The sequence below is a fragment of the Lycium barbarum genome, chromosome 5 (genome assembly GCF_019175385.1).
Source record: "Lycium barbarum isolate Lr01 chromosome 5, ASM1917538v2, whole genome shotgun sequence".
NCBI classification, from domain to species: domain Eukaryota; kingdom Viridiplantae; phylum Streptophyta; class Magnoliopsida; order Solanales; family Solanaceae; genus Lycium; species Lycium barbarum.
The window spans coordinates 96,513,312-96,585,400 of NC_083341.1; positions in this window are offsets into that span (position 1 = coordinate 96,513,312).

Here is a 72,089-nt window from a genome sequence, read left to right on the forward strand (position 1 = left end):
TGATCTTGGAAAGGGTGAATAAAGTGAAGTTCTTCTACTATAAGGTATATTCTTGCTATTATTTAAATGATTAAGATGATTTAAAGGTTTAGCAATTCTTGGAAAGGAAAGAATCATAGGAGAAAAATCATAAAGAGTTGAATATAATTCTTTGATTATGGTATTATGGATGTTGTTATGGTTGGTTTGAATATTGGAGAAACATCGTGTGGGATTTTTTATGGAATATATTGGTATTGATATGGTTGTTGATGTTGTTGGCATTGTTGGGAGTTGTTTTGGTATTTGGAGGAGGTAAAGAATATAGGGTAGATGCTGTCGAAATTTCGGCAGATTCTAGAAAGATTTATTTGAAGGACTAAGACAAGCGTATAAAGGTGAATCTAACAATAGTATAAATTTTCTTGAATATAGATTTACGAGCTTGGGAGGACAAGCATTGAGTAGTTAAAGTTAAGGCGACCAAAAAGGTATGTTAAGGCTCGTCCCTTTCTTTCAAAGGCATGATACCTATGTTATGATTCCATAAATGTTTCTACCACCTCCTTGTTTTCAAAAGCTAGAAGTTTATGACTCTTAAAGCTTCTTATGACGTTAAATGAAAAATGTTCTATGATGATTGTGACGATGATGATTCTCTTCTAGAAACTTTGAAGCTATGATTTGAGAGCATTATGAGATTATTGAGCCATTCCATGAATCCCTTGATCTTATTTATTGTTGACGGTCTCACCTCATGTCATTCGTTCCTTCAAGGTGAGATATAGCGAAGATAACAATTCTATTTTCAGTGCTACCTAAGTTCATGATTCTCGAGACTCTCGTGACATTATCGATTTCATCATACGATGGTTAATTCTTCAAGGAATGATATAGTGACGATAGTAATGCTAATGCTAATGATGATGTTGATTTCATTTATGTATTTTTATGTGTATGTATGTATGTATGCATTGCATCCCACTGATCAGCTGGGGATAACACCGCGCCAACATGGCCGGGCAAGATGATACCGTGCCTACATAGCCGGGCAAGATGATACCGTGCCTACATGGCCGGGCAAGATGATACTGTGCCTACATGGCCGGGCAAGATAACACCGCGCCTATTTGGCCGGGCAAGATAACACCGCGCCTATATGGCCGAGCAAGATGCTATATATATTATCGTGCCTTAATGGTGGGGCAAGATGCTATATATATTACCGCGCCTTAACGGCCAGACAAGATATTATATATGGATATGTGTGGAATTTTTTTTTAAAAAATCTAAGCATGCATGACATTCGCCTTAAAAGGGTATTCAGAGGCATAGATTGATCTCTTTTATATTACTTTATCTTCATACATTCATTATATTATTTTCCATGTTCGGTATGTCTTACTATGTTACTACTTATGCCTTACATACTCAGTACATTGCTCGTACTTACGTCCCTTTTTGAGGACGCGGCGTTGATTCCCGCAGGTGTAGATAGACGAGACGAGGATCTTTCATCGTAGGCTGCCTTCAGGTACCAGTTTTGATTGGTGAGCTCCACTTCTTCCTGGAGCATGGCCGAGTTCGAGTTGTATATGTTTTTTGTGACAAGAGGGTATGTCGGGGGGACCTGTCCTGACTTATATAGTTCAGTCATGTTCATAGAGGCTTTGCAGGTAGTTCTTGTGTATAGCTTAGTCATAGTGTGAAAGTAGTAATGTCGGCATCATGGGTCTATTGTACATTTACTTAAGTATGATATTACATTCATATTTAGCCTCTTGGTTTTATTGTTTCCATTTGAGACACGAAGGATGTAAGTTATAAGTTGGTTCGCTCGGTTCTTGTAAGGTGCTGGGTGCCAGTCACTCCATGCCAAGGGTGGGGTGTGACACATACATCCATATCCGTATCCGTATTCGTATACTTTTCGTATACGTTTTTATCCATATTCACATTCATAATCGAATTCATATTTGTATTCATAATCGTATTCATATTCGTATTCGTATTCATAGCATACCCGACCATGAAGGATCGGTGTTTCACATACCCAGCCATGGCAAGGCTCGGTAATCATACATACCTGGCCCTAACAAGGTTCAGGGTCATCTGTACCCAACTGCAGTGGTGTGCGCGATACATGTCATACCCGGCCATATAAGCTCAATGTTACATAATAGTCATACATAGACACATATACATAAGAGCTCATAAGCATCTTTGGCATCATTACTATCGTCATTTCATTACATCTATCCTTAGAAGATCACTCATCGTATAAGGAATTTAGTAGCATCATAAACATAACGAGAATCATGAGCTTTTAGTAGCTTTAAAGATAAAACCATTTGGAGGACATCATAGGCTCATGAAAAGATAGATATACAGCCAAGCAACCATGCCTTATTGAAAGAAGGGTTAACCTTACATACTTTTTCGTTTAGCTATTCTATCGCTTGGACGTTCTCCTTTAATGCTTACGCTTCTACCTTTATTAGAATTATACTAACATTAGAAAATCGATAGCTTAGCATACTCGACTAAAGCTAGAGAAAATTTGGCAGCATCTTCTTTGTTTATAAAACTTCCTCCATATCATGTATCAACTCCCAAACATCTATAATAACATTCACAACATCATAAGCAAAAGTCTTTATTCACCTACTTTATCCATATTTCCCAATTCACTTCAAATAATCCATATCCATGGTCATGACACACTATTACATTCACTCATATACAATGTCTATCCCATGTTCTTTAATGTCATTCATAACATGATTATAATCACAACATATCAAGAATCATTACTCATTCCAAGCTACTACTAAAAAATGATACTATTGCCACGTTCATGACCCATTTTCTATCTCCTTCTACAATCCAAGTCTTTAGATCTCTCAATACTTTAAAAAACATGGAAAGACCATAAAACTTACCTTAGACGGTGTAGGAATGGACTTTGGGTGGAAACACTTCACTTGAGCAAAACCCTAGTTCCACTTCCACTTGGATTTCTTGTCTTGGATGAACCTTAATGAGTTTCTCACACTTGATTCTCTTGGTTTGATGAAGTTGATCATTAATATCTCTTGAGTTCTTGTGGGAGAGGTGTGGAGAAGTTTTCTAGGGATTTTTTGAGAGAAGGGGGGGGGGGGGGGGTGAAGATGAAATGAAATGAAATGAACTTGGGTCCCCTCTTTTAATAACTCATAATCTGCCTCGTCTCGGTTCTACGGACCAATATATGGTCCGTATAATTTATATGGACCGTATGTCTTGCCGTATATTTGGTCCCGTGAGGCTGCCATTCTTGGCAGAATATACGGCCTAATATACAGCCAGTATATTTTATACGGCCAGTATGTTGGGCCGTATAATGCCTAGCTTTGAAGAACTCGTTCTCGTCGACTCGTTTGATATTTAATCCTTATGGAACCTTCTTAAAACTTGTTGAGAACCTCATTAATAATCTAAGGGACGTTATAACTCTTCTCCAAATCATCATTAAGTCATCATTAATTCGGTACTCATAAATCCTTTCCGATACATAACGTATACCTTGCCTTTCTTGGCAACCTTTTTTCTCTTACCTCAAATGTCTTTGAAATCTCAATTAGGGTCATCAAATGCTATGTCTTACTTATTGAAACATCGTATAATTCGTGCCCTTCGTTAGTCTATTCACTGTGCATCAACGGAAAATTGTCCGAGGTGTAACATTCTTCCCCCCTTAATAACATTCGTCCTCGAATGTAGGTTCTCGGGGATTCTATAAAAATTTTGCCAAAGTTTCCCCTGTAATATGGCACTACCATCCTGTCACAACAGCCCATAATAACAATGCCTCATAGGACCATAACATAATTACAATAGAGTTTGGCCACACACGACCCAAATGCATAAAAAGAAAAACATACATACCTCATGATCTTGATGTCTCACATTGGGTCTCTTCCGGGGGTTGAAATAAATGCGGGTACTTGTACTTCATATTTTCTTCTGCTTCCCAAGTCATTTCTTCTCGGTTATTGTTTCTCCATAAAACCATAACTGAGGCCAGTTCTTTGTTTCTAAGCCTCCGTACTTGCCAATCTAATATGACAATGGGTACCTCTTCATAAGTCAACTTTTCTGTCACTTGAACATCATCTACTGGCACGATCCTAGTAGGATCTCCGACACATTTACGGAGCATTGAGACATGGAAAACTGGGTGAACTGACTCCAAATCAGGAGGTAGATCTAATTTGTAAGCCACTTCGACTACTTTGCGCACAATCTCATAAGGCCCAATGTACCGGGGACTAAGCTTCCCTTTTTTGCCAAATCTCATTACACCTGTCACGACCCAACCCCGTGGGCCGCGACTGGCACCCTACCTGGGCACCCAAACCCATCTATCAAATGCATGCAAGTATATAGCAGATGCCGACAAGGTTATATTCCAAATTTAGATAATTTCCAGAACAATTTCAGCAGAGTTTCCTTTGTTTTACAGACTATCCAAAATAACCCTGTACACAGCAAACACCAACAAAGGCCACACAGGGCTAACAAAGCAACGTATAAACATATGCGGACCGGCCGCCTCGGCGTATGGGATCGCCCAAACAACATATACGCATAACCATACAGAAAGACCATAACCCACAAACATGTCCACAGACCTCTAAACAGACCGACAAAATCATATGACGGGACAGGGCCCCCGCCGTACCCAAATAGTTAGATATACAGAAATATATATACATAGCAAAAGATATATGTACCAAAAGTGGACTCCGGATCAAAGGGAGTACTCCGAAATAGCAGAAAGTGGAGCCTACAGTGGTGGATCACCAATATCTGTACCTGCGGGCATGAAACGCAGCCCCCGAAGAAAGGGGGTCAGTACGAAAGATGTACTGAGTATGTAAAGCATAGAGTACAGAATTATAGGCCACAACTGAAAGCAAACAAGATACAAAAGGGAAGCACTGAATGATATATCAAAATTTGTAGCAAACATATATCTATATATATATATATATATATATATATATATATATATATATATATAATGCAAATAAAATCATGCAAGGCTCAAGAACGTGGTCACCACTCCGACGCTGGTGCCACACACAGCATAACTCCAGAAGGTTCAAATCTCCGTACATCCCCGAGCACACATATCATCATACATATCACCAGCCATATCACAACATAACACCAAATGGAACCCGGCCCTATGGCGAGGCCTCGGGAACCGTAACACAGCATACGGCCGAATTTATCATAGCGCGCACGAATCATAACCGGCCCGGGAACCGGTGAACGAATCATAATAAGGGCACGAGCGGAGTCGTGAGCAAACAATGCCATTTGTATGTCAAAACATTCTTTAGAACTTGATAAAATCATAAATCAAGTCTTTAGTAAAAATAGTCGAACAATTAGTTAGTACGGAGTTCATTTTACAAAAGTGCTCCCGAAATGGTATTTATAACCCAAAACATAGTTTAGCATATTGTGTTAATCAAAACATTATTTTATAATAGACGATTTCACAGTTAAAGGTCCCTTGTCAAACTTTTACAAAAAGAGAGCCTAATAGAAAAAACAAGGCATCTCGGGGTTAGCGGGCCCACCTCGGGTCAAGTCGAGGTGGCGGACAAGAATCACAGACATTTGGGGTCTATGGGATCATACATAAAGGTTTCGAAGTGATCCGACGACGTTTGCATAAGTTTCAGACACTTGGTTCCTTTCTAGCCAAAATAAGGTCTTTAAGCTTCAATTTAATTGAATGAATAGTAGACATTTTATAATTCGGATTTCGAGGAGCAGGATTTGCTCCCGGGGTTCCGATATCAACCTAGCATACCTAAGACATGCCAAAAGAAGGAGTGGGTAGCCTTACATACCTTATAGGCGTCATACGCTCGCCCAAAACTCAGTTCCCGTTTTGCTCAGAATCTGCAAATGGTCAAAGTTACCAATTAAGGATTGTAAGGCTTAAGAATTCACTTAACTTCATTTTTGTCTACCGAAATTTCGGCAGCATTTCCCCTATATATATAACACCCCCGAGACTTAGCTCGGCTGAATATACATCAACACAACAGCCCACAATATCACAAACATCATAAGTCGCAACAAAATAAGTCTAACGTCAATATTCTTTCTTTCTACATAAATCGACAACTTTCATTCAAACTTCACAATACCAAACTAATGTCCACATTAATGTATTCATTTACTCATTCAAGGTTATTCAAACACATCCCAATAATATTCCGATCAATATACACAAGTTCGAATGATTCGTCACTTTCCATATTCCATCCGAAACGTCAACAACTACGACGAACATACTAACTCGCATTGTTTCATTCCAAATTCATTAACAACAACCATAACCAACATTTAAAGTCTTACTTTCACAATTATATAAGAATATACAACAATCATATAAATTCCCATAAGAACCCGCAACCATTTTCCAATGCCAATTCAACTCGTTAAACATTCATTTACGCCATAAATGCCACAACGACGCAATTAACAACTAAACAAAATCAAATTCACTTCCCTTACTCTATGTTACATCACACGGCCACTCACCACTCCACACACACACACACGGCCTCTCATAACACAACACCATTTCATAATCTTCATGCAACATTAATCACTATAACATATACTCCCATTTCATAACATAAAAACATAGAATTCTCACCTTTTTCTTGAAATTCCGACTTGCCGCAAACATGATTCTTTCGCCAAACTAATTGTATCACGTTGAAGAGCGTCTTGCACTTGCTACAACTACAAGAAGAACAAGACTTTTTGATCACAATCAAAGGCTAGAGATTTTTTTTTTCTTTTTCTCCTAGTTTCGGCCGAGAGCTTTTCTTGGCTCTTCAAGGGTTTTGTTTTGTTATGTTCTAGATCTTTCTATGGATAGTCATGGATATATGCCTTAATTAATTAAGTGGTCACATGGAAATCACATGACCACTTAAAATGGGGCTTGGGCCTTGGCCTTTGGCCGGCCACCCCTAACACTTGGGCCTCAATTTTTGTTCAATTTTTCTTGGCCCAATTCGAAAAAATCTCGTTTTGAAATTTCCGAAACAAATTTCCAAAATTCCAAATTTTTTCCCTTGGACTTCCTTCACATTTCCACACCAATATTTTCATAAACAACATAGACATTTTAACTAAAATCAATTATTTCCTTATAACATGCAAGTCTTAATTATTTTCTCCATTTCCAACTATGCGAAAACACGGGACATAACAACACCCTTCAATAGTGACACTTTTAAGAATACCCAATCTTTAACTTGGAACTGTAAGTCCCTTCGACGATTATCCGCATAGGACTTTTGATGACTCTGAGCTACTAGTAGCCGATCCTATATAAGCTTGACTTTCTCTATAGCTTGCTGGACCAAGTCCGGCCCTATCAATTTAGTCTCCCCTACTTCAAACCAGCCAACTGGGGATCTACACTTTCGCCCATATAAAGCCTCATACGGTGCCATTTGGATGCTAGAATGATAACTATTGTTATAAGAAAATTCAATAAGTGGTAAATGATCATCCTAATTACCTCTAAAATCCAGCATACATGCCCGTAGCATATCCTCGAGAGTCTGAATAGCACGCTCAGCTTGTCCATCAGTCTTTGGGTGAAAAGCCGTGCTAAGGCTCACATGAGTCCCCAAACCCTCTTGGAAGGATTTCCAAATATTAGCTGTAAACTGAGTTCCTCTATCACAGATAATAGATACTGGGACACCGTGAAGTCGCACTATCTCTTTAGCATAAAGCTTTGCATAATCTTCTGCCACATATGTAGTTCTGACTGGTAAGAAATGAGCTGACTTCGTGAGTCTATCCACAATCACCCATATAGAATCATACTTACGTCGAGAACGGGGTAAGCCTGTAATGAAGTCTGTATTAACTACTTCCCATTTCCAAGTAGGAATTTCTATAGCTTGTAACAATTCGCCCGACTTTTGGTGCTCGATTTTCACTTGTTGACAGTTGGGACATTGAGCTACGAATTTCGCTATATCCTTCTTCATCCCATTCCACCAATATATAGATTTAAGATCATGATACATTTTCGTTGCTCCGGGGTGGACAGAATAACGGGAGCAATGGGATTTTTTTAATATTTGTTGGCGTAAACAAGCCATATCAGGAACACATAATCTGCCTCGGCATCGGAGAACTCCATCTCCTGATATCTCAAATGATGACTTCTCCTTCTAAGGGAGTGTATCTTTGTAATAAATTAGCATGGGATCTTCGTATTGTCGCTCCTTCACTTCCACTACTAGCGACGAGACTGCTGAATTCTGAATGGTAGCTCCCATGCTACCTGAGTCCACTACTCGAACTCCTAGGCTAGTTAACTACTGGAGCTCACGAGCCATTTCTTGCCGAACAACACACAAACTTCCCATAGATCTACGGCTAAGAGCATCAGCCACAACATTCGCCTTTCCGGGGTGATATAAGATATCAACATCATAGTCTTTTAGCAATTCCAACCACCGTCGTTGCCGTAAATTCAACTCTTTCTGCTTGAAGATATACTAAAGGCTCTTATGATCGGTATGAATATCCACATGGACACCATAAAAATAATGTCTCCACATCTTTAATGCATGAATCACTGCAGCCAATTCAAGGTCATGGGTTGGATAATGTTTCTCATGTTTCCGTAATTGTCTTGAAGCATACAATCACCTTACCATGTTGCATCAATACACAACCTAGACCAATGCCTGAAGCATCATAGTAAACAACGTAACCTTCCAATCCCTCTAGAAGTGTAAGGACTGGGGTGGAAGTTAATCTATCCTTTAACTCTTGGAAACTATGTTCACAAGCATCTGTCCGTTGAAACTTTGCTGATTTCTGGGTCAGCTTTATGAGTGGTGCAGAAATAGAAGAAAAGCCTTCTACAAATCTCCTGTAATAACCTGCAAAGCCCAGAAAACTACGAACCTCCGTAGGAGTCGTGGGCCTTGGCCAAGTCTTCACAGCCTCAATCCTTTGGCTATCCACCCGAATACCATCAGCTGAAACAATGTGCCCCAGAAATTTCACTGAGTTCAACCAAAACTCACACTTAGAAAATTTGGCAAATAACTCTCGAGTTTGAAGAACTCTTAGGACAGTACGCAAATGATCTGCATGTTCTGCCTCGGACCTAGAATACACCAAGATATCGTCGATGACTACAATCACAAATAAATCTAGGAAGGGCCTGAACACATTATTCATCAAATCCATAAAGACAGCCGGTGCATTAGTTAACCCAAATGACATCACCCGGAACTCAAAATGGCCATATCTTGTTCTGAAGGCTGTCTTAGGGATATCCTCCTCCCTAACTCTCACTTGATGATACCCGGATCTCAAAACTATCTTTGAAAACCACTTGGCGCCTTGTAATTGATCAAATAAGTCATCAATCCTCGGAAGAGGATATTTATTCTTAATCGTCACCTTATTCAGTTGCCGATAATCAATGCATATTCGCAAGGAGCCATCTTTATTTAGGACAAATAACACAGGTGCTCCCCACGGGGAAGAACTAGGCCTAATAAAGCGTTTCTCAAGCAAGTCCTTTCATTGCTCCTTCAACTCTTTTAACTCTGCGGGAGCCATTCTATAAGGTGGAATAGATATAGGCTTGATGTCTGGCAACACATCAATAGCAAAATCAATCTGTCTTTCCGGAGGAAGGCCTGGAAGCTCTTCGGAGAATACATCCGAAAAGTCATTCACCACGGGAACTGACTGAAGTGTTGGCGGTTCAGCTTCTACATCTGGAACCCAAACTAGATGATAAATGCAACCTTTTGTGATCATTTTCCTTGCCTTTAGATAGGAAATAAACCTACCTTTTGGTGATGCAGTATTTCCCTTCCATTCTAAAACTGGTTCTCCCGGAAATTGAAAATGAACCATTTTCATTCTACAATCAACATTGGCATAGAAAGAAGCCAACCAATCCATACCCATGATAACATCGAAATCCACCATTTTTAACTCATGCAAGTTAACCATAGTACGATGGTCACAAATCACAACTATGCAATTTCTATATACTCGGCTAGCTATTACCGATTCACCAATGGGTGTAGACACCGCAAAAGGTTTGATCGACTTCGTTTTGACTCCAAACCGACCCGCAATACATGGAGTAACATATGACAATGTGGTTCCCGGATCTATCAAAGCATATACATCATGAGAAAATATCCATAATATACCTGTGACAACATCAGGAGAAGACGCAAGATCTTGGCGTCCAACCAAAACATAAATTCGGTGCTGAGGACCGCTAGAACTGGGGACTCTCCCCCTGCCTCTACCATGGCTGACTGGCGCATGTGAACCTGGCCCCATAGGGCGTATAGATGATGAAGATTTGGCTACCGACCCTGAAGGCTGGGTCCTACCTCTACTACCAACCAAGGGGCAATCATACATAATATGGCCTGGCCGACCACATGCATAGCAAACCTCTGAGCCTAATCGGCACTGGCCCCAATGTAACTTCCCACACTGGGAATATTATGGCACGGGTGGCCTCACCTGACCCGAATCACCTCTAAACTGAGAACCGAAAAAACTCTGACTCGACCGGAAATGAGTAGATCTATCAAATCTCTGACCTGTAAACTGTGGAGGTGCACTAGTCATAGAATGGCCTGAGTGCCTAGAAAATTGTTGTCTGTGCCCGGTCTCTAAACTCACTCATTGAACCCGAAGATCTAGCCCTCTTGTTATACCCTTTGTCATGCTCACGATCACTTCTTTGCTGTTGTTGGCTTTCTTCTAAATTTTGAGCATGGGCTTGAATGCGTGAAATGTCCATATTGTCCTGAAGGGACGCAGTCAAGCACCTATCCATCAAATGTGGCCCTAGGCTTCTCACAAATTGGTGCACTCGGTCACCCATATCTGCTACTATGGCCGAAGAATACCTAGCCAAAGAATTGAAGTGGAGACTATACTCTAAAGCACTCATACTTCCTTGCCTCAAATTCAAGAACTTATCGTCTCTAGCTCGTCGAACCTCTGGAGGCAGGTAATGTCGGAGGAAGGCATCTAAAAATTCTTGCCATACCGGGGAAGGCGCATTGGCTCCCCGTGAAGCCATCCAAACCGTATACCAATGTACCGTAATATCCCTCAATCTATAGGATGCTAACTCCACCGATTCGATGTCCGAAGCATGTATCAACCAAAGTGTCCTCAACATTCCATCAATAAAGTTCTGCGGGTCCTCATCCAGCTTTGATCCGAAAAATTCCGGAGGGTTCAAGCTAATAAAATCACGGGCCCTTGCACTAATAGCCCTATCACCTTGCCCTGTACCTTGCCACTGAGTCTAGGCGGCAACCAATTGAGTAAGCAAATGAATGGCCTCTTTTACATCTTGTCCTGAAGCATCCGGGGGAGGAGCTGGAGGTGCTGGAGCTGGGGTTGAGGCTCCCTCATGCTCCTCAGAAATAGGCACTGAGTGTGAGGACTGAGATTGAGTCGCATTCTGGGACTCACTTTCCTCTACAACCATTGGCGGTGCTCTTTCAGCCCGCTTTACTGCCACCTTCTTGCCCTTTTGGGCTGTCGTAGCCTTTCTCTTCACAGGCATCTCTGAAATACACAATACACAGTTAAGGAAAAGAGAAATCCTTATATTATGGCTCTACCACACGATCTTATTGAAGAAAGAAGGTCATTCATTCCTAAAATCCCCGCAGCCTCTTGTTTATATGTGTGGCGCGTAACACACCTATAAAGAAGACTCTACAGGACACAGGCTTGTAGACACACCCTAGGACCGAACTGCTCTGATACCATTTTTGTCACGACCTATGTTGTGGCCTATGTTGTGACGTTTATTTATACAAAAGGCATAGTTGACAGGGGGTGAAGCTGTGGCCTATGTTGTGACTTTTCTATAGATATATGTGTTTTCTTGATATACAGCCATACTGATTCATTTAGCTTTACATATTCATTGGCATGTCTCAGATGTTCTCTATAATTATTTATATGTTAACTTAAAAAGGGATAAAGTTGCATGCACGGTATCCACCTTAAGAGGTAGCCTGCGGTACAAGTTATTCAGTTACCCCGTATTATGTTTCATACTTCTCACTATGTTATTATTTATGCCTTACATACTCAGTACACTGTTCGTACTGACGTCCCCTTTTGTGGACGTTGCGTTCATGCCCGCAGGTTCTGGTAGTCATTCGGACGAGCCAGACCTGTAGGATCTCCTCAGTTGCAGTCAGTGCGCTCCACTTGATCCAGAGCTACAACTTTTGGTATGCTATTTATGATGTGTACAGATGTGGGTATGATAGGGTCTTGTCCTGTCTTTTTACAGTAGACTCTATAGAGGTCTGTAGACAGTTTTATATGGTGGAAGCGTCAGGTAGCTTTGTGGTCTCTCTCTCTCTCTCTCTCTCTCTCTCTCTATATATATATATATATATATATATATATATATATATATATATATATATATCCCACGTGGACTAGTTATGAGTTGTTGAGGTACAGTGTTTTGTACAAATTTCACAGCAGATGCTATCTTCCGAATATAAGTTAGAAATGGGCCACCAGGTTACTCAGTATATGTCAAGTATGAGGTTAGGGATGCTTGGTCAGCAGTGGTCAGGCACTCGTCACGGTCCATGGGATTGGGTCATGAAAAAAGTGGTATCAGAGCAGTTCGTCCTAGGGATTGTCTACAGACCGTGACCGATAAAGTTCTGTTTACGGGTATGAAGCCGGCCACACTTATAAACAGGAGGCTGCAGGGCATTTAGGAATCAATGACCTTTCCTTTCTATCTTAGATCGTGCGATAGCGCCAGCGTCTAGGAAAGATCGCTTCTGTCACGACCCGACTAGGCGCCGTGACGGGTACCCGAGGCTAACCACCGAGAACCACTCATTTCCTTACTCGCCATATTTATTATACACTTCTTTACCATTCATAAACTCATAATCATTAGACAATCATTTTTCATTTGAAAACATAATTGATTTTATATACATACGCCCTTCGGCTATCAACATAATAACATATACACCATAGTTGCATCGTGAGACCATACTACCCACACATACGTATCTACGAGCCTCTACTATATTTCTAGACATATGGACGGGACAAGACCCCATCGTGCCCAAAATACATATACATATATATATATATACACACAAGTATAAACCCGATTAGCACCTCTGGAATAACGGAGTGCTTCTGCAAATCTGCTGATAGCTCCTAAAGGTCTGCACGGTCTCCATGTCTACCTGTGGGAATGAACACAGCGTCCAAAGAAAATGGACGTCAGTACGAATATTGTACTGAGTATGTAAGGCATGAAAGAAATAAACAAAATAGAAAAATCATGAGTCATAAGGTGAAGGCAAAACCTGCGCGACCTTTAAGGATGAATACATTTCATACATACATCATATATATATACAATCGTCATACATGAATCATCATAGAGTATACATCATTATGTCATATAATTCATCACCATAGTACTGTATCTGCTTGTCACGACCCGACTAGGGCCGCGACGAGCACCCGGCGCTACCCCACCCGGGCACCTCTTTAACATACTTTCACATAATGTCTAGGTGAGCCATAAATCAAATCATGCATTTTAGCCATCAATCATACCAGTCCCAATTGGACGACAACATTTCTTATATCATCATAGGCATCTATACCACATCAATGTACATGGGCCGACAAGGCCAACAAAATGACATACAAAAAAATATAGGCCGACAAGGCCAAACACATCTATCCACATACACATATCTACGAGCCTCTAAGAAGGTTATAACATATCACATGAGCGGGACAGGACCCCGCTATGCCCATAATTATGTACACAAAAGAAAAAGTACCCAAAAGCTATAGCTCCGAATGAAATGGAGCTCCGCTATGTAGTCCCTAAAAATATAGCTATGGATCAAGCATGTCTCCCTGTGCACCTGCGGGCATGACGCAGCGTCCACAAACAAAAGGACGTCAGTACGAAGAAAGTACTGAGTATGTAAAGCAGGATCAATATCAACATGAAAGCTTAAGAGTCAACACATGAGATAGCATAACATGGGAGATAATAATATCGTCGTCATAGCACTTACTTGCTTTCCACAAGGACATTCCATTTCTATTGCGTATCCGTGTACATACATCCATATCCGTATTTACTTACCTTCACATTCATTTTTATAACATATTCGTACTCATATTGATGTCATATACACACAAACACATATATATATATATAGCTATAGCGTGCCCGACCACAAAGGTTCGGTGTTTCATACATACTTGGCCAACCAAGGCTCAAGGTCATACATACCTGGCCCTACCAAGGCATCAGGGTTATCCGTACCTTCTACAGAAGTGCGCGCGCGTTTCATAATCATATACATACTCTATACATATTCATATACATATATTCTTACCCGGCGTCATAAGCTTGGTGTCTTATTATAGCCCTTCATAGGCACACATACATATAATAGCTCATGAGCATCTTTAGAATCATTTTATTCTCATCATCATTACTATCATTTTCATTATCGTTACATCTACCCTATAGGCTTACTCGTCATATGAGGAACTTAGTACAATCATAGCATATCGAGCATCGGGAGCTTACTAGCTTGGAGAATCAAATCGTTTGAAGGGAATCATAGTCTTATAGGATATTTAGACGTTTGGCCAAAGAACTATGCCTTATGAAAGAAGGGTTAGCCTTACCTACCTTTGCGTTCGACTATATAACTCTTGCACGTTCCCTTCCACGCTTGCGTTTATACCTTCACCAAGGTCATACTATCGTTAGAATTGACAACTAGTATAAATGGCTAAAGCTAGGGAAAATCGGACAGCATCTCCCTTATTTATACAACATTCCTCCATATCGTAATTCAACTCCCAAATGTCAACAATACATTTACAATATCATAACAATAGCCTTTAGGCATCTACATTATCTATATTCTCAATTCACTTCAAATTTTCCATATTCAAGACCATAACACACGATTTCGTCCATTCACATACAATTCCTATTTCATGATCTTCACGTCATTTATAACCCATTCATGTCACAACACAACAACAAGCATGATTCAATTCAAACTATTTCTCAAAACGTCACTATTCATCTTTCATGACGCATTTTGCTATACTCTTCTAAAATCCATGCATTTCAACTTCCAAAAACCTTAAACAACATATAAATACCATAAATCTTACCTTAGATGTTGTAGGAACAAGCCTTAGTCGAAATACTCCACTTCTAGTTTTTCTCCATTTGGATTTCTTGACTTGAATGATCTTTAATGGGTTTGCTTACACTTGATTCACTTATTTTGTGTTGTTGATCACTAAAAACCCTTGAAAACTTATGGAATATATGTAGAGAGATGTTTTATAGCGAAGGGGTGTCAAGAAGAAATGAAATGAAATAACCTTGGTCCCTTACATTTATTGGACAAAATCTGTCCCGACCAAACATACGGACCAAAATAGGGTCCGTATAAATTGTACGGGCCGTATGTTTGGTTGTACAATTGGTCCAAAGAGTTTGTCCATTATGGGTTGATTATACGGTCCCAAACATACGGACCGTATAAATTATACGGCCAGTATGTTTGGCCGTATAATCCCCTGTGATCCCGAAGTTCGTCTCGTCGTTTCGTTTGATATCCAATCCTTATGGAACCTTCTTAACACTTGTTCAACACTTCAATACCAATCCAAGGGACGTTATCACTCTTCTCCAAGACATCATTAAGCCCTTACTAACTCGTTACTCGTAATTTCTTTCCGATGCTTATCAAAATACTTTGCCTTCTCTTGGCAATCCTCTTCCCCCATCTCTAACATCTTTGACCTCTCACCTAGAATCATCAAATGTCATCGCTCGCCCATGAAAATATCGTATACTCATACTCCTCACTAGTTCATTCACTTGCGTACCAACGAAAGATTTTCTGAGGTGTAACATTCTCCCCCCCTTAGGAATTATCTTCCTCGAATGTTAAAGTCTTCGGGGATTCTATAAAAATTTCGCCAGAGTTTCCTCTCTAATATGACACTACCATCCTGTCACAACAGCCCACAATAACAATGCCTCACAGGGCAACAACATAATAGCAATAGAATTTGGCCACACACGACCCAAAAGCATAAAAGCAAAACATACATACCTTATGATCTTGACGTCTCATCTTGGATCTCTTCCAAGGGCTAAAATAACTGCGGGTATCTGGATCGCATGCTTTCTTCCGCTTCCCACGTCATTTCCTCTCGTTTACTGCTTCTCCATAGAACCTTAACTGAGGCTACCTCTTTGTTTCTAAGCCTCCGTACTTGCCTATCTAGTATGGCAATGGGTACTTCTTCATAGGTCAATTTCTCTGTCACTTGCACATCATTTACTGGGACGATCCTGGTAGGATCTCCAATACATTTCCGGAGCATCGAGACGTGGAAAACTGGATGAACTGACTCCAAATCGGGAGGTAAATCTAACTCATAGGCCGCCTTGCCTATCTTGCACACAATCTCATAAGGCCCGATATACCGAGGACTAAGCTTCCCCTTTTTGCCAAATCTCATAACGCCCTTCATTGGCGACACTTTCAAGAATACCCAATCCTTAACTTGGAACTCTAAGTCTCTTCGACGATTAACTGCATAGGACTTCTGATGACTTTGAGCCACTAACAACCGATCTTGTATGAGCTTGACTTTCTCTATGTCTTGCTGGACCAAGTCTGGCCCTATCAACTGAGCCTCTCCTATTTCAAACCACCCAATTGGGGATCTACATTTTCGCCCATATAAAGCCTCATACGGTGCCATTTGAATGCTAGAATGATAACTATTATTGTAAGAAAATTCAATGAGTGGCAAATGATCATCCCAACTACCTCCAAAATCTATCATACATGCCCGTAACATATCTTCAAGAGTCTGAATAGTACGTTCGGCTTGTCCATCGGTCTGTGGATGAAATGTCGTGCTAAGGCTCACTTGGGTCCCTAAACCCGCTTGGAAAGACTCCAAAAATTTAGCTATAAACTAGGTTCCTCTGTCTGAGATAATCGATACTGGAACACCATGGAGTCTCACTATCTCTTTAACATACAGTTTTGCATAATCTTCAGCCACATACGTCGTCCTGACTGGCAAGAAGTGAGCTGACTTTGTGAGTCTATCAACAATCACCCATATGGAATCATACTTACGTCGAGAACGGGGTAAGCCTGTAATGAAATCCATGTTAATCACTTGTTGGTGCTCGATTTTCACTTGTTGGCAATTAGGACATTGAGCCACAAATTCCGCTACATCTTTCTTCAACCCATTCCACCAATATACAGACTTGAGATCATGATACATTTTCGTCGCTCCGGGGTGGACAGAATAACAAGAACAATGAGCTTTTCTCAATATTTGGTGGCGTAGCCCCGCCACATCGGGAACACATAATCTGCCTCGACATCGAAGGACTCCGTCTCCTGAAATATCAAATGATGACTCCTCTTTCTTGGGGAGTGTATCTCTGTACTGCATTAGCATGGGATCTTCGTATTGACGCTCTTTCACCTCCGCGACTAGCGACGAAACTGTTGAATTCTGAATAGTAGTTCCGTTGTTACCAGAGTCCACTACTCGGACTCCTAGGCTAGCTAATTTCTGAAGCTCACGAGTCATTTCTCTCTTCTCCGGTCGTACATCACATAAACTTCCCATAGATCTGCGGCTAAGAGCATCAGCTACAACATTCGCCTTTCCGGGGTGATACAAGATATCGACATCATAATCTTTTAGCAACTCTAACCATCGTCGTTGCCGCAAATTCAACTCTTTCTGCCTGAAAATATACTGAAGGCTCTTATGATCGGTATAAATATCCACATGGACACCATATAAATAATGTCTCCATATCTTTAAAGCATGAACCACTGCGGCCAATTCTAGATCGTGGGTCGGATAATTCTGCTCATGTTTCCGCAGTTGCCTTGAAGCATATGCAACCACTTTACCATGCTGCATCAATACACAGCCTAGCCCAACACCTGAAGCATCACAATAAACAACATATCCTTCCAATCCCTATGGAAGTGTCAAGACTAGTGCAGAAGTCAACCTATCTTTCAACTCTTGGAAACTACGTTCGGAAGCATCTGTCCACTGAAACTTTGCCGATTTCTGGGTCAATCTTGTAAGTGGTGCAAAAATAGAAGAAAAACCCACAACGAATCTCCTGTAATAACCAGCTAAGCCCAGAAAGTTACGTACCTCCGTAGGATTTATGGGCCGTGGCCAAGTCTTCACAGCCTCAATCTTTTGGCTATCCACTCGAATACCATCGGCTGCAACAATATGCCCTAGGAATGCCACTGAGTTCAACCAGAACTCGCATTTGGAAAACTTTGCAAACAACTCTTGAGTTCAAAGAACTCCAAGGACAATACGCAAATGATCCACATGTTCTGCCTCGGATCTAGAATACACCAAGATATCGTCGATGAATACAATCATGAACAAATCCAGAAAGGGCCTGAACACATCGTTCATCAAGTCCATGAACACTGCCGGCGCATTGGTTAGCCCAAATGACATTACTCGGAACTCAAAATGGCCGTATCTCGTTCTGAAGGCTGTCTTAGGGATATCTTTCTCCCTAACTCTCACTTGGTGATACCCGGACCTCAAATCGATCTTTGAAAACCATTTGGCACATTGCAACTGATCAAATAAATCATCAATCCTCGGAAGAGGGTATTGGTTCTTAATCGTCACTTTAATCAATTGCCGATAATCAATGCACATTCTCAACGAGCCATCTTTCTTTCGGACAAACAATACGGGTGCTCCCCACGGGGATGAACTAGGCCTAATGAAGCCTTTATCAAGCAAATCTTCCAATTGCTCCTTCAACCCTTTCAATTCTGCGGGAGCCATTCTATAGGGAGAAATAGATATAGGCTTAGTGTCTGGCAACACCTCAATAGCAAAATCAATCTCCCGCTCGGGAGGAAGGCCTGGAAGCTCTTCCGGGAACACATCTGGGAATTCATTCACCACTGGAACTGACTGTAGTGTCGGCGACTCAGCTTCTACATCTTGAACTCGTACTAGATGATAAATACACCCTTTTGTGATCATTTTCCTTGCCTTTAGATAGGAAATAAACCTATATTTTGGTGATGCCGTATTTCCTTTCCATTCTAAAATTGGTTCTCCCGAAAACTGGAAACGAACCATTTTCATCCGGTAATCAACATTGGAATAACAAGAAGCCAGCCAATCCATACCCATAATGACATCAAAATCTACCATCTTTAGTTCTTGCAAGTCAACTATAGTACGGCGGTCACATATCACAACTACACAATCTCTATATATTCGGCTAGCTATTACCGATTCACCCACGGGTGTAGACACCTCAAAAGGTTTGATTGACTCCGACTCGATTTTAAATCAACCCGCAATATAGGGAGTAACATATGACAATGTGGAGCCCGGATCAATCCAAGCATATACATCATGAGAGAATACCGATAATATACCTGTGACCACGTCAGGAGAAGACTCAAGATCTTCGCGTCCAACCAAAGCATAAATACGGTGCTGAGGACCGCTAGAAGTGGGAGCTCTCCCTCTGCCTCTACCATGGCTGACTGGCGCATGTGAACCTGGCCCCGTAGGGCGTGCAGATGCTGAGGATCCAGCTGCCGACCCTGATGGCTGGGTCCTACCTTTGCCATGTACTGAGGGGCAATCACGCATGATATGGCCTGGTCGACCATATGAATAGCAACCATCTGAGCCCAATCGGCATCGACCCCAATGCAACTTCCCACACTGGGAACATCGTGGTACAGGTGGCCTTAACTGGCCTGAATTATCTCTGAACTGAGGTCCTGAATAACTCAGACTCGGCCCTGAACGAGCAGATCTATCAAGGTTCTGGCCTGAAAACCGTAGAGATGCACTAGTCATAAAATAGCCTGAATGTCTAGGGAACTGCTGCCTGTGTCCGCCTCTGGACTCACTCATCGGGCCTGAAGATCTGGCCCTCTTGCTATGACCCCTATCCTGCTCGCGTTCACTTCTCAGCTGCTGTAGGCTTTCTTATAAGTTCTGACCATGTGCCTGAATGCGTGCAATATCCATACCGTCCTGAAGGGACGCAGTCAAGCATCTATCCATCAAGTGTGGTCCTAAGCCCTTCACAAATCGGTGTACCCGGTCACCCATATCCGCTACCATGGCCGAAGCATACCTGGCCAAGGAATTGAAGCGGAGACTGTACTCTAGAGCACTCATGCTACCCTGCCTCAAATTTAAGAATTTATCAGCCTAGCTTGCCGAACTTCTGGAGGCATATAATGACAGAGAAAAGCATCAACAAACTCTTGCCATTCCGGGGGAGGTGTATTGGCTCCCCGTGAAGCCATCCAAACCGTGTACCATTGGATCGAGACATCTCTCAATCTATATGACGCTAGCTCCACCGACTCGGTGTCCGAAGCATGTATCAATTGAAGCGTCCTCAAAATACCATCTATGAAATCCTGCGGATCCTCCTCCGGCTTTGACCTAAATAATTTCGGAGGGTTTAAAGTAATGAAGTCACGGGCCCTTGCACTAACAGCCCTGTCACCCTGCCTTGTACTTTGCCGCTGAGTCAGAGCAGCAACCAATTGTGTAAGCAAATGTATGGCCTCTTTTACCTCTTGGACAGAAGCATCCGGTGGAGGAGCTGGAGGTGCTGGAGCTGGGGCTGAGGCTCCCTCACGCTCCTCAGTAATAGGTACTGTCTGGGAGGACTGATATTGAGCCACACTCTGGGACTCATTTTCCTCTACTACCGGTGGCGGTGCTCTTCCAGCTCGCTTTTCTGCCACAGTCTTGCCCTTTTGGGATGCTGTAGTCTTTCTCTTTTTAGGCATCTCTGAAATACACAACACATGATTTAGGAACAAGAATTTCTTACACCATAGCTCTATCACACGATTCCTATAAAGAAGGAAGGTCATTCATTCCTAAAATGTTCGCAGCTTCCTGTTTATAAATGTGGCGCGCAACACACCCATAACCAAGACTCTACTAGACATGGCTCGTAGACACACCCTAGGACTGAACTGCTCTGATACCACTTTTGTCACGACCCGATCATGCATTCTAGCCATCAATCATACCAGTCCCAATTGGACGACAACAATCCTTATATCATCATAGGCATTTATGCCACATCAATGTACATGGGCCGACAAGGCCAACAAAATGACATACAAGAAAATATAGGCCGACAAGGCCAAACACATCTAACCACATGCACATGGCTACGAGCCTCTAAGAAGGTTATAACATATCACATGAGCGGGACAGGACCCCGCTATGCCCATAATTATGTACACAAAAGAATAAGTACCCAAAAGTTATAGCTCCGAATGAAATGGAGCTCCGCTATGTAGTCCCTGAAAATATAGCTATCGATCAAGCCTGTCTCCCTGTGCACCTGCGGGCATGACGCAGCGTCCACAAACAAAAGGACGTCAGTACGAAGAAAGTACTGAGTATGTAAAGCAGGATCAATATCAACATGAAAGCATAAGAGTCAACACATGAGATAGCATAACATGGGAGATAATAATATCGTCGTCATAGCACTTACTTGCTTTCCACAAGGACATTCCATTTCTATTGCGTATCCGTGTACATACATCCATATCCGTATTTATTTACCTTCACATTCATTTTTATAACATATTCGTACTCATATTGATGTCATACACACACACACACACACACACACACACACACACACACACACATACACACACACACACACACACATATATATATATATATATATATATATATATATATATATATATATATATATATATATATATATATAGCTATAGCGTGCCCGACCGTAAAGGTTCGGTGTTTCATACATACTTGGCCAACCAAGGCTCAAGGTCATACATACCTGGCCCTACCAAGGCATCAGGGTTATCCGTACCTTCTGCAGAAGTGCGCGCGCGTTTCATAACCATATACATACTCTATACATATTCATATACATATATTCTTACCCGGCGTCATAAGCTCGGGGTCTTATTATAGCCCTTCATAGGCACACATACATATAATACCTCATAAGCATCTTTAGCATCATTTTATTCTCGTCATCATTACTATCATTGTCATTATCGTTACATCTACCCTATAGGCTTACTCGTCATACGAGGAACTTAGTACAATCGTAGCACATCGAGCATCGGGAGCTTACTAGCTCGGAGAATCAAATCGTTTGAAGGGAATCATAGTCTTACAGGAGATTTAGACATTTGGCCAAAGAACCATGCCTTATGAAAGAAGGTTTAGCCTTACATACCTTTTCGTTCGACTATATATAATTGCACGTTCCCTTCCACGCTTGCGTTTATACCTTCATCAAGGTCATACTATCGTTAGAATTGACGCATAGCATAAATGGCTAAAGCTAGGGAAAACGGATAGCATCTTCTTTATTTATACAACATTCCTCCATATCATAATTCAACTCCCAAATGTCAACAATACATTTACAATATCATAACAATAGCCTTTAGTCATCTACATTATCCATATTCTCAATTCACTTCCAATTTTCCATATTCAAGACCATAACACACGATTTCGTCCATTCACATACAATGCCTATTTCATGATCTTAACGTCATTTATAACCCATTCATGTCACAACACAACAACAATCATGATTCAATTCAAACTATTTCTCAAAACGTCAGTATTCGTCTTTCATGACCCATTTTGCTATACTCTTCTAAAATCCAAGAATTTCAACTTCCAAATACCTTAAACAACATATAAATACCATAAATCTTACCTTATATGTTGTAGGAACAAATCTTAGTCGAAATACTCCACTTGAGCAAAAACCCTAGTTTTTCTCCATTTGGATTTCTTGACTTGAATGATCTTTAACGGGTTTGCTTACACTTGATTCACTTATTTTGTGTTGTTGATCACTAAAAACCCTTGAAAACTTGTGGAATATATGTAGAGAGATGTTTTAGAGAGAAGGGGTGTCAAGAAGAAATGAAATGAAATAACCTTGGTCCCTTACATTTATTGGACAAAATATGTCCCGACCAAACATACGGACCAACATACGGTCCGTATAAATTGTACGGGCCATATGTTTGGTCATACAATTGGTCCAGAGAGTTTGGCCAATCTGGGTTGATTATACGGTCCCAAACATACGGACCGTATAAATTATATGGCTAGTATGTTTGGCTGTATAATCCCCAGTGATCCCGAAGTTCTTTTCATCGTCTCGTTTGATCTCCAATCCTTATGGAACCTTCTTAACACTTGTTCAACGCTTCAATACCAATCCAAGGGAAGTTATCACTGTTCTCCAAGACATCAGTAAGCCCTTACTAACTCGTTACTCGTAATTTCTTTCCGATGCTTATCAAAATACTTTGCCTTCTCTTGGCAATCCTCTTCCCCCATCTCTAACATCTTTGAACTCTCACCTAGAATCATCGAATGTCATTGCTCGCCCATGAAAACATCATATACTCATACTCCTCACTAGTTCATTCACTTGCGTACCAACGGAGGATTTTTTGAGGTGTAACACTGCTCATACACATAAAACATTATCCGTATTCGGCCACGTAGTGTCTCGACATTATCTGTATTCGGCCACGTAGTGGCTCGACAATATCACATACATATCTTCCGTATTCGGCCACGTGGTGGCTCGACCATATCACATACATCATAACAAGGATTAGTATATCTCATCATCATCATTGTCATCACATACATCTTATAAGAGTATCGTAACCTTTCAGTAATGCATACATTTAAATTTAAAGACAATCTATGAAAATCACATCATATTCGTAGCATGGACTTCGTATGAATATCGTAGGATAGACTTCATAATCTCTAGGCTTAAGCTCAACATTACCACTATCGTTTATATAGCATATCTCTTGCCTTTATCTCATAGGAAATCCCCTATGAACATAGACTCGCAACTTTGCGAAACATTGGTCATAAGACGTGCATTGAGGCTTATGGACAATCTATAACAATGTCGGGGTGACATAAGGTCTAGAACCCCTGATTACATTATGGAGCATTCATAGGTATTCTGCCTCACCTTGAAGGAATTAGTATATAAGGTGAGTGTATACAACAAGCAACACCAATAGATCGTAGTTAATATCGTTAGCTTGTAGAAACATTATACCATGAACTCTAGAATCTTTAGACTTAAGCTTATCATCTTCATTATCTTGCTCATAACATGTCTCTTATCTTTATCTCACGTGGCTATTTATGAACATAGGCTCTTAGTTCGGGAATATAAGGAAGCCATGGAAATGCAGGGATCATAATATCCTAGAGGTTACGTAAGGATCATTAGCTTTGCAGACATCGCTCCTTGATTTAGAATCTCTAGGCCTCAGCTTATCATCATTATTATCTCATTCATCACATATTCCTCATCTTCATCTTATAAGAAGATTTCTATCAATGTTGACTCATAGTTCCCGGAATGTAAGGAAGTCATGGAGAGGTAGGGGAATAATATCATAGGAATCGTATAAGGATTGCCATCTTCGTAGGAATGTCCTTCATGAGCTTTAGGACTCCTGGACTTAGATTCATCATCAATATCGTTATGCTCATAATGTGTCTCTTTTCTTTATCTTGTGATACTTTTTATAATCGTAGACTCATAGTTTTTGATACGTAGGAAAATCATGAAGAAGGAGGGGACATCGTACTATAGGATTCATTCCTTAGAAAGAAGGGACTATCCTTACATACCTTTTCCTTTAGCTATTCCACCGCTTGATCGTTCCCCTTCAATATTCGCGTTTCTACCTTCAAGAGAAGTCATACGAACGTTAGCCAATCGATTACCTAAACGTGCTTACTATTTCTAGGAAAATTTGGGCAGCATTTCCTTTATTTATATGATTTCCTCCATATTCCATATCAACTCCCAAACATCCGTATCATCATTCATAATACCATAAATGACAATCATCATTTTTCTATATTATCCACATTTCACAACTTCACTTCAATTTCCCCATAATCATGGTCATAATTCACTATTACGTTATTTCACGTATAATGCTCATTCCATGTTCTAAATGTCATTCATAATCTACTTACAATCACAACATATCCATATTCATGATTCAATTCAAACCTTTACCCAACAAAGTCACTACTCCTACATTTATGACCCATTTTCTATATTTTTCTACAATCCAAGTGTCTTAGCCTTCCAATACCTTAATCAACATGGAATAGTCATAAAACTAACCTTAGATGATGGATGAAAACCCCTTGAGTGAAACATATCTTCTTGCTCCAAAACCCTTACTCACTTCCCTTGGGTTTTCTTGATGTAGATGAACTCTTGCTAGGTTTCATACACTTGTTTTCATGGATTTGGTGTGGTTGATCACGGTTTTTCCCTTGAATTCTTGTAGATAAAGTTTTTGGAACCTTCTAGAGGTCTTGAGAGATGAAGAAGAGTGTGGGAAATGAAATTAATGAAGTGGGATCACATTTACATAATTAGAACAACTCAACCCGTCGGGACTTCCACGAACACTTTCACGGTCTGTGGAATATTGTATGGTCCGTGGAACAGGTCGTGGTTCACCACCAGAAGACCATCATCTCTGCTGGGTATTCCACGGACCAGTATACGGTCCGTGGAAGGTTTCATGGTCCATGAAAAGGGTCGTGGAACTCACAGCTTTTTCTGAAATTGTTCTCGTCGTTTTGTTCAGTAAAAAGGTCATAACTCTTGATCCCAATAACGTGTGAGGGCCCACGACCTATGTCTGGAAAGCTATTTCAATTATCTACAACTTTCATTCTTAGTTTTGTTCCAAATTTAAGACTTAAAATAGCGTTTTGGCCCCTCCAAGTCAGATCATCTGAAAATGTTTTCTTAAATCGTCCTTTTGGATGGCTTATGCCCATATTTGGCTTATGGGTCCTTCTTAGGACTTGCTCAACTTTCCATGTACTACTCATATATCTCTTCATATGTCCTTTATAAAACTCCGGCGTGTGGGCCCCACTTAGCTTATAGCAACGAGGGCTTCAAGTGACATGTGAACCAATTCAACCCATATGGTCTCCAAATGTCATATGTATACCACTGTTACACTCTTATAATATAACATTTTCCTTAATCCTCGCATAAATTTTGTCACGACCCAACCTCGTGGGCCGCAACTAGTGCCCGAGCTGGACACCCAGACGTACTCACTTACAGAATCGGCATACAAATGGCAAACCCAGATTCGGCGTACACTAACTTATACAAATACAAAGATCAGATGTCATCTTAAGCGGTCACATATAACAACCATATCATACAGAAGCCACCAAGGCTGTCGTGAAACATATCGTCCAAAACATATACATACGTATACATACATACAAGCCGTTAAGGCTGTCATAGCAAATGGAACCGCTTAGTCGCAAGCCACACGGACATAACTGAACTATAATGACCCATGACCCACATACATGTCTACAGGCCTCTAACAAAGACAACAGAACCATATGACGGGACAGGGCCCCACCGTACCCCTGAATATATACATACATGTATACAACGGAAGAGTCTGTACCAAGATGTAGGCTCTAGAACAAGGGAGCACTCCAAAGCAGCAGAATAGATGGCCTAAGCTGTCGGGTCACTCACGTGAACGTCTGTACCTGCGGGCATGAAACGCAGCCCCCGAAGAAGAGGGGGTCAGTACGGAATATGTACTGAGCATGTAAGGCATAAGAACATCAAGTACAGATGAATCATGAAAACCAGCCTCAATAATAGAATGCATCTTTGGCTAACATCTGAGAATATCTGCATAACTCTATATGACAGAAACTGACTCTACGGCGTATGATAGGCATAGATTATAATATAGCTGATAGTGCTGTGGAACATACAGCCCGATCCATATATAACATAACATATTAGTGCCGAGGAACGTACGGCCCAATCCATAAATATGACATATTAGTGCCGAGGAACGTACGACCCGATCCATAAATATAACATAACATATTAGTGCCGACGAACGTACGACCCGATCCATAAATATAATATATTAGTGCCGAGGAACGTACAGCCCGATCCATATATAACATAACATATTAATGCCGAGAAACGTATGGCCCGATCCATAAATATAATATATTAGTGCCGAGGAACGTACGACCCGATCCATAAATATAATATATTAGTGCCGAGGAACGTACGTGTTATAGCCTGCAATTTGTACATTCGGATAATTTAAGATAATTGCAAGAAGTTAAGGACAAGGCCATATTTTGATCTTGTTTAATACACGAGTTGCTTATGAAAATTTTTGATGTGGAAAAATTGGGGAAGGCTAAGGGCAAATTTGAAATTAGGAAAATTAATTTTTCATGAATTGCAAAACCAAAAAAAAAGGGATAGTCTTGAATAAAAAGGCCAAGTGGGCCATTTGTATGGAGTGGGCTTGGCCCATATGGAAGCTTAATACATAATTATAAAAGATGACAAGCTCATCACATTTTTCATCTTCAATTTAGAAAGTTCAAGAAACTTGAGGAGAAAGAAAAAAGGAGAAGGCCTATTCGGCCAAGGAAAAAAATTGGGGTTCAAAAATTGATCAAGGAAAAATTATTTTCTTCTTGTATTCCAACCAATTGGAAGGTCCTCTTTAACATTGAGTGGTTGTTGGAGAAATAAAACCATTTATTTGTTCAAGTTCAAAACCTTAGTCAAGCCAAGAAGTTGAGTGAAGAAGGTATGTGTTCAATCTTCCCTTTCATTTGTTATGGATGATTTGTGCATGATGTGGTATGTGGAAATGAATGAAATTCATGAAACTATGGTGTGGAAGTTGTAGCCGTGCCTATGTTGTGTTATGTAGGAGTGGAGAACTAATTTTATTTAGTATTTTGATTGTTGTGTTATGGATGATTTGTATATGTTGTAACATGTAGAAGTAGATGAAATACATGAAAATATGTATGTTGGATTGATGGCCGAATTGATTTTACTTAGTATTTTAATTTTTGTTATGGTAGATTCTATGATGTAAAATGAGGATTTAATGGTTGGAAATGAAGTTGTAATCGTTTGCGGATTATGGAAGAAGATAATGTGATATTAGTATGATTCCTTATAATTACAAGAATGGAGTTGCTAATGTGTAGGTTGTAAATATAATTCATGAATTTGGAAGTGAGACATGTGGTTGGAAGATTGTAAGTGGGTTGTGTTTGACTTTGAAAGAAGGAAATATGTTGTTATTGTTCTTATTGAATTTGGAAGGTTTCGGGCGAAGTAATATGTCGATTGGGTTGTTTGGAATATTATGAGAATTGTTTGAAGTATTCTTGAACCATGTTAGAATGATTTCGGATTAATATATAGATGTGAGATCATTGATGTTAACTTGACTATATGTGATTGAATTGGATATAAATGAAATGTCGTTGAATTATGTGACAAGGGTTGTTAATGTTAGAATGCGTCTTGAATTGATTGTGGATATTGTTGGCATGATTGTTGGTATTGTTTTTGATATTTTGCCGAGTTAAATTCTCGGATTGTTGATTGATAAATTGGCCGAGTTAGATTCTCGGGGATGGTGTATATACAGGGGAAATGCTGCCGAAATTTCGGTAGAATATAAGTGAACTCATTTGGAATACTAAGACAAGTATATGTCGATGAATCTAATGATTATGTCACTTCTCTTGAATGTAGATTAGCAAGTTTGGACAAATAAGCGTAGTTAATTGGACATGGAACAGGTATGTAAGGCTTACCCTTTCTTTCTTTTGGCATGATCCCTATGAAACAAGTACATGATGTATATGTATGATTTCAAAGAGATTCCTATTCTTAGAGCCACTAGGATGGCTAACGTTCTTGATTTCCATAAGCTGTTTCATATGGCGTTGATACGTATCCATGATTTCTAAAGCTCGATTGGATATGCTTCCGAAGGTGTTCACGATTCTTATTTGCCTACTGATATGAGCATACTTAGTATGGTTGAGGTTATTGCATGATTGAATAACGAGCCAAGTGTAAGAGTTCATGTCCTTAAAATGGTTCTGTAAGTATTAAGGTTTCTAACTTTTGCATACAGTCTTGGATCGGGCCGAATGTTCCTCCGCAGTAATACAGTATAATTATGGATCCGGCTGCACGTTCGGTTGCAATATATTTATGCATCGGGCTACACGTTCCGCAGCAATATATTGTATGGATCGGGTTGCACGTTCCGCAGCATTATACTATTTGATGTTCTATGAGTATGCATGCATGAATCTATTATATGTATATATGATGTCGGCATATTGATTTGATCCACAATGATATTCGAAAGGTACTTAACATGATTGTTGCTTGATTTTCCAAAAATGGCTTCTGAACGTTTGATGAAAGTTCTGAACTAAAACGTCCATAACTTTTTCATACGAACTCCGATTGACTTGAAACGTGTTTACGAACCTCAAGTGTCGGTTTATGACTTGATGTTAGAGACTTTGCAGACAGAGTCGTGGGTATAGAATGTCAGTTTTGTAAGCGGGTCCATCAGCCGATGTGTCATACAGTGTTATGTTATAAATTCTACATGATTACAGATTTTGTTTGATTTGAGAATAACGATGAAAAAGAATATTTCTGAAGACTGTACTATGTATTCTATCTTTATTTGATTTAAAAGTCTAAGAAGATAATGTGTGCACTAAGAGTCTGAGGGTTCACTCGGCCCTAAGTAAGGGTCGGGTGCCCATCACACCCTAGGGAGATTAGGGTGTGACAAAGTGGTATCAGAGCAGGTCGTCCTAGGGGTTGTCTGCAAAGTGGTGTCCAGTAGAGTCCTGTTTATGTTGTGAAGCCGGCCACATTTATAAACAGGAGGCTGCAGGGCATCTAGGGATTGTTGACCTTCTTTCTGTCTTAGATCGTGCGATAGAGCCACGTCATAGACAATGAGAATTCCTTATATAAGCCTTACATACGACGGAAGAAGACGAGTGATCATATGGAAGGTCAAAGAGGTAAGTTTTGATACATTTGTTCTGTTACCTGAAACTGGAAGTCTTGGATTGCTGGAATGCGTCATATGGCCGTATGTTCTGTGAGGTATTGTCGATATTTGCTGCGTACAGATTTTGAATAGTAGAAATGGTAAAGGAGATTTTGCCAGAATTGCCCAAAATCAGGTTATTTAGTTTGGTATGCCTAACAGGAAAAAACGTGGAAAGGAAATATTGTGAACAAACGATAAGTGAGATGCGTTGTTTAAGAGGAGTTATGGATTTGGCATGACAGGAAGAATAATAGCGAGAACGACGATTAGCAGTCTACAGGATTAAAGTGGATAATATCCGAGGTTAAGCAAGAGTAAGGTCTGTAGGAGGATTCAGAGAAAGTCGGCAAGTAGTTGTTGTAGATTATCGTATAAGGAAGGTGACTGAAAAAATTCAAACAGGCTGATAACCGAGTGTTTAGTTCATAAGTAACGGCGAAGAAGGTATGTTCGCCACCATCAAGAATCTGGGAATCTAGGACAAAGGTAGTTATACATATAAGTGAAAAGTGAACACTGGTAATTGAAAACGGTAAAATGGTAATTGTAAAGGGGAGGACGTGTTACAAAAATGTCACGGAATCTGTAAGACTTCGACTTGCTTCAGATTATGTAATGAAGGTCATGCGGCGAAGTGGACGTGATTATATTAGCATTAAGGCACTGGATTTCATCAAAGTTTCAAGGATAAGCGTGCTAAGGTGAGAGAAATCATAGGATGGGTGACCCCCTAGGAAATGTGCAAGAAATTCTATAGATTTAGACATAAGAGACAAATGAGAAGCTAGAGTGGCCTAAGGGAAGCTAGAGTATACGGGATGATTGGAGACCATAAAAGGCCACATAGGACGAGACAGGCTAGACTAGAAAAGAGACAGAGAGTGCGTCACAGCTCTGGAATTTGGATAGGCTTGAATAGCGTTTGGAAGTATTTTGTGGGCTAGTTGATAGTAATTATATATATATATGTGTGTGAATGCTTATGATATCTCATATGTGATTGTATCTGTGGACATGTGAGTCCCAGCAACCGGCGCTACGGTAAAGAAGGCATTAATCAAGTAAGGGTACCGAAAATAAATGGAACAAGTGTTACAAAGTAAGTTGATGTTACTTTCACTACAGGTTAAGATTGGAAGTTCTAATACGACGATACTTGGAAAAGAATGAGAGTGAGTAAATGAAAGGTAAGGAAATCAAAATGTCGGAAAGAAGTGAAAAGTAAGAAGTATGGTTGAGCAAAGCCCCTAAAGAAACGACGGGCCAAGCACGAGGCTATTTGGATAAAACTGCAAGGATAGGTACGTGACAAGGGTAAAGTGTGGTAATATGGAACAAAAGAGAAGTGTGTGAGGTTCGAGAACCAATTTAGATAAGTGGGGCTAAAATAATAGTGACCACGACAAGAAACGTGAGGTAAGAGAATGAATGATTAAGCTATGTGACAATGTTAGGAGATTTAGGCCCTTGAAAGGTATATAAAGGAATAAAATGTGCAGCTATATTAATGTGGTTGCTTCGGACATGTAGGAGTTTCCCAAAAGATGACTTAAGAACAGAACGGGTCTACGTGTTTGAAGGAGTGTTTTACGAACTTTAGAGCTGATGCTACAAATAACCAGAGTATGGAAATGTAGATAGAGTGATGGTATAGACATAAAATGAAAGAAAGACTTATGGTAAGAAGTTTTCGATATGTTATGCGCAGAGTCGAAAAGAAAGACGTGGAATAAGGTAATTACCGTAGACGAGGGTACTCGGAGGCTGTTGGCGTATAGAGAGCCCCTTTAAAAGGCCGGGGGGGGGGGGGGGGAGCATAGTATATTAAACTTAGAATGGACTCGCAACATTTTCAGGATCCATAGGAAGAAAATTTATTAGCTCGGGACCAGAGTTCAAAATATTTTGGCACGTCAAGAAGATACATGAAAGAAGTAGAAACGAATTGACAATGAGGGTACCATGAGGCCGACATGAAGGGAAGGGATGAAAGACACCTTAAAAGAATGTTTCATGCCAACATGAATTATGATATGTTTAGACCATGATTTGAATCCCTCATATCGGGCAAATTTGCGCCTTACCTAAGTACGCAACGACATGTTTTAAAGAGTAACAAAAAGAGCAGGAAAAGGTTACAAGTTAAGTTTACAAGGGATAATGGAGAGAATGATAAAATTCAAAGGATGTTTCGGACAACAACGACTATTATAATAAAAGTACCAACGATTGGTAGTTTGGTAACTTTTGAGGGAAAGAAAGGGATGCTGTTCCTATGGATGAAATAAAAAGAGTTCATTGGATACTAGAAAATAGTTCATGGATCATCAATTATACGGAACACGAGAACATACGCTGTGAAATTATATGAACTATTGACGTGAAGCAATGCTCGATCATATTTGTAAGGAATCCACACCGGAGAGCCAACAGGGAATAACGATGGACGAAATGAGCGCCAATACAAAGAAATCAAAGGCAAGTATACTTGTGTCGAGAAATGTGACGGAAGGAAGTAAAGAAAAGGTTATGGTAAGAACTCAAAGATGTTGCGAACTAAGAAGTTAAGTGGACTTGGATCATAAGTTACCATAAGTGTAACTGGACCGCGAAGGATGATAAATGGTAAGGAAACATTATGTACATACGTTTTGAATAAGTATATGGAATGAAAGATTAAAAGGGATAGCGACAAGACATAAAGAAACGGAGGGCGAAGAAAAGAGAACTCCCAAGGCCGATGGATATTTATAGCATGATAAGCGAGACTGCAATACTGTAGATCAAATGAGAGCAAGAAACAGCCTGTGACCATATTGGATCGTCAAGTGAAGATTACGTACCAAAGATGTGGCTTTTGTTAAGGTATTGTGACGAAACAGTAACAAGGAAGAGATGACCTGGGAAGGACACGGGTAATGAGTTGGCACAGTGGATTAGGAAGCCCATGACACGGAATGAGGACTCATGTAACGACCGAGGAGTTCGATTATAAAAGAAATAGGTCGAAAGATAAGGAATGAACATGAAAGGAAAGGACAACTATAAGAGGGACCCCCCCCCCCCCCCCCCGAAGTGCTACAAGACCCCATAGGATCGGTTGAACATTCGAGGACGAATGTTCTAAAGGAGGGGAGGATGTTATAGCCCGCAATTTATACATTCGGATAATTTAAGATAATTGCAAGAAGTTAAGGACAAGGCCATATTTTGATCTTGTTTAATACACGAGTTGCTTATGAAAAATTTTGATGTGGAAAAATTGGGGAAGGCTAAGGGAAAATTTGGAATTAGGAAAATTAATTTTTCATGAATTGCAAAAAAAAAAAAAAAAGGCATAGTCTTGAATAAAAAGGCCAAGTGGGCCGTTTGTATGGAGTGGGCTTGGCCCATATGCAAGCTTAATACATAATTATAAAAGATGACAAGATCATCACATTTTTCATCTTCAATTTAGAAAGTTCAAGAAACTTGAGGAGAAAGAAAAAAGGAGAAGGCCTATTCGGCCAAGGAAAAAAATTGGGGTTCAAAAATTGATCAAGCAAAAATTATTTTCTTCTTGTATTCCAACCAATTGGAAGGTCCTCTTTAACATGGAGTGGTTGTTGGAGCAATAAAACCATTTATTTGTGCAAGTTCACAACCTTAGTCAAGCCAAGAAGTTTAGTGAAGAAGGTATGTGTTCAATCTTCCCTTTCATATGTTATGGATGATTTGTGCATGATGTGGTATGTGGAAATGAATGAAATTCATGAAACTACGGTGTGGAAGTTGTAGCTGTGCCTATGTTGTGTTATGTAGGAGTGGAGAACTAATTTTATTTAGTATTTTGATTGTTGTGTTATGGATGATTTGTATATGTTGTAACATGTAGAAGTAGATGAAATACATGAAAATATGTATGTTGGAGTGATGGCCGAATTGATTTTACTTAGTATTTTAATCGTTGTTGTGGTAGATTCTATGATGTAAAATGAGGATTTAATGGTTGGAAATGAAGTTGTAATCGTTTGCGGATTATGGAAGAAGTTAATGTGATATTAGTATGATTCCTTATAATTACAAGAATAGAGTTGCTAATGTGTAGGTTGTAAATATAATTCATGAATTTGGAAGTGAGACATGTGGTTGGAAGATTGTAAGTGGGTTGTGTTTGAATTTGATAGAAGGAAATATGTTGTTATTGTTCTTATTGAATTTGGAAGGTTTCGGGTGAAGTAATATGTCGATTGGGTTGTTTGGAATATTATGAGAATTGTTTGAAGTATTCTTGAACCATGTTAGAATGATTTTGGATTAATACTTAGATGTGAGATCATTGATGTTAACTTGACTATATGTGATTGAATTGAATATGAATGAAACGTCGTTGAATTATGTGACAAGGGTTGTTAATGTTAGAATGCGTCTTGAATTATTTGTGGATATTGTTGGCATGATTGTTGGTATTGTTGTTGATATTTTGGCCGAGTTAAATTCTCGGATTGTTGATTGATAAATTGGCCGAGTTAGATTCTAGGGGATGGTGTATTTACAGGGGAAATGCTGCCGAAATTTCGGTAGAATATAAGTGAACTCATTTGGAATACTAAGACAAGTATATATCGATGAATCTAATGATTATGTCAATTCTCTTGAATGAATATTAGCAAGTTTGGACAAATAAGCGTAGTTAATTGGACATGGAACAGGTATGTAAGGCTTACCCTTTCTTTCTTTTGGCATGATCCCTATGAAACAAGTACATGATGTATATGTATGATTTCAAAGAGATTCCTATTCTTAGGGCCACTAGGATGACTAACGTTCTTGATTTCCATAAGCTGTTTCATATGGCTTTGATACGTATCCATGATTTTTAAAGCTCGATTGGATATGCTTCCGAAGGTGTTCACGATTCTTATTCGCCTACTAATATGAGCATACTTAGTATGGTTGAGGTTATTGCATGATTGAATAACGAGCCAAGTATAAGAGTTCATGTCCTTAAAATGGTTCTGTAAGTATTAAGGTTTCTAACTTTTGCATACAGTCTTGGGTCGGGCTGCACGTTCCGCAGCAATATATTTATCGATCGGGCTGCACGTTCCGCAATAATATATTGTATGGATCGGGTTGCACGTTCCGCAGCAATACACTGTTTGATGTTCTATGAGTATGCATGCATGAATCTATTATATGTATATATGATGTCGGCATATTGATTTGATCCACAATGATATTCGAAAGGAACTTAACATAATTGTTGCTTGATTTTCCATAAATGGCTTCTGAACGTTTGATGAAAGTTCTGAACTAAAACGTCCATAACTTTTTCATACGAACTCCGATTGACTTGAAACGTGTTTACGAACCTCAAGTGTCGGTTTATATACTTACCTATCGAGTCTTGATTTGTGTGCATATGGTTTCTCACTACACTGTTCGTGCAAGCCTCAATATGTCTATTCATCGAGTCCCGGGCCGGGTATGTTATCGTGCGCACTCCTCTGCATTGTTCATCGAGTCCCTCTCTCTTGCGGGCCGAGACACGTTATATGTATATGTATATGATGATATGATGATACGGGGATGGCGGCCAGGATGGCATATGATGATGATTTCATTCACCGAGACCCGCAACAGAGGGCTGGGACAAGTTATGCATATATGACATGTGATGATGACATACATGATATATGATCTACCGAGTCCCTCATTGGAGGGCCGGGACACGTTATATGTATATATGATCTGTGATGATGACATGCATGACTTTATCCACCGAGTCCATCACTAGAGGGCCGGGACACGTTATATGTATATACGATATATGATGATGATATGCTTGATGTCCGTTTCAAAAGGCAAAGGTACTGATGTTTCTTTTTAAAAGTCACGTTTGTTTTGGTAAATCTCTGTTTCAGTTATCATCCTCTTTACTACATTTCATGCCTTACATGCTCAGTACATATTCCATACTGACCCCCTTTCTTCGGGGGCTGCGTTTCATGCCACGCAGGTACACCCAGATGAGTAGAAGATTTGTCAGAAGATGTTTCAGTAGGATTGGCGAGCTCCATTTGCTCTTGGAGTGTTGCCGAGTCAAAGTATATGTGCTATGATTTCTGATTGATGTTAGAGACTTTGCAGACAGAGTCGTGGGTATAGAATGTCAGTTTTGTAAACGGCTCCATCAGCCGATGTGTCATACTGTGTTATGTTATAAATTCTACATGATTACAGATTTTGTTTGATTTGAGAATAATGATGACAAAGAATATTTCTGAAGACTGTACTATGCATTCTATCTTTATTTGATTTAAAAGTCTAAGAAGATAATGTGTGCACTAAGAGTCTGAGGGTTCGCTCGGCCATAAGTAAGGGTCGGGTGCCCATCACACCCTAGGGAGATTAGGGTGGACAGTACGGGCCGATCCATATATAACATAACATATTAGTGCCGAGGAACGTACGGCCCGATCCATAAATATAATATATTAGTGCCGAGTATAACATAGTGCGCACAATGACATAACCGGCCCGGGACTCGGCGAACGATATAACAATAGTATGCACGAGCAGAGTAGCGAGAATCCATATGCATATAAATCAATTCTAAGACTCCATGGACAAGTATACATACCGACACCTGAAGGCTTAGAAACAAGTTTCGGGTCAATCCGATTTAGTATAAGAAAGTTATGAGCGTTTGAAGTACAGAACCTTCTACGAACGTTTCAGAAGCCATTTTTGGAAAATCAAAGCAACAATCATGTTAGGTACCTTTCGAATATTGTTATGGATCAAATCAGATAGAGCTTTTGGAACCATATGTACGTATCAAAATGTATCAAAGACTCGATGGAATAATCAAACGTGCTATCATTTGAAAACCAAGACATTAGTCATATCAATTATATCCCAAATGCCATTCGAAAACATATCAACCGAACATCGGACATCATAGATACGCATCAAAACCATATGAAACAGCTTATGGAAATCAAGAACGTTAGCCATCCTAGTGGCTCTAAGAATAGGAATCTCTTTGAAGTCATACATATACGTCATCTACTTGTTTCATAAGGATCATGCCAAAAGAAAGAAAGGGTAAGCCTTACTTACCTTGCCCGCTTTCTACGCTAATCCGAACTTAAGTCTTTGGCTTCGCAAGATCTACAACAATATTCATACATACCAAACATTAGCCATAAACACTTAAGAGTCCAATTCTAAACCAACACTTTATTTACAGAAATTTCGGCAGCATTTCCCCTGTAAATACTACTATCCCCGAGAATCGAACTCGGCTAAATCATCAACAACAAATCCGAGAATTTAACACGGCCAAATTATCAACAACAATACCAACAGTTATTCTAACAATATCCACAATCAATTCAAAAAGCATACTAACGTTAGCAACTTCTTTCTACAAACTTCGACGGCGTTTCATTTAGGTTCAATTCATAATTGCTTATATATTCAAGTACTAATCCGCAACCATTCAAACAATTTTCAAGAATACTTCAAACAATCCGTACAATATTCAAAACAATTCAACCAATACTCTACTTCATCCGAAACCTTCCAAATGCAACAAGAACAATAACAACACATTTCCTTCCTTCAAATTCATGAACTACACCAACAATTCACACACTAACAACATTGTTTTCCATAAATACAAGAAATGGCTTTTAACATCACCTTAGCTTCTAAACAACTCTCCAGTACTTACAGCTTCAACTAGAATCATTAAACTTTCATTTCCATCATAGATTCCATTACAACAACGACCAAAATACTTAAGAAAAATTGATTCATTCTCTTCCATACCATACAACAACCACACGGCCACAACATATATGCATATTTTCACGAATTTCATCCACTTTTACCTACTACAACATACATAATCATCCATAACATATAAGAAGAGGATTAATCCTTACCTTTTTCCTTTAACTTCTCACTTAGCTAGGATTTGTAGCTTGCAAGAATGAATACTTTACTTGCTCCAATGACTTCTTCTCTTTGCTAGGGACCTTCCAATTAGTAGAAATGCTAGGAGAAAATATTTCTTTGGTTAGGATTTTTGGGACTTCTCTTCTACTTTGTCATGGCCGAATGGCCTTTTGGTTTTTGTCTCTCCAAGTTTCTTGAGTCTTCTAAGGGATAAGAGATGATAAATGTGATCCATAAGTCATCTTTTGACTTATTTATTTTACTTCCATGTGGGCCTTGGCCAACTTTATTTTGGACGGCCAAATGGCCCCTTAATTCAAGCCCACCTTTTTTTTTTTTTTTGTAATTCATGAAAATTTATTTTCCTTATTCCAAATTTGCCCTTAGCCTTCCTCCATATTTTCTATGAGCCATCTTGCGAATTTCCCTTTTTGCCCCTAGCCTTTCTTAATATTTCCACATCAAAATTTTCATAAGCAACTTGTATGTTAAACAAGATCTAAAATATAGCCTTGCTCTTAACTTCCCGCAATTATCTTAAATTATCTGAATGTACAAAATGCGGGATATAACATCCTCCCCCCCTTTAAAACATTTGTCCTCGAATGTTAAATTGGCCTTGTGGGGTCTCATAATACTTTGGGGAGATCTCCTTTCTATCACATACTGTTCCCGTGTGGGTTTCACTTTATCGACTGCCTGCTGGATCATATCTGCCAATTAACTTAGTTCCGTCAATATCGAACCAACCGATCGGTGACTTGTACTTCCTGTCATGCAAAGCCTCATATGGTGCCGTTTTGGGCTGTCCTTTTATATTTGTTGACCTCTCCAAGTGTCTTCCATATTTTCTCCCTATATCTTGCACATAGTACACTTATTGTCAATTCATTTCTACGTCTCTTTGTAACCTTCACGATAAGCCAACATACCCGAACTCTAGCTCCGAACTAATAAGTCTCCTTTTATGGAGCTTGAATCGTCATAATTCATTGTAAGTCTAGTGTATTCTCCCCCCCCCCCCCCCCCCCGTTATTATGAGGGTCTATATACGCTTATACCTCTTAGGTAACCATCGCCTTCCGCGATATCCTTACAACTGAAGTTCCTTCATCGCGGAGTTTATCATGTCTATCTCCTTGCTAACTACGTTTTCATATCTAATCGGAATACTTATAAGGGCATTCATTTCCGACACTTGCTCTTTCCGCTTTGACGTACCTCTGTCCTTTATGTCTAATAGTGTCATTACCATTTTAATGCCTAACCGTTTTCAGCTACTTTCTTCCTAACCACTCTCTTTTCCCTTGATCAAGCCATCAGTATCCTTAATCTTTCTTGGGGAGTAGCTTTCTTCTCTTGTTGTTTGTAGCATCAGCTCTGAAGTTCGCAAGGTATTCTTTTATACGCGCAAATCGGTTCCATTCTTAAGTCACCCTCCAGGAAGGCTTCTCTATGTTCGAAGCAACCATACCACTATGGCTATGCATTTACCCTTTTGTAATTATATCCTTCCACAATAGAGGATTCGGCCAAGCTGTCCTTTCCTTCATGCCCGTTCCTTATCTTTCATTCTATTTTCTGGACAATCAAATTTCTCAGTCTTCATATGAATTCTCATTCTATGTCATAGGTTTTCTTATCAATTACACCAACTCACTATCCTTGTCTTTCCCAAATATCGTTGTATTAGAATTTTCCAATCTTACATGTAGTGAAATCAGTATCAGTCTATTTCATAACATCTGTACCATACCTTTCGCTTTGTCTCTTGAATTCTGTTCAGTTAATGTCTTCCCTACATTGTAACGCTGGCTACTGGGTTTCACCCATTGATCGATACAGTCATAAATGGGGCGTCCTATGCATACACATATATTTATTACCATTTCCCTTACAGAATATTTTCAAACGCCCTTCAAACTTACTCTGTTTCTCGAGCTGCGTTGCACTTTCTTCCTCTTCACTGATCTAGTATGCCTTAGCCTACGCGACCTCTTTAAAGTTTCTAACCACTCCGGATATTCTAATTTCCTGTGGGTTACCCCAATTTCCCATTTGTCTCTTATATCTACATTTGTGGAAATTGTAGTACACTTCCCAGGGGGTCACCCATCCCAAAGTTTCTCTCACCCTAGCACGCTTAACCTTGAAACTTTAATGCATTTCGATACGTTAATGCTGGTATAATTGCATTCACTTCCCCACACGACCTTTATCACGTAATCTAGGGCAAGTCGGGGTCATAATAACTTCCAGAAGGTTCTCATAACGTGTTCCACTCCGATCTAGAGAGGGTCCTTTTACTTTTCTGACCGTACAATTGTCGTATTGCCCTTTTAAATCCTCAATATTCACTTTCATCTATATGTATGACTACCTCGAACGGTTCTATCGATTCGGGTTCTATCCCACTTCTATTAGTAACTAGGAGGGAGAAAATATACAATAAAGTAGAGCCTAGACCTGTCAATGCATATACATTTCGGGAAAAGACCAATAATATACCTATGTCCACATTTGGTGACGCCTCCGGGTCCTGTCGGCTGGCCAGAGCATATAGGCTGTTCGAAGGACCGCTAGAACTGGAAGCTCTGCCACGACCTCTATCGCGGCTCGCTGGTGTCGGCGTACCCCGCCCCATAGGGTGCATGGCTACAGAAGAGGGCGATAAACTAGCAACTGACCCGGTAGGCTGAGCTGCACTAGCTGAACCCCTCCTAAGCGGACAATCCCTCATAAAATGGCCCTGACGGCCACAAGTAAAACAAGCACCCGTGGTACCGGAACCTCTGACCACCTGCGAGCCCGAAGCCCTGGAGCTCTGACCTGCTCCTGAATACCCTGCACTATCTGGTCTCCTGCCCGTAGACTGTGGGGGTGTACTCCGTGCTGACTGGGAAGGGTATCTGCTATGCTGCTGCTGAGGCTGTCTGCCTCGCAACTCCCCAGAATAACCAGTTGATCTAGCCCTCTTGGGCTGGCCCCGTCATAATCTCTGTCGGGCTGACGCCCTCTACGTCTATCCTCCATCCCCTGAGCATATGCCTGCACCCGAGCAATATCCATCCCAGGCTGGGATGCCACCGCCATACAACTATCAATCAGGTAATCATCCAACCCCATTACATATCGGTGAATCCTGTCAGTCATATCTGCTACAATAGTGGGTGCATATCTAGCCAACGAGTCGAACCCTAAACTGTACTCCCAAACGCTTCTGCCCCTCTGTCTCAACTATAGAAATCTGTCAACCCTAGCTCGCCGCGCCTCGGGAGGCAGAAAGTGGCCAAGAAAGGCCTCTGTAAACTCGGCCCACACCGCTGGGGAAGCATCCTCACCCCTAGACAGCTCCCAGGACTCATACCAATTAATAGCTACATCGCGCAATCGATATGAAGCCAGCTCGACAGGCTCAGTCTCAGAAGCTTTAACTAACCTCAGCGTACACTGCATCTATCGAATAAAGTCCTGGGGATCCTCCTCGAGCTTTGACCCGTAGAACTCTGGGGGATTACGAGTCAAAAAGTCACGAACTCTCATGCTGTCATATCTATTCACATCATCACCCCCTAGCCCGCGCCTGCGAGCCTGCCCTGCTACTAATTTCGTCAGCAACTGTACGACATCTCTCATCGCCCTATCCTCCGCCCCGGGCTGAGGAGCTGGAGGCTCTGGCGCTGGAGCCTCTGGAGCTAATGGTGGAGCCGCCCCGTGATCCATAGCGGCAGCGGCTGCTGCTCTAGGCTCTTCTGATAATGGTGGCGTAGCTGAGCTCGCTGACTGGGGCATAATCTCGGGCATAGTCTGGGCACAGGCCCTGGTAACTCTCTGGGCCTGGCTAGTCTCTCCAACTGCTGCTGACTTGCCCTTCTGGGCAGCTGTCGCTTTTCTCGGAGGCATCGCTGAAAACATAACATTTCGTCAGAAAGGAACCATCCTAATAACACAGCTCTATCGCACGATCTAAGATCGAAAGAAAAGGTGACATCCTAAATGTCCTGTAGCCTCCTGTTTATAGATGTGGTGCACCACACACCGATAAACAAGACTCTACTAGACACGGCCTGTAGACATTCCGATGACAAACCGTTCTGATACCACTTTTGTCACGACCCAACCCCGTGGGCCGCAACTAGTGCCCGAGCTGGACACCCAGACGTAGTCACTTACCAGAATCGGCATACAAATGGCAAACCCAGATTCGGCGTACACTAACTTATACAGATACAAAGATCAGATGTCGTCTTAAGCGGTCACATATAACAACCATATTATACAGAAGCCACCAAGTCTGTCGTGAAACATATCGCCCAAAAACATATACATACGTATACATACATACAAGCCGTTATGGCTGTCATAGCAAATGAAACCTCTTAGACGCAAGCCACATGGACATAACTGAACCATAACGACCCATGACCCACATACATGTCTACAGGCCTTTAACAAAGACAACAAAATCATATGACGGGACAGGGCCCCGCCGTACCCCTGAATATATACATACATATATACAACGGAAGAGTCTGTACCAAGATGTAGGCTCCAGAACAAGGAAGCACTCCAAAGCACCAACATAGATAGCCTAAGCTGTCGGGTCACTCACGTGAACGTCTATACCTGCGGGCATGAAACGCAGCCCCCGAAGAAGAGGGGGTCAGTACGGAATATGTACTGAGCATGTAAGGCATAAGAACATCAAGTACAGATGAATCATGAAAACCAGCCTCAATAATAGAATGCATCTTTGGCTAACATCTGAGAATCTCTGCATAACTCTATATGACAGAAACTGACTCTACGGCGTATGATAGGCATAGATTATAATATAGCTGATAGTGTTGTGGAACGTACAACCCGATCCATATATAACATAACATATTAGTGCCGAGGAACGTACGGCCCGATCCATAAATATAACATATTAGTGCCGAGGAACGTACGGCCCGATCCATAAATATAACATAACATATTAGTGCCGAGGAACGTACGACCCGATCCATAAATATAATATATTAGTGCCGAGGAACGTACGGCCCGATCCATATATAACATAACATATTAGTGCCGAGGAACGTACGGTCCGATCCATAAATATAATATATTAGTGCCGAGGAACGTACGGCCCGATCCATATATAACATAACATATTAGTGCCGAGGAACGTACGACCCGATCCATAAATATAATATATTAGTGCCGAGGAATGTACGGCCCGATCCATATATAACATAACATATTAGTGCCGAGGAACGTACGGCCCGATCCATAAATATAATATATTAGTGCCGAGTATAACATAGTGCGCACAATGACATAACCGATCCGGGACTCGGCGGACGATATAACAATAGTATGCACGAGCAGAGTAGCGAGAATCCATATGCATATAAATCAATTCTAAGACTCCATGGACAAGTATACATACCGACACCTGAAGGCTTAGAAACAAGTTTCGGGTCAATCCGATTTAGTATAAGAAAGTTATGAGCGTTTGAAGTACAGAACCTTCTACGAACGTTTCAGAAGCCATTTTTGGAAAATCAAAGCAACAATCATGTTAGGTACCTTTCGAATATTGTTATGGATCAAATCAGATAGAGCTTTTGGAACCATATGTACGTATCAAAATGTATCAAAGACTCGATGGAATAATCAAACGTGCTATCATTTGAAAACCAAGACATTAGTCATATCAATTATATCCCAAATGCCATTCGAAAACATATCAACCGAACATCGGACATCATAGATACGCATCAAAACCATATGAAACAGCTTATGGAAATCAAGAACGTTAGCCATCCTAGTGGCTCTAAGAATAGGAATCTCTTTGAAGTCATACATATACGTCATCTACTTGTTTCATAAGGATCATGCCAAAAGAAAGAAAGCGTAAGCCTTACTTACCTTGCCCGCTTTCTACGCTAATCCGAACTTAAGTCTTTGGCTTCGCAAGATCTACAACAATATTCATACATACCAAACATTAGCCATAAACACTTAAGAGTCCAATTCTAAACCAACACTTTATTTACAGAAATTTCGGCAGCATTTTCCCTGTAAATACTACTATCCCTTAGAATCCAACTTGGCTAAATCATCAACAACAAATCCGAGAATTTAACTCGGCCAAATTATCAGCAACAATACCAACAGTTATTCTAACAATATCCACAATCAATTCAAAAAGCATACTAACGTTAGCAACTTCTTTCTACAAACTTCGACAGCGTTTCATTTAGGTTTAATTCATAATTGCTTACATATTCAAGTACTAATCCGCAACCATTCAAACAATTTTCAAGAATACTTCAAACAATCCGTACAATATTCAAAACAATTCAACCAATACTCTACTTCATCCGAAACCTTCCAAATGCAACAAGAACAATAACAACACATTTCCTTCCTTCAAATTCATGAACTACACCAACAATTCACACACTAACAACATTGTTTTCCATAAATACAAGAAATGGCTTTTAACATCACCTTAGCTTCTAAACAACTCTCCAGTACTTACAGCTTCAACTAGAATCATTAAACTTTCATTTCCATCATAGATTCCATTACAACAACGACCAAAATACTTAAGAAAAATTGATTCATTCTCTTCCATACCATACAACAACCACACGGCCACAACATATATCCATATTTTCACGAATTTCATCCACTTTTACCTACTACAACATACATAATCATCCATAACATGCAAGAAGAGGATTAATCCTTACCTTTTTCCTTTAACTTCTCACTTAGCTAGGATTTGTAGCTTGCAAGAATGAATACTTTACTTGCTCTAATGACTTCTTCACTTTGCTAGGGACCTTCCAATTAGTAGAAATGCTAGGAGAAAATATTTCTTCGGTTTGGATTTTTGGGACTTCTCTTCTACTTTGCCATGGCCGAATGGCCTTATGGTTTTTGTCTCTCCAATTTTCTTGAGTCTTCTAAGGGATAAGAGATGATAAATGTGATCCATAAGTCATCTTTTGACTTATTTATTTTACTTCCATGTGGGCCTTGGCCCACTTTATTTTGGACGGCCAAATGGCCCTTTAATTCAAGCCCACCTTTTTTTTTTTTGTAATTCATGAAAATTTATTTTCCTAATTCCAAATTTTCCCTTAGCCTTCCTCCATATTTTCTATGAGCCATCTTGCTAAATTCCCTTTTTGCCCCTAGCCTTTCTTAATATTTCCACATCAAAATTTTTATAAGCAACTTGTGTGTTAAACAAGATAAAAAATATAGCCTTGCTCTTAACTTCCCGCAATTATCTTAAATTATCCGAATGTACAAAATGCGGGATATAACAAATTTGCTCTTCCTGAGGCCCATACTAAGCTGGCTACGACCTTGGTAGCGCGAAATTTTCCAAGGTGTAACAGCTTCTGACCATATTTACCTGTAGGTAAGCACGGATTGGTAGAGATGAAGAGACCGGCCTCAGATAGTGGGTGTGCCAAGAAGGCCCCCAGAGTGGATTCAGGACCATAGATTCCGGGACCGAGTAAGACGAGTCCGATCAGAAGGAGTCTTAGATCTTCAATCGAGACAGATCCCTCTGAGGACCCTGCAACGATTCCCCCAAAGTTTCTGACTTTTATGGAGGAGGATCCCTCGGAAGACAGTTATGGCATAGACCCGTCCGAGGGTTTGTCCAAGACACCGGTGGAGGAGGTTGTTATATCCCGTATTTTGCACATTCGGATATTTTAAGGTAATTGTGACAAGTTAAGGGCAAGGCTATATTTTGATCTTGTATAATATATAAGTTGTTTATAAAAATTTTGATGTGGAAATATAAAGAAAGGCTAGGGGTAAAAAGGAAAATTCGCAAGATGGCTCATGGAAATATAGAGGAAGGCTAAGGGCAAATTTGGAATTAGGAAAATAATTTTTCATGAATTACAAAAAAAAAAAAAATGGACCTGAACTAAATGGGCCAAGTGGACGTCCAAGGTAGGTGGGCCAAGGCCCACATGGGAGCTTAATTTAAATGAATAAAGATGACCCATTCATCATTTTTCATCTTCAACACTTAAGACAATTCAAGAAACTTGGAGAGGAGAAAAAAAGGAGAAGGCCATTCGGCCATAGCTAACCAAATTGACCCCCTTGAAAACCTTGATCAAAAATATTTTTCATCTAGCATTTCTACTAATTGGAAGCCCTCTTTAACGTGGGATAGTTGTTGGAGCAATTAAACCCCTCTTTGTTGCAAGTTCATAACCCTAGCCAAGTGACAAGTTAAGGAAAAAAGGTAAGATTTAATCTTCTTTTTATATGTTATGGATGGTTGTGTATGTTGTAGTATGTAGAAATGGGTGAAATTCATGAAAATATGGATGTATGTTGTGGCCGTGTATATGTAGTGTTGTGGCCGTGTGGTTATTGTGTGGTATAGAAGAGAATGAATCAATTTTACTTAGTATTTTGGTTGTTGTTGTAATGGAATCTATGATGAAAATGAAGGTTTAATAATTCTAGTTGAAGTTGTAAGTGTTGGAGAGTTGTTTTAGAAGCTAATTTTACTATAATATCACTTCTTGTATTTATGGAAATAATGTTGCTAGCATGTGAATTGATGGTATAGTTCATGAATTTGAAAGAAGGAAATGTGTTGTTGTTTTTGTTGCATTTGGAAGGGTTCGAGTGGAATGGAGTTTGGGTTGTATTGTTTTGGATATTGTGCGGATTGTTTGAAATGTTCTCGAATCTTGTTTAAATGACTTCGGATTAGTATTTGAGTATGCGAGCGTTGGTGTCGGTTTGATTGTATGTAGTTGAAGTGAATGTAAACGGAATGCCATCGAATTATGTTAAAGCGGGTTACTAATGTTAGAATACGTTTTGAATTAATCGTTGATGTTGTTAATATGGTTGTTGGTATTGTTGTTGATGATTTGGCCGAGTTGAATTCTCGGGGTTGTCGAATTTACAGGAGAAATGCTGCCGAAATTTCTGTAGACAAGTACTAGCTTAGGATTGAATTCCTTGTAGCTAACGTTTGGTATTTAATAACATTATTGTAGATCTTGGGGAGCCCGAGACTTGATTTGGGATTAGCTTAGGAAGCGAGCAAGGTATGTAAAGCCTAACCTTTCCTTCTTTTGGCATGTCCTAGTTGCAAGTAAGCTATGATATGAGCCTCGTGGTAATTCCATTCATAAGATCCGAGCATGCCGACGATTTTGATTCACTTCTTGATGTTAGTATTTCTAATATAATCGAACTATGGTCTTTGTGTCTTTTGTATGATTGGATAATAGATATGTGTAAAGAATTTTATTCCTAAAAGCTTTATGTCGAACAATGGCTCTAACTTTCATAGACAAGCTCGGATCGCTCCGACACGTTCTTAGGGAGTCCTAAAGCGTATAACGTCTGTAACTTTCGTAGGCGGTTTCCGGTTGCTTTGAATCCTGTGGTAAGACGCCCATAACTTTCTTATACTAAATCGGATTGACCCGAAACTTGTTTTTGAGCCTTCAGGTGTCGGTAAGTATACTTGTCTATCGAGTCTTAAAATTGATTTATGTGCATATAGTTTCTCACTACTCTGCTCGTGCATACTGCTATTATATCGTTCGCCGAGTCCCGGGCCGGTTTTGCCATCGTGCGCACTATGTTACATTCGGCAGTATGATGTGTTACGGTTCGCCGAGCCACTCACTAGAGGGCCGGGTACCGCTTATATACGGCGTTATGATGTGTTATGGCGTATGATGTGCTATGATGTTATGATGTGTTTCGGGGTTGTACGGAGATATGAAATCTTCTGGAGTATGATGTGTTGTGGCACCAGCGTCGGAGTGGCGACCACATTTCTGAGCCCTATGCATGATTTTTATATATGCATCATTTGTGTTTCAAAAATGAGCTTTTTGGTATACTGATTTCTGTACTCATTTTCCATACTTCTTATTTCCGTTATGATCTTGATTACTGTATTTCATGCTCTATATACTCAGTACATATTTTGTACTGACCCCCTTTCTTTGGGGGCTGCGTTTCATGCCCGCAGGTACAGACGCTCATTGTGGTAATCTGCCAGCCTAGGATACCCATTCTGCTACTTTGGAGTGCTCCCTTGATCCGGAGCCCATACTTTTGGTACAAATCTTTTGTTTGTACATATTTATGTATATATATGACTATTTTGGGGTACGGCGGGGCCCTGTCCCGTCATATGCTTCTGTTGTTATTCGTAGAGGTCTGTAGACATGTATGTGGGTCATGGGTCGTTATTGTTCAGTTATTTCTTTGTGCTTTGCGTCTTAAGCGGTTCCATTTGCTGTGACAGCCTTAATGGCTTGTGCGTATGTATATGTTTTTGGGCGATATGTTTTACGACAGCCTTGCCGGCTTCCGTGTGATACATTTGTTATATGTGACCGCTTAAGACGACCTCTGCTCTTCGTATCTGTATAAATCAATGTACTCTAGATATGGATAAGTCATTGGTATGCCGATTTGGTAAGTGAGTGTGTATGGGTGTCCAACTCGGGCACTAGTCACGGCCCACGGGGTTGGGTCGTGACAAAAGTGGTATCAGAGCGGTTCGTCCTCGGAATGTCTACAGGCAGTGTCTAGTAGAGTCTTGTTTATCGGTGTGTTGTGCACCACATCAATAAACAGGAAGCTACAGGACATTTAGGGTGTTACCTTTCTTTCGATCTTAGATCGTGCGATAGAGCTGTACTATTAGGATGGTTCCTTTCTAACAGATTGCTATGTTTACAGTGATGCCTCCGAAGAAAGCGACAGTTGCCCAGAAGGGTAAAGCAGTAGCAGGAGAGACCAGTCAGATTCGGAGAGTCACTCGGGCCCGTGCTCAGATTATGCCCGAGATTGCGCCCCAGTCAGCGAGCTCTGCTACGCCATCACCATCAGAGGAGCCTAGAGCAGCAGCCGCTGCCGCTATGGATCAGGAGGCAGCTCCACCATTAGCTCCGGAGGCTCTAGCGCCCAAGCCTCCAGCTCCTCAGCCAGGGGCGGAGGACAGGGCGATGAGAGATGTCGTACAGTTGTTAACTAGATTAGTAGCAGGGCAGGCTCGCAGACGCGGGCTAGGGGGTGATGATGTGGATAGACATGACAGCTTGAGGGTTCGTGACTTCTTGACTTATAATCCCCCAGAGTTCTACGGGTCCAAGCCCGAGGAGGATCCCCAGGATTTTATTCGACAGATGTAGCGTACACTGAGGTTATTCAGAGCTTCTGAGACTGAGTCTGTCGAGCTGGCTTCACATCGATTGCGTAATGTAGTGGTTAATTGGTACGAGTCCTGGGAGCTGTCTAGAGGCGAGGGTGCTCCTCCAGTAGTGTGGGATGAGTTTACAGCAGCCTTTCTTGGCCACTTCTTGCCTCCAGAGATGCGGCGAGTGAGGGTTGATAGATTCTTACAGCTGAGACAGAGGGGCAGGAGTGTTCGAGAGTACAGCCTAGAGTTTGACTCCCTAGCCAGATATGCACCCACCAATGTAATTGATATGGCTGACAGGATGCATCGATACGTGATGGGGTTGGATCATTATTTGGTTGATAGCTGTATGGCGGTGGCATCCCAGCCCGAGATGGATATTGCTCGGGTACAGGCGTACGCACAAGGAATGGAGGATCGACATAGGGGGCGCCAACCCGATAGAGATCGTGATAGGAGGCAGCCCAAAAGGGCTAGTTCAGGTGGTTATTCTGGGGAGTCTCGAGGCGGACAGCCTCAGCAGCAGTATAGCAGATATCCTCCTCAGCCAGGCCGGAGTACACATCCAAAGTCTACAGGTAGATGATTCGATGGTGCAGGGCACTCAGGAGCAGGCCAGAGCTCCAGGGCTTCGGGTTCGCAGGTGAGCAGAGGTTCCAGCCAGACGAGGCCACCTATTCCTCGGTGTTCTCACTGTGGGAGGTCTCACCGAGGGGAGTGCTATCGTGCCACGGGTGCTTGTTTTTCTTGTGGCCGCCAAGGCCATATTATGAGAGATTGTCCGTTGGCGGGTGGTTCCGGTGGTGCAGCTCAGCCTGCGGGCTCAGTTGCTGGTTCGTCTTCCACTTCTGTAGCTATGCACCCTATGGGGCAGGGTATGCCAGCACCAGTGGGCCGCGGTAGAGGTCGTGGCGGAGTTTCTGATTCTAGCGGTCCCTCGAACCGCATATATGCCTTGGCCAGCCGACAGGATCAGGAGGTGTCACCAAATGTAGTTATAGGTACATTATTGGTCTTCTCCCGAGATGTATATGAATTGATAGACCTAGGTTCTACTTTATCATATATTTCTCCCCTTGTCGCTAGTAAAATTGGGATAACACTTGAACCGATAGAACCGTTCGAGGTAGCTACACCGGTCGGGGATTCTATTATAGCAAGACAGGTATATAGGGATTGTTCAGTAATTATATGTGGCCGTTGCACCAAGGCCGATTTGGTAGAGCTGGATATGACTGAATTCGACGTTATTATGGGCATGGATTGGTTAGCCTCTTGTTATGCCAACGTTGACTGTCAGAAAAAGGCAGTCCGCTTCCAGTTTCCAGGGGAACCAGTTATAGAATGGGCAGGAAATACAGCATCGCCAAGGGGTAAGTTTATTTCATACCTCAAGGCCAGGAAGATGATTCAGAAAGGGTATATTTATCATCTTGTTCGCATGCATGATATTAAAGCGGAAACACCTACTCTCCAGTCAGTCCCAGTAGTCAATGAATTTCCAGATGTATTTCCAGATGAGCTTCCAGGTCTTCCACCTGAACGGGAGATAGAGTTCACGATAGATGTGCTGCCAGATACTCAGCCTATATCTATTCCTCCTTACATAATGGCACCTGCAGATCTGAAGGAATTGAAGGATCAGCTGAGGGATTTATTAGAGAAAGGCTTCATCAGACCCAGTACATCACCTTGGGGAGCACCGGTATTGTTCGTGAGGAAGAAAGATGGGTCGCTACGGATGTGCATTGATTACAGACAGCTGAATAAGGTGACCATAAAGAATAAATATCCGCTCCCCCGGATTAATGATCTATTTGACCAATTGCAGGGTGCTAAATATTTCTCGAAGATAGATTTACGCTCGGGCTATCATCAGGTGCGGGTAAGAGAGGCAGATATTCCAAAGACTGCGTTCAGGACCCGATATGGGCACTATGAGTTCTGGGTAATGTCTTTCGAGCTGACCAACGCCCCAGAAGTGTTTATGGATTTGATGAATCGGGTATTCAGGCCGTTTCTAGACATGTTCGTGATCGTGTTTATTGATGATATTCTGGTCTATTCACGATCGGAAGAAGAGCATTCGGATCATCTGAGGACAGTACTCGGAACACTCCGGCAATAGAAATTATATGCTAAGTTCTCCAAGTGTGAATTCTGGTTGACTTCAGTGGCATTTTTAGGGCATATCGTGGGAGCTGATGATATTCGGGTTGATACATAGAAGATCGAGGCCGTAAAGAATTGGCCTAGGCCTACGACGCCGACTGAGGTACGTAGTTTTCTAGGGCTAGCAGGGTATTACAGGAGATTTGTGGAGAATTTTGCTACGATTGCAGCACCGTTAACGAAGCTAACTCAGAAGGCAGCAAAGTTCCAGTGGACCGATGCTTGTGAACGAAGCTTCCAGTTGCTGAAGGAAAAGTTGATTACAGCTCCAGTTCTAACTCTTCCCGAGGGGCCAGACGGGTGTGTCATTTATTGTGATGCTTCTGGTGTTGGGATAGGTTGTGTATTAATGCAGCATGGCAGAGTTATAGCCTATGCCTCCCAGCAGCTCAGACTGCACGAAAGAAATTATCCTACTGATGACCTGGAATTAGCAGCGGTGATTCATGCTTTGAAGATATGGCAGCACTACTTATATAGGATTCATGTTGATATTTATACGGATCACAAAAGCCTTCAGTACATCTGTTATAGCCCGTATTTTGTGCGTTCGGATATTTCGAGATGGTCGTGGTAAGTCAAGGGCAAGACCATTTTAAAAATTATTTTAATGTACAAGTTGTTATGAATATCATTTATGAATATTATTAGTAAAGAAATATTGGGAAAGGCTAAGGGAAAAAAGGGAAATTCGCAAAGTGACTCATGGTAATATTGTGGAAGGCTAGGGGCAAAATAGGAATTTCACAAATAATTCAAGAAAGTTCTTGAATGAACCATGGTAGCCGTCCAAGCAAAGGGTGGGCTTGTCCCACATGGCTAATTAATTAGGCTTATATATATGGCTTGCTAGTCATATTTCTAATACAAAAACTCTAGAAACTTGGAGAAAAAAAAAAGAAGAAAGAAAGAAAGAGAAGGGCCATTCGGCCATGTCCCAATTTTTTTTTCCACGAAGTTGATCAAGAAAAATTATTTTCTTTTAGCTTTTCTACTAATTGGAAGGTCCTTAACAACATGGAATGATTGTTGGAGAAAGCCAAGCATCCATTTCGGTGATTTGCAAACCTTAGTCAAGTGAGAAGACAAGTGGAGGAAGGTAAGATTTAATCTCCTTTCCTATGTGTTAGAGATTATTTGTGAATGTTGTGGTATGTAGAAATGGATGAAATTCATGAAATATGTGTGTGTAAGGAGGTGGCCGTGTGAGTGGTTATTTGTGTAGAAATGATGAATTAATTTTATTTAGTATATTGATGGTTATAGTTGTGGATTCCATGATGTAAAATAAGAATTTAATGGTTTGACATGAAGTTGTAATCATTTGTGGATTATGGAAGAAGTTAATGTGATATTAGTATGGTTTCTTATGATTATAAGAATGAATGATATTGCTAAAGTATAGATTGTTGATGTAGTTTATGAATTTGGAAGAAAGGAAATGTGTTGTTAGTGTTCTTGTGGAATTTGGAAGAATTCGGGTAGTGTATGTGTTGGTTGGGTCGTTTAAAATGTTGTGCGGGTTGTTGAAGTGTTCTTGAATATTGTTGAATGGTTTCAGATTAGTATTTGAATATGCGAACAATTATGAATTGAAAATAAAGGAAATGTTATTGAATTATGTAGAAGGAGCTACTAATGTTGGAATCTATTTTGAACTAATTGTTGATGTTGGAAGATATGATTGTTGATATTGTTGTTGATAATTTGGCCGAGTTGAATTCTCGGATTGTTGTTGATAAATTGGCCGAGTTAGATTCTCGGGGATTGTGTATTTACAGGGGAAAATACTGCCGAAATTTCGGCAAATTATAAGTGAAATTATTTGAGAAGCTAAGGTAAGTGAATGACAATGAATCTAATGATTATGTGAATTCTTTTGTATGTAGACTAGCAAGCTTGGCTGAATAAGCGTAGCTAATAAGACGTGGAGCAGGTATGTAAGACTTAACCTTTCTTTCTTTGGCATGTCCTAGAGCCATGTAAGGCATGATATTGATATGCACATTGGGGTTACTCTATTTTGTGATTCCGCGCTTGTTTATGGTTCGTATGCACTTTTGACATGTTCTTAAAAGAGTTCTGTAAGAATTGATGTGCTCGACTTTTGAAAACAGTCGGCTATGTTTTGATACGTATGTATGGTTCCAAAAGACCTATCTGATTTGATCCATAATGAGATTCGAAAAGCTCCTGATATGACTATTATTTTGATTTTCCAAAGAAAGCTTCTGAAACGTTCAAAGATTTCTGTTCCTAAAAGAATTCCGTAAGTATCAGTGTCCCTAACTTCGGTATATGGTCTCAGATCAGTTTGATATATGACTATGATCCTTATGGCTCTTGATGTGCTTATGATGTTTGATATGTTTCCGAGTGGCATTCGAAAGATACTCGATATGACATGTCTTGATTCTCAAATGATAGTTCGTTCGATTATTCCATCGAGTCTTTGATATAATTTGATATGTATACATGGTCCCATAAGCTCCATTTGATTTGACCCATAACGACATCCGAAAGGTATTTGACATGATTATGGCTTTGATTTTCCAAAAATGGCTTCTGAAACGTTCGTAGAAGGTTCTGAACTTCAAACGCTCATAACTTTCGCATACTAAGTCGGATTGACTCGAAACTTGTTTCTGAGCCCCCAAATGTCAGTAAGTGTACATATCCATTGAGTCTTGATTTGTATGCATATGGTTTCTCACGACTCTGCTCGTGCACGCCTCAATGTATCTTTCACTGAGTCCCGGGCTAGGACACGTTATCGTGCGCATTCCTCTACATCTTTCACTCAGTCCCGGGCCAGGACATGTTCTCGTGCGTACTCCACTGCATTGTTCACCGAGTCCCTCATAGGCGGGCCGGGACACGTTATATGAATATGTATATGATGATGTGATGATACGGGGATAGCGGCCAAGATGGCATATGATAGCTCTATTCACCGAGACCCGCACTAGAGGGCCGGGACACGTTATATGTATATATATGATATATAATGTTGCATGCATGATTCTATCCACCGAGTCCCTCACTGGAGGGCCGGGACACGTTACATACATATATGATACATGATTTTGGCATATGATGACCCTGTCCACCGCGTCCCCTAGAGGGCCGGGTTGTGTTACACGCATATATGATATATGATCTGGCATATGATAATTCTGTCCACCGCGTCCCTCATTAAAGGGTCGGGATCTGTTATATGATTCTGTTCACCGCGTCCCTCACTAAAGGGTCGGGATCTGTCATATGTATATACGATATATGATTCTGACATGCATGATCTGTGTTTGGAAAGTAAGCCTTCTGGCAATTCTGTCCCTTCTGTACTCCTTCTGACATCGGACTTTGGCATATATGATTTGTGTCTGGAAGCCAAACATTCTGGTATTTGGGATCTGCACCTTTTCTGACATATGACATCGGCATACACGATTTGTGTTTGAAAAATAAGCGTTTGGTATTCTGGATAACGTACTTATTGTTTGTACTGTCTGTTTCGATTGTGGTTCGGTTTTCTGTATTTTATGCCTTACATACTCAGTACATATTCCGTACTGACCCCCTCTTCTTCGGGGGCTGCGTTTCATGCCGCGCAGGTACACCCAGATGAGTTGGAGCTAGTATAGAAGATGTTCCAGCGGAGTTGGTAGACTCCACTTGTTCCTGGAGTGCTGCCGAGTCAGAGTATATGTGCTATGATGTTTTGTTCTAAATTAGAGACTTTGCAGACAGAGTTGTGGATATTGGTTGTCAGTTCAGTAAGCGGCTCCATCAGCCAATGTGTCATTTGTGTTATGATATAAGTTCTATATGATCACAGATTTTGTTTGATTTGAAAGTAACGAAAAGAATATTTCTGAAAATTTTACCATGCATTTCATCTTTATTTGATTTACATAGTCCAAAGGATTATGTATGTATCAAAAGTCAGAGGGTTTTCTCAGCTCTAAATAAGGGTCAGGTGCCCATCACACCCTAGGTAGATTAGGGTGTGACAACATCTTTAAGCAAAAGGAGCTGAATTTGCGACAAAGGAGATGGCTCGAGTTGTTGAAAGATTATGATGTTGATATTTTATATCATCCTAGGAAAGCCAATGTTGTAGCAGATGCACTTAGCCGCAAGTCTATGGGCAGCTTGACCGACGTGCAGCCAGAAAGGAAAGAACTAGTTCATGAAATTCATCAGCTAGCCAGTCTTGGAGTCCGTTTTGCTGACTCTAGAAATATTGGGGTTTCTGTCCGAGAAGTTGCTGAATCATCTGTTATGGAATAAGTAAAACGACGCCAATACGAGGATCCTATTCTGGTACAGTACAAAGATACAACCCTTGATAAGGAGAAGACTCAGTTCGAGATTACACGTGACGGAGTATTATTATATAGAGGTAGGTTATGTGTACCTGACGTTGCAGGGCTGCGACGACAGATTATGGGAGAGGCACATTATGCTCGGTATTCTGTTCATCCGGGATCAACAAAAATGTACCATGACCTCAGATGCTTATATTGGTGGGATGGTATGAAAAGAGACATCGCAGAATTCGTTGCTCAGTGCCCAAATTGCCAACAGGTTAAGATCGAGCATCAGAAGCCTGGTGGGTTGTTACAGGAAATGGAAATTCCATCTTGGAAGTGGGAAATAATTAATATGGATTTCATTACAGGTTTACCACGCACCCCATGGAAGTATGATTCCATATGGGTTATTGTTGATAGGCTGACAAAATCAGCCCATTTCCTCCCAGTAAGGACCACCTATTCGGCTAAGGATTATGCCCGGTTATATAATAAGGAGATAGTAAGACTTCACGGAGTTCTCACATCTATTATATCCGACAGAGGTGCTCAATTTACAGCTAACTTCTGGAGGTCGTTTCAGGAAGGATTAGGGACTCAGGTGAGTCTTAGCACAGCGTTCCATTCTCAGTCTGACGGACAGGCCGAGCGCACTATTCAGACACTAGAGGATATGCTACGGGCCTGTGTTATTGATTTCAAGGGTAGGTGGGATGACCATTTGCCGCTTATTGAATGCGCTTATAATAATAGCTACCATTCCAGCATCCAGATGGCACCGTATGAAGCCCTATATGGCAGGAAGTGCAGATCACCGATCGGTTGGTTCGATGTGGGTGAAACTAAGTTAGTTGGTCCAGATATGATCCAGCAAGCAGTTGATAAGGTGAAACTCATTCGGGAACGGTTATTAGCAGCCCAGAGTCAACAAAAATTATATAAAGACAATCGACGTCGACACTTGGAGTTCCAGATTGGTGATTGGGTATTTCTGAAGGTCACCTATGAAAGGTGTAATGAAATTCGGCAGAAAAGGAAAGCTCAGTCCGAGATATATTGGACCTTATCAGATTGTTCGAAAGATAGGCAAGGTCGCCTACGAGTTAGACTTACCATCCGATTTGGAAGCAGTACATCCGGTATTTCATTTATCAATGCTCCGCAAATGTATTGGTGACCCTTCCAGAGTATTTCCCATAGAAGATATCCAGGTGGCAGAGGAGCTGTCCTACGAAGAACAACCGATAGCCATCCTGGATCGTCAGGTGAGGAGACTGCGTACCAAAGATGTGGCTTCTGTTAAGGTACTGTGGTGGAACAATAACAGGGAGGAAATGACCTGGGAAGCTGAAGAAGAGATGAAGAAGAAGTATCCTCACTTGTTTCCTATGCCTACAGGTAATGTAAATTCCTTAATTATATTGATTGGTGAATGAATTATATGTGATGACCATAAAAAAAAAGAAACTTCCCCGAAATGCTTGTAAGACCCTATAAGACTAGTTTAACATTCGAGGACGAATGTTCTAAAGGGGGGGAGGATGTTATATCCTGTATTTTGCACATTCGGATATTTTAAGGTAATTGCGACAAGTTAAGGGCAAGGCTATATTTTGATCTTGTTTAATATATAAGTTGTTTATGAAAATTTTGATGTGGAAATATTAAGAAAGGCTAGGGGTAAACAGGAAAATTCGCAAGATGGCTCATGGAAATAATGAGGAAGGCTAAGGGAAAATTTTGAATTAGGAAAATAATTTTTCATGAATTACAAAACAAAAAAAAAATGGTCTTGAACTAAATGGGCCAAGTGGCCGTCCAAGGTAGGTGGGCCAAGGTCCACATGGGAGCTTAATTTAAGTGAATAAAGATGACCCATTCATCATTTTTCATCTTCAACACTTAAGACAGTTCAAGAAACTTGGTGAGGAGAAAAAAACGAGAAGGCCATTCAGCCATAGCTAACCAAATTGACCCCCTTGAAAACCTTGATCAAAAATATTTTTCTTCTAGCATTTCTACTAATTGGAAGGCCCTCTTTAACATGGGATAGTTGTTGGAGCAATTAAACCCCTCTTTGTTGCAAGTTCATAACCCTAGCCAAGTAAGAAGTTAAGGGAAAAAGATAAGATTTAATCTTCTTTTTATATGTTATGGATGGTTGTGTATGTTGTAGTATGTAGAAATGTGTCAAATTCATGAAAATATGGATGTATGTTGTGGCCGTGTATATGTAGTGTTGTGGCTGTGTGGTTATTGTGTGGTATAGAAGAGAATGAATCAATTTTACTTAGTATTTTGGTTGTTGTTGTAATGGAATCTATGATGAAAATGTAGGTTTAATAATTCTAGTTGAAGTTGTAAGTGTTGGAGAGTTGTTTTAGAAGCTAATGTGACTATAATATCACTTCTTGTATTTATGGAAATAATGTTGCTAGCATGTGAATTGTTGGTATAGTTCTTGAATTTGAAAGAAGGAAATGTGTTATTGTTGTTTTTGTTGCATTTGGAAGGTTTTCAGGTGGAATAGAGTTTGGGTTGGATTGTTTTGGATATTGTACGGATTGTTTGAAATGTTCTTGAATCTTGTTTAAATGACTTCGGATTAGTATTTGAGTATGCGAGCGTTGGTGTCGGTTTGATTGTATGTAGTTGAAGTGAATGTAAACGGAATGCCGTCGAATTATGTTAAAGCGGGTTACTAATGTTAGAATACGTTTTGAATTAATCGTTGATGTTGTTAATATGGTTGTTGGTATTGTTGTTGATGATTTGGCCGAGTTGAATTCTCGGGTTGTTGAATTTACAGGGGAAATGCTGCCGAAATTTCTGTAGACAAGTACTAGCTTAGGATTGAATTCCTAAGTACTTGTAGCTAACGTTTGGTATTTAATGACGTTATTGTAGATCTTGGGGAGCCCGAGACTTGAGTTGGGATTAGCTTAGGAAGCCAGCAAGGTATGTAAAGCCTAACCTTTCCTTCTTTTGACATGCCCTAGTTGCAAGTAAGCTATGATATGAGCCTCGGGGTAATTCCATTAATAAGATCCGAGCATGCCGACGATTTTGATTCAATTCTTGATGTTAGTATTCCTAATATAATCGAACTATGGTCTTTGTGTCTTTTGTATGATTGGATAATAGATATGTGTAAAGAATTTTATTCCTAAAAGCTTTATGTCGAACAATGGCTCTAACTTTCATAGACGAGCTCGGATCGCTCCGACACGTTCTTAGGGAGTCCTAAAGCGTATAAGGTCTGTAACTTTCGTAGGCGGTTTCCGGTTGGTTTGAATCCTGTGGTAAGACGGCCATAACTTTCTTATACTAAATCGGATTGACCCGAAACTTGTTTTTGAGCTTCAGGTGTCGGTAAGTATACTTGTCTATCGAATCATAAAATTGATTTATGTGCATATTGTTTCTCACTACTCTGCTCGTGCATACTGCTTTTATATCGTTCGCCGAGTCCCGGGCCATTTTTGTCATCGTGCGCATTATGTTACATTCGGCAGTATGATGTGTTACGGTTCGCCGAGCCACTCACTAGAGGGCCGGGTACCGCTTATATACGGCGTTACGATGTGTTATGGCGTATGATGTGGTATGATGTTATGATGTGTTTCGGGGTTGTATGGAGATATGAAATCTTTTGGAGTATGATTGTGTTGTGGCGCCAGCGTCGGAGTGGCGACCACGTTCTTGAGCCCTATGCATGATTTTTATATATGCATCATTTGTGTTTCAAAAACGAGCTTTTTGGTATACTGATTTCTGTACTCATTTTCCATACTTCTTATTTCCGTTATGATCTTGATTACTGTATTTCATGCTTTATATACTCAGTACATATTTCGTACTGACCCCCTTTCTTCGGGGGCTGCGTTTCATGCCCGCAGGTACAGACGCTCATTGTGGTAATCCGCCAGCCTAGGATACCCATTCTGCTACTTTGGAGTGCTCGCTTGATCCGGAGCCCATACTTTTGGTACAGATCTTTTTGTTGTACATATTTATGTATATATATGACTATTTGGGGGTACGGCGGGGCCCTGTCCCGTCATATGCTTCTGTTGTTATTCGTAGAGGCATGTAGACATGTATGTGGGTCATGGGTCGTTATTGTTCAGTTATGTCTGTGTGTTTTGCGTCTTAAGCGGTTCCAGTTGCTGTGACAGCCTTAACGGCTTGTGCGTATGTATATGTTTTTGGGCGATATATTTTACGACAGCTTTGCTGGCTTCCGTGTGATACATTTGTTATATGTGACCGCTTAAGACGACCTTTGCTCTTCGTATCTGTATAAATCAATGTACACTGGATATGGATAAGTCATTGGTATGCCGATTTGGTAAGTGAGTGTGTATGGGTGTCCAGCTCGGGCACTAGTCACGGCCCACGGGGTTGGGTCATGACAGCGGTTCCCGAGGCTGTACCAGAGTTAACCTCTCCAGCTGCTCCTATGGTAGAGTACTATGTCAGGCTAGCAACACTTGTGAGTGTTACTGATTATACTAGCCCTTCATCATGGCCGTCAGTAAACTAGGAGCTGCCAAAATATTCGTATCCCTCGGATTCGAATGGGGGAGGTAAGGGGGGCCAGACTAGTAGATGGCGAGAGGACGCTGAGGAGGATACTTCAATTTACTTTTGTCACGATCCAAACCGATGAGCCGTGACAGGAGTCTAACCTCTAGCGACCAAACACCGCTAAACACGTATCTGAAAGATACTGAACATCAAAAGCCCACAATGGCATAAACTGATCTCATAGAGAGAAACATCAGAACTCTGTACAATCTGCATATATATACACGACATACGGAAGAACAGTGCAAGCCCGCTAGGCTGCTACATATACTGTATACAAAGGAATAGAAGCCTACAAGGCTACATCATCTGACTACTACATACAACTGTCTACAGACCTCTACTGGAATAAAAGCTGTAGAAAGGACGGGATAGGGCCCCGTCATACCCATATGTATATACATCCCAAAAAGGGGCATACCAAAACTGACTGTAGTTTCGGATCAAATGGAGTGTACTGACCACTGCTAAATCTAGAGGTCCTACTGAGCTGGACCACTTGTCTGTCTCCTTGTACCTGCAGGCATGAGTGCATCCCCCGGAGCAATGGGGAGTCAGTACGGATAATGTACCGAATATGTAAGGCATAAGAACAACATATATACATAAGAATCATGGATAAGATTTGAACTCATATCACTTTCATTCCTGAGGTATTAGCAACCTCTCTCTAATCACTTTCACCTTATCAACTGCGTGGTGAATTAAGCCTGGGCCTACTAACTGATTCTCCCTGACTTCGAACCAGCCTATAGGAGATCTGCATCTCCACCCATAAAAGTCCTCATAAGGAGCCATCTGAATACTCGAATGATAACTGTTGTTATATGCAAACTCAATAAGAGGCAAATGATCATCCCAAATGCCTTGAAAGTCAAGTACACAAGCTCTAAGCATATCCTCAAGGGCCTGTATAGTACGCTCTGATTGTCCATCTGTCTGGGGTGAAATGCAGTACTAAGACTCACTTGAGTCCCAATCCTTACTGAAAAGACTTCCAGAATTTGGCTGTGAACTGTGCTCCCCTATCTGAAATAATGGATGTAGGAACACGATGAAGTCGTACAACCTCCTTAAGATAAATCTTTGCATAATCCTCTGCTGCATAAGTAGTTCTGACAGGCAGAAAGTGAGCTGACTTTGTAAGCCTATCAACTATGACCCATATCGAATCACACTTCCGCTGAGTATGGGGCAACCCTGTAATAAAGTCCTTATTAATTAACTTCCCACTTCCATGTCGGAATCTCCATAGCCTGCAATAGACCTCCAAGCTTCTGGTGATCTATTTTGACCTGCTGACAATTTGGATACTGAGCAACAAATTCTGCTATATCTCTTTTCATACCATCTCACCAATAAACTTCCTTGAGATTATGGTATATCTTCGTTGAGACTGGATGAATAGAATAGCGGGAGTAATGTGCCTCTCCCATAACCTGCTGATGGAGCCCTGCAACATTAGGGACACATAATCTGTCTCGATACCTGAGTACTCCATCACCTGTGATTACAAAGGGTGTCTTTTATTTCTAAGGTGTTGTATCTCGGTAATGAACAAAAACATGATCCTCATACTGACGCTTCTTTATCTCTACTACCAAGGATGATACCACTGTGTCTTGAACAGTAACTCCTGCATCACCAAAATCTATCAATTAAACTCTGAGGCTAGCTAATCGATGAACCTCACGGACCATTTCTCTTTTCTCTGGTTGCACGTGTGATAAGCTACCCATAGATTTACGACTGAGGGCATCGGCTACTACATTAGCCTTTCCGGGATGGTACAGAATATCCACATCATAGTCTTTTAAACTCTCCAACCATCGCCTCTGACCCAAGTTCAAGTCTTTCTGCTTAAAGATGTACTGGAGACTCTTATGATCAGTATAAATATCAACATAGACACTATATAAGTAGTGCCTCTATATCTTCAAGGCATGAATCATTATCGCTAACTAAAGGTCATGGGTTATATAATTCTTCTCGTGCTTCTTCAACTGTCTAGAAGTATAAGCGACAACTTTACCGTGCTGCATCAACATACAGCCCAACCCAACAACTGAAGCATCACAATATACCACATAGCCATCTGCTACTTCTGGAAGAGTCAAAATTGGTGCTGAAGTTAACTTATCCTTTAGCGTCTGAAAACTCTTCTCACAAGCATCTGTCTATTGGAACTTAGCTGATTTCTGAGTCAATTTGGTCAATGGGGCTGAAAGAGAGGAAAATCCTTCTACAAACCTTCTATAATAACCTGCCAAGACCAAGAAACTATGTATCTCCATTGGTCCCGTGGGCATTGGCCAATTCTTCACAGCCGCAATCTTCTGGGCATCCACTCTAACGCCTTCTTCTGAAATAATGTGACACAGAAAAGCCACAACGCTCAACCAGAACTCACACTTAGAAAACTTATCATACCACTCTTTACCTCGAAGAATTCCAAGCATTATTCGCAGATGTTCTGCATGATCGGTCTCTGATGGCAAATAAACCAGAATATCATCTATGAATACAATCACGAACAAATCTAGAAAGGTCCTGAATATGCAATTCATCAAATTCATGAATACGGCTGGGGCGTTAGTCAGCCCGAACGACATAACACGGAACTCATAGTGGCCGTATCTAGTCTGGAATGTCGTCTTCGGAATGTCATCTTCGGAATGTCCTCTTCCTTGACCCTGACCTGGTGCTATCCTGATCTCGAGTCTATCTTCGAGAAATATTTAGCACCTTGCAACTGATCGAATAAATCGTCGATCCTCGGGAGCGGATACTTATTCTTTACAATCACTCTATTCAATTGCCTATAATCAATACACATTTGCAAAGAGCCATCCTTCCTTCTTGCAAATAACACTCGCGCTCCCCATGGTGATGTACTAGGCCTAATAAAGCCCTTTTCGAGCAAATCTTTCTACTGCTCTTTCAATTCTTTCAACTCCGCAGTTGCCATCCTATAAGGAGGAATAGATATTGGCTAAGTGTCTGGCAATAGGTCAATAGTAAAATCAATATCCCTCTTTGGGGGACTGCCTGGAAGCTCATTTTGACACACTTCTAGAAACTCATTGACCACAGGAACAGACTAAAGAGTCTGTGACTTTTCTTGCATATCTTGAACTCGAACTAGGTGAAAAATATACCCTTTTCGGATCATTCTTTCTGCCTTAAGGTAGGAAATAAACCTACCCCTAGGCGAAGCAGCATTGCCCTTCCACTCTAGGACTGGCTCGCCTGGAAACTGGAATCGAACCATCTTTGCTCTACAATCAACGTTAGCATAACAAGAAGCCAACCAGTCTATGCCCATAATAGCGTCAAAATCAATCATATTAAACTCAATTAGATCTGCTACGGTACGGCGGTCACAAACTATAACAACACAGTCTCGGTATACCCGCCTAGCTATAACCGGATCACCAATTGGCGCAGACACCTCAAAAGGTTTAATCAACTCGAGCTCTATCCCAAACTTGCTGGCAACAAAGGGCGTAACATATGATAAAGTGGAACATGGATCAATTAGTGCATAAACATCATGGGAGGAAACTGATAATATACTTGTAACAACATCGAGAGACGTCTCGCGGTCCTGTCTACCAGCCAATGCATACACGCGGTGCTGAGGACCGCTCGAGCTGGATGCTCCACTCCTCCCCCTACCTCTCCCTGCTGGCGTCTGAAAAACCTGCCCTGAAGGGCGCACTGCAGAAGATGAGCTAGCCATAGACCCTGTAGGCTGAACCATACCTGAACCAACCCCCATCGAGCACTCCCTTATCTTGTGGCCTGGCTGTTCACAAGCATAGCAAACATCTGAACCCAGCCGACACTGACCTACATCTAAGTTGCCACACTGGGTATATCGCGACAAAGGGGGCCTCATCTGGCCTAACTCTGGTCGATACTGAGAGTGTGACGCTCTAGAACTCTGGCCCGCTCCAAAATAAGAAGACTGGTCAAACCTCGGACCTAAAAATCGAGGAGGTGCCCTCCCTACCGGTTGATAAGAATATCTGGAATGCTGCTACCTCTGTCCTCCCCTAAACTCACTAACTATATCAAACGATCTAGCCCTCTTACCACGGCTCCAGTCATGCTCCCGCTCTATCCTCCGCTGGCGTTTATGATCCTATAAATTCTGTGCATACGTCTGTATACGGGAGATGTCCATGCCTGGCTGTAGTGCAGTAGTCGTGCACTCATCCATCAAGTGTGGCCCTAGACCGACCACAAAGAGATGAACTCTATCTTCCATCTGAGCCACTATGGCTGGGGCATATCTAGCCAAGGAATCGAAGTGTACACAATATTCTTAAACATCCATACTACCGTGCTTAATACGTAGAAATCTATCTGCTCAGGCCCGTCGAACCTCTGGAGGTAAATAATGGCGAAGAAAAGCATCTGAGAACTCTCGCCACATGGCTGGAGGGGCGTTCTCTCCCCGAGATAACTCTCATGCCTGATACCACTGTATCAAAATATCCCAGAGTCTATATGAAGCCAACTCCACCGACTCAACCTCATCCGCATGCATAACCCTCAAGATCCTCTACATACCATCTATGAAATCCAGGGGGTCCATATGTTGCCTCACCACAGAAAACTCAGGAGGACCTTACCCAAGGAAGGTATTAACCCTCGAACTACTAGCCCTGTCTACCTGGTCAACACCGACTCCCTGCCGCTATTCCTGGGCGGCTACTAATCTGGTCAACAAACGTACGACATCCCGTGCATCCTGGCCCTCTGCATCCGGCGGAGGAACTGAGGTAGGTGCTGGAGGCGGGGTATGCGATGTCTCAGACGGCCCCTCACTCTGAATCTCATCTTGGGCCCTCGTGGCCTGCCGAGTACGGCTAGTGGCCTCACCTGTCGCCCTCTTGCTCTTCTAGGCAACTGTAGATTTCTTGCGGGGCATTGCTGAAATCAGAACAATTCATCAGAAGTGAACGCTTAACACAGGGCTCTATCGCACAATCTAAGAGAGAAAGAATAGCATCATCCTAAATGTACTGTAGCCTCTTGTTTATAAGTGTGGTGCACAACACGCCCATAAACAAGACTCTACTAGACACGGTCTGTAGACAACCCTAGGACGGAACTGCTCTGATACCACTTCTGTCACGGCCCAAACCGATGAGCCGTAACGGGAGTCTGACCTCTAGCAACCAAACACCCCTAAACACGTATCTAAAACATACTGAACATCAAAATCCCATAAATGGCATAAACTAATCACATAGAGAGAAACATCAGAACTCTGTACAATCTGCATATATATACACGACATTCGGAAGAACAGTGCAAACCCGCAAGGATGCTACATATACTATACACAAAGGAATAGAAGCCGACAAGGCTACATCATTTGACTACTACATACAACTGTCTACAGACCTCTACAGGAATAAAAGTTGTAGAAAGGATGGAACAGGGCCCCGTCATACCCATATGTATACACATCCCAAAAAGGGGCATACCAAAACTGACTATAGCCCCGGATCAAATGAAGCGTACTGACCACTGCTAGATCTAGAGCTCCTACTGAGCTGGACCACCTGTCTGTCTCCTTGTACCTGCAGGCATGAGCGCATCCCCCAGAGCAACGGGGAGTTAGTACGGATAATGTATCGAGTATGTAAGGCATAAGAACAACATATATACATAAGAATCATGGATAAGATTTGAACTCATAAACCGAAATGACTGAATGCATATACTTGTATGAACTAGTATCTGCCTAAATCTGCATGTGCCACTGTGGGCACATAATATGCATGCTCATGCCTATCAATGATTGTCGTGCATCTATATATATGCGTATATAACGCCTGATGTATGTGCGTATATAACGCCTGATGTATGTGTGTATATAACGCATGTAAGCCTCTATGGCATCTCGTCATATCATATTGGCTCCTCTGTGGCCATAACCAATATCATCATCATAGTAGTAATGTGTATATAATGCTTATATCTCTCCTCATACTTTATATATGTCTAATATTCGCGTATATAACGCATTCTAGTCACGGGTCAATGTACATAAATATATAATAAATGCAATGCATGACTAAACTGTATGCACAGAACTGGCTACATGAGACTGGACCTATCAACAGAAGGATTACAAATAAATGGGGTACGTGAACATTAAAGACTGAAGTACCTCTAATGCTTCTAAGAGTAGAGTAATATGGAAGCTCGCTTACTCGCTTGTTGGATCATATCATAGGATCATGCCAAAAGAACAAATGGATGAGCTTAACATACCTGGAAGTATACTCAATTGTCCAACTTTTACCTCTCAAACTTGCAAGTCTATAATTAAGATAACTTAGGGCTTAATTGAGCTATTTACTTCGCTTACTAACCATCCTCAAATACGTATAAAGCTCAACGAACTATAGACAATAATTTCTTTCGTAAGCTTACAATTCTCCAACTTCTCATTTGATCCCACATCAACTACAATACGCACATCAACAATGACAACACACATATATATCAAAATATACGTAAACCCGCTTCCATTCATTTGTTAAAATAACCCTATATTACTACATTGCCCTTCATCAACTTAACACTTCCACAATTACTTTCTCTTCACTTAACATCACTAAAACACTTGATAACCAAATTAAATATAAGGGTAGAAATCATTTACATACCTTGGGGAGTCAAGAATCCCAAGAATCACTTCAACTTCAACTCCCTAAACTTCACAACCTTAAAGAAACCCTAGAAGCAACCTTCTTCTTCACCATCTCGGGTTTACGGGGTCCGGGTCTTGTCAAATCTTCACTAATATGATGAAAATTATTGGGAGAGAATATCATAGGGCTTTTCTGATTTGGAAAGGAGTAAAATATGAAATAAGATCGTGAACCACCTATTTATACTTAGAAGCCAAAAAGGCTACAGCGGTCCGGTTCGACGAGCGGGTCGATGGCCTGTCGACGCGTCGACGGTCTGTCGACTTGCCCCCTCGACATGCGCCTGTTGATGCAAGGCTGCAGGATCTTGTCGACGCCGCACGTCGACTTCCCGTCGAACATGTCGACGACCCATCGACGATGACTGGTGTCCTGCAGATTTTTCTGATTCAGCTCAGATCACGTCGATTCGATTCGCTCAACTTTTAACTCTATAAATTGCCAGAAATATCTGATGGTACCCTCGTACACGGGGTAAGACATTTTCTACCTCCAAACTCGGGCTCGAGTCTCTATTCCAAAGGCATACCCGACTTGGAAACCATAGGTTCTACTACTACGAACACGAGGGGTGTAACAAGAGCGGGATATGCTGGCTACAGGTATATGTGTCTTTTATTGAAATTTCTTACTTGTGTACAATTGTAGGATATCATTAATAAGTGACAGATGGGAGTCTTAGAGGAACCAATAACCAAAGTACTTATGGATAATTGTGACTACGAAGTTTTGGACCTTACTAGGAATCTTAAATTTAGGAATGCAAGATAGTTGTGTGTTGATCGATGGTTATTATTGAGAGTTCTGAAGGCTAAACTAGCATTTGCTCGGTCAGGAGAGTAAGGGATCTTTCCAACCCAGAGGGAGATGCATTACAAAAATTTTATTAGGATCCGTTAGAAATTTAACTTGCTCTAGGTCATGCGATAAAGCTCACGCAGCAAGGTGGATGCGATCGTACCAGCACTAACGCACCGGATCCCATCAGGACTCCAAAGTTAAGTGTGCTAGGTTGAGAGTAATATTAGGATTGGTGGCCCCTGGGAAGTGTGCTAAGAAATCCTACAGATCCAGACTTGAGATAAGGATGAGGAACTAAAATAGCTTAAGGGAAATTAGAAGCGTGTGAAATTGTCACGACCCAACCGGAGGCCCATGACGGGCACTCGGTGCTAACCCATCATGACACCTCTTAACGTACATTCATTTTCCCATCTAGGTGAGCCACATGGCCTACTCATGATTTCCATACATCAATAATGCTAATCTCATTGGGCAACTACACATTCATATCATCATCAACAACTATGCTCATATCCATATATATATATATATATGCCGACAAGGCTATCAAAATAATATACAAAATATGAGCCGATAAGGCTACAAGACATCTAACCATACACAACTGTCTACCAGCCTCTAAGAAGAGTAACTAACATCATATAGGCGGGACAGGACCCCGCCATGCCCATATGTATGTACACAAAAGAATAATAACAAAAGTTGTAGCTCCGGATGAAATAAAGCTCATCTATGCAGTCCCTGAACAAGAAAGCTATGAATCAAGCCTGTTCCCCTGTCTACCTGCGGGCATGACACAACGTCTACAAACAAAAGGACATCAGTACGAATAATGTACTGAGTATGTAAAGCTTAATCTACATCATAGTAGGGGCATAAGAAATAGCATAAGAAATGGCATAAGATGGAAGAATCAGGAAATATAAGCTCAGTGTTACATAATAGTCATACATACTTAGATACGTATACATAAGAGTCCATAAGCGTCATCAACATCATTACCATCATCAATTTCGTCACATCTATCCTTAGGGGATCAACAATCATTTATGGGAGAGAATAGCATTGTAAAAGTATCAAGGATCATGAGCTTTAGTAATTTTAGAGATAGAGCCATTTGGAAGACATTATGGAACTTATGAGAGGGTATATAGCAAGGGAACCATGCCTTAATAAAAGAAGGGTTAGCCTTACATACCTCTTGTCTTCTTAACTACTTAACGTTCACCATCGTAGCTTGAACAATCTACATTTAGAATGATTCATATCATAGTTAAGCCTTTATGATACTCTTAAATTCAAACTAGAATAATTCATGATCTAATGAAAACTGGACAGCGTTTCCCCTATTTCGTCAACTTCTACCATATTACAAAATAACTCCCAACAACCATAATAACGCCCACAATATCATAATCAAGTAATCACATTCAATTGAGCTTTCAAAATCCATTTTCATGCTCAACTTATACTAACAACTTCACACCCATTTTTTTCACATTTGCCTACAATGCTTCCTCATCACCATTATTACCTTCTATAACAATATTATATCCATTTCAAACTAAAAATCATGACTCAAGTTAGATTACTACTCAAAAACATCATAAAAGTTGCATTTAGCCCTCATTTTCAACTTTCTTCTTCTACCCAAGTCGTTCAACAACCAAGCATCCTTGATAACATGAAATAAGCATGAAAAATAAACTTTTATCTCATGGGAATGGGCTATGGAGAAGCTATCAACTTATGTGAAAACCCTAGATTCAATACCTAAGAACTTCTTGTAGTCTACTAACCCTAGCAAGACTTCTAACACATGAGTACCTTGATTCTTGCCTCTTGATCGTTGTTTTGTCTTGGATTGGAGTGGAATATGCTTGGAGAAGGGTTTGGAGCTCCCAAGACTTGTGGAAATATGAAAAATGAAATAAAAGAACACAGGCCATCTATTTATACAAACAAATAAAATTCAGCCCGATGGACTTATACGGACCACTTATACGGTCCTATAATATTATACGGTCCGTATAAGTGGACCGTATAACACCACCAAGAAAATGGCCCTTTCTATAAAGGTCCTGTTATACGGACCCTCCTTATACGGACCGTATAAAGTTATACGAACCGTATAAGTTGTCGTATAACTCCCAGTTGTACGAAACTTTCTCTCGTTGATTTGTTTTACTTCCAATCCTCATGAAACCTTCTTGGCACTTACATAAGACTTCATTAACCATACAGTGGGCCCTATAGCAGCCCCTCAAAACATTCCCAAATTAATATGTTACACCTCGGAAAATTTCCCACTGGTACGCAAGTAAATGAACTAATGATGTGTGCGAGGAGTGCGAGTGTATAATGTTTCATGGGAAATGTATATGAAGGGATGTGGATGATTAGAATGAAAAGTCGAGAAATGAGAAAAATTGAAAGTTGGCAAAATTGCCCAGTGGTCGTATATTGCAAAATACGGACCGTAAAGTGCAACACGGTCCGTAAACTGCCATGCAAAAGCTTCAGCTTTCTGTCAGTCGTCGTAAAGTGCAAATACGGACCGTAAACTGGTATACGGTCCGTAAACTGCCAGGTCGTAAACTGGCATCCCAAACTTCAACTTTCTGCCAGCTGAGGAAGAGGTATAATACGACCTGGTGGACGGACCGTAAAGTGATTTACGGCCCGTAAACCATGGTCGTAAATCACCATGCATGCAGGCCAAAGTCTCTGGTCTTGCTTAAGCTTAAAGACGTCCACGAGGGACGGTCCGTAAAGTGGAATATGGACCGTAAACCTCCATGGACGACCACTGTTCACCCAGCACAGATTTTCCAATTCATTAAATATGAGGATCAAGACTTATTTTATTTCATTACAACATTACACCACTTCCCTCTAGAACTTCTCTCTACATTTATTATATGAGTTTTCAAGGATTATAAGCCATCAATAACATTAAGACAAGTGAATCAAGGATAAGGAAATCATCAAGGATCATCCAAGTCAAGAAATCCAAATGGAGAAAAACTAGTGTTTTGCTCAAAGAAGAGTATTATCAACCAAAGCTTGTTCCTAACACTTCTAAGGTAAGATTCATGATTTTTATAAGATGTTTAAGGTATTGGAGAATTAAAATACATGGATTGTAGAAAATGTGGTCAACTAGGTCATGAATGATGAATAGTGACATTTTGAGAAATAGTTTGAATTGTGTTATGAATGTTGTTGTGTTGTGATATGAATGTGTTATAAATGGTATTAAGATCATGAACTAAAAATTTTTGATGAATGGACGAAGATGGGTGTTATGACCATGAATGTTGGTGAATTAGAGGCAAATTGAGGAATCTAGATAATATGGATAATGTGAATGACTAATGGCCATTGTTATGATATTAATGAAGGTATAAACGCTAGCATTGGAAGGGAACGTGCAAGTGTAGAGTAGTTCGACGGAAAGGTATGTAAGGCAAACCCTTCTTTCATAAGGCATGGTTCTTGGCCAAATTCCTAATTCCTCCATATGAGTATGTTGTCTTCACATGGTTGACATTTCGAGCTCATAAGCTCATGACCCTTGATATATACTATGATTATACTATGTTCCTCGTATGATGAGTAAGTCCATAATGTAGATGTAACGATAGCGATGAGAATGGTAATGATAATGACATCAAAAATGATGCAAAAGGTGCCTACGGGCTATTATACTTATATGTGCCTATGAAGGGCTATAATGAACCCCGAGTTTATAACGCCGGGTAGAATATATGTATATGAATATGTATGAAGTATGTATACGATATGTCATACTCTTAGAGGCTCGTAGTCATGTGTATGTGGGTAGAGATGTTCGGCCATGCCGGCCCATGTTTTGTATATCTTTTGTTAGCCATGTCGGCCTTGTACTTATGGTGTGGCCTAGATGCCTATGATATGTTAAATGATGATGGTCGTCTAATGGGATCAATATGATTAACGATAATAAAAGCACGAATTGACTTATGGTTCACCTAGATGTTATGTTATG